The sequence below is a fragment of the Adiantum capillus-veneris genome, chromosome 16, assembly GCF_014529385.1.
Source record: "Adiantum capillus-veneris isolate H3 chromosome 16, ASM1452938v2, whole genome shotgun sequence".
NCBI lineage: Eukaryota > Viridiplantae > Streptophyta > Polypodiopsida > Polypodiales > Pteridaceae > Adiantum > Adiantum capillus-veneris.
The window spans coordinates 52,263,017-52,335,105 of NC_140946.1; the positions used below are offsets into that span (position 1 = coordinate 52,263,017).

The following is a 72,089-nucleotide window of genomic DNA, read 5'->3' on the forward strand; positions in this document are numbered from 1 at the left end:
GCGTCCCCCTCTATTGTAGTCTCGTCAACAGTGAGTCGAGGTCCATTGAATTGCATGCCAACCACCCCCGCCTGCATGCAAACCGAACCAATTCAAGCCCTCTTGATGGGCGGCATTCACAGATCGCCAGCTGCATGGATTACCGCCCACTGCATGGTGCACCTACCGCAAGACTAGCTTTTGTACCCTTTTGTACAGCTCGCTGACTTCAATCGCAAAAGGGAGAGCAGTGTGCATAATATTATGTCTCCCTCTCTCTCACTCACTCTATAGCCGCCATCCAACCGTCTCTCTTTCTCTCTCTCCCTCTTACACTCTTTCATCGGGCTACATCACTTTGCAAGCCTTGCATGCGCACTGGCCATAGTACATCCACCCGTTGCGGCTACACATGACCAAAATGCGCTGTACTCTTTGTTATGGTTTGCCGCTTCCGAATTACAAATGATTTTATTAATATCGCGATAACACCTTGGTATCTTTTTGAGGTCATTCCCACTAAGTGGTGAGCTCCTAGCTTTATAGCCCAATGAACACCAGGTTCTAGAGTTCAAGGTTCGTCTATTGGATCATTGAGATCTCTTTAGACGGCATCCGTGTCCATCCAAACTTGCTAGTCCTACCGCCAGACATATTCAATGTCGACCTCAACACAGGCAAAGGTGGTATAATTATTTAACTTCCAATTTTGCTAGAGGGATCATGGCGATTAGCAAAGTTTATCATCATCAACCTTAACCAAAACATCTCCAAAAAGGTGCTCATGCATGAGGCTATATTAAAAGAAGAGGAACAACATTTATGCGATGGTGATGGTAGACATGAGAGCATGTGCGACAATTGTCATGATAACAAAAATCACACAAGAGATGATAATGAAGATCCGGGTAGTCATGATTGAATTCAAGTAAGTTATACAAGACATCAAAACTATGACATCCACGATGAATAGGGATCATAGCCACAATCATGCTAATCAAAGAACTCTTTAGAGAAAAGCAAGTCATCTGGCTATCCTCAGTTTTGGCCATCGCCTCTGAGACATAGCCTTCAGCTGCGGCCATAGAACTATGAGCATGGATGTACCGGGTGACTAAAAGCCTTGATCTCCCAACCCTCCTTACTTGCGTCGGGCAGCCGGTCATCATGGCACCATATCCTATTGCCTTCCATTCATGAGCCAGCCAGGCAAGATTACATTACTGTCTCTAGTACATGACAGCAAGGGCTGAACAGAATCTTCCACAAACACTACATCCCGTGAAACCAGAATACGTTTTGTTTGCGGATGATATAACCTGTAACCTTTGCTTTCAGCACTATAACCAACAAAAATACATTTGACAGCCTTATCATCCAATTTTTTGTGTTGCACTTGTGGCACCAAAGCATATGCCAAACAGCCAAAAACACGCATGTGCTCAATAGAAGGCTTTCTACCATGCCATGCTTCATATGGAGTAATAGACTGCAAAGCTTTTGTAGGACACCTATTAAGTACATAAGTGGCACACATGATGGCCTCAAGCCAAAAGGAATGCGGCAAAGCTTGACTTTTGACCATACATCGTGCCATTTCCGCAGTGACCTGTTTTTCCTCTCAGCAACACCATTTTGTTAAGGTGTATAAGGCACTGTACATTGGTGTTTTATCCCACGACTAGCCAGAAATGCATTGAATTCATGAGACATATACTCCCCCCCTCGATCGGAACGGAGGGTGCCCATAGTACATTTCGAGACATTTTCAGCCATAGCCAAAAATTGTTTGAAGCACATAAAAACTTCGGACTTCGCTTTAAGCGGAAATACCCATGCATGCCTGGAGTAATCATCAATGAACGTCACGAAGTACAAGTAATTGCCCAAGGACGGAGTTTGCATGGGCCTACAAACATCACTATGCACAAGCTGCAACCTGCATGTGGCCCGAATTGAACCATCCTTTCAAAACTTAGAACGCTGCATCTTACCCAAAATACAGCCTTCACAAACATGTTTGACAGGTGCTTCAAGAGGCGGCAAAGAAGCAACCATATCAGATTTGTGCAAACGCAGCAAACTGGAAAAATTCAGATGACCAAAACGTGCATGCTAAAGTTTTGCATCTGAAATAGCCCTTGAATCTGCAACAGCATTTGCAAAATTTTGTCTACACTTGTCATACAAAGGGAGCTTATATAGCCCATGGCACAAAAGGCCTGATGCAACAATTTCATCACCAAAACTGAGATCATGAACTGTATATTTGTTATCCACAAATTTTACTACAATTCCAAGTCTAGCAAGTGCGGATACAAACAAGAGATTCTTCTTGATCCCAGGTACATAAAGTGCATCAAAAAGTGTGAAGGAACTGCCATTTGCAGCAGTAAGCACAATCTTTGCAACTCCCTGAACCGGATAAGAGGCATTGTTGGCACAAGTGATTGAATTCCCATGAGGGACAGACTCGAGAGAGGTAAACAATTCACAATGTGAGGTAATGTGCTTTGTAGCACCACTGTCGCAATACCACACATGTGAATCAACTGACAAGCATGCATCATGGACAGCAGGATTGTAAGTGCACTCTGCGCTAAAAGCCCATTCTGCATCAACATCAGCATCGCAGTCTCCTTTCACAGAAGACTCAACAATGGCTGCATTTGTAGTGGAACCAGCATTTGCAGTGGAACCACCCTCTTTCTTCTTAGCCTCTTTGGCCTTCAACTTAGGACACGACTTGATCAAGTGATCATTAGATTTACAATAATGGCAACGCATCTTCTTTTTGCCCTTATCACAAGAATTGCCAGACGAAGTGCTGCCAACAGAAGCATTAGGAATAGAATTTTTGCCACTCGCAGCAGAACCATAAGAAGTAGCTGCATTGCTGTTACCACCCTTTCTTTGAGAAGCAATCAAAGCCTGTTCAACTGCACGCTGCCTAGTCCTGTTTTTTTTGGAACGTGACTCTTGCAATAGCAATGTGAATAATGCATCAAACTTGACAACTTTAGGATTTCCTTGGGTCATAAGTCTCCAAGTACTAGCGAAATTCTGGTAAGAATCTGGTAAGGCATCAAGAACAGTATGCACTAGGGAACTGTCTGAAATGACTTCTTGCAAAAATGAGTTTCGCATTGATATCCTTGACACTAGCAAGGAAAGTGTCCATATCATCTTCCTCATGCATAATCTTCGACTCCAACTCTTTACACAGCAAAGCAATTTTAGCCTCATTGCGACTTGCATAAAGACCAGCCAAAATATCCCAAGCCTGCTTTACAGATTTTGCTGAACGGGTATGGGAAACAATGGTGCGCTTCACAGACAACGCAATCAATGCATGAGCCTGCACATCCCTAACATCCCAATGAGCTTGTTCTGTCGTAGGCAAAACAACTCTAATAGCAGCAATCCTTGCAGCAAGACCTGCAACATCCTCAACATCGCCTACATCCTCAGAACCAGGACGTACATCAATGCCCTGCACAATATTCCAGACGCCTTTTGACACAAGAACGTGTTGCATCATATAAGCCCACATGGGGTAATTGTCCCCATCTAAACAGAAAACATCTTGAACACATCTGTGTTGTTGTTGTTAGCCATGGTAAATGTTGCACATGATGTGAAAACTACCCGAAAATAGGAGAAATGGAGCGGGAACAACACGTGCTATATAGCACAAACCGTAGAAGACTATGAGACACCTGCTATGCAAAAAACGGCACTGACAAAAATTATGCACAAAATGACGAAATAGCATGTGCAGCACTGCCTGTAGTGGAAATGGAGGCCGAAATGAGCCCGAATCAAAAATCTAAGTAGACTAAGCTCTACGAGCTTACCCGAAATATTTGTCAACATGTGAACGCTCGCCAAACCTCACTGTAATCGGAGAAAGTGAGCAGACGTGTGCTGGAGCAGCTGGCGACTAAGCCCGGGAGGACGCAACCTGCTCTGATATCAATTGTTGGAATTAGGGTTGCAGAGAGACACACACACCTTGGAGAATACGAAGGAAGCTCAAGGCACACAATAGAGAGTGTGTTACTTAGTGTGCAATGGAAAGATAGGTAGCCCTAGAGTGATGGGCGTATATACAATGCTCGGGGGAGAAAACCTCCTAAAGAGGAAAAAAATGCCCCGGCGGTCCTAGTGTGTTCACACACATCACTACCACATGTATATGGTAACAAATATACTAGGGATGTGGTATAGGATTTTAGAATGAGCTTCTTGATTGTTGCCTAATTAAATATTTAAAATAGTCTGAAATTTATAGTACCTAGTTAGTTCAACATGCTAACCCTCTAGAAGATCCCATTCAAAGCAACCAAAAAACGTACACAAAATTCCAATTACATGGCTTTCTTATCAGTATGGTTACTACCTATTTCTTCATAGAAACTCTAGATATACCTAAGGGGAGCAGTTTTGCAACAAGGGGGAATACCATTGGAGGCTTTTATTAAAAGTTTGTAAGCACTTTTCTACTCAAACATACTCCAATTTAGTGCCAAACAAGTAGTAAATATTTATGTCTTTTATGTCTTTCCTAATCTGTTGGTCAAGTGCATACAGATTCACCGATTTAGATAGTTGGTATAGATTTGTTGATTTAGGCAGCACCATTGAACTGTGAGATTTGCCAACTTAGGGTAGCACAAGTGCAGATTCACCAATTTAAGCAGAACATCAACAAAGAACAGATTCACTAGTTTAAGCAATATCATTATAGATTTGCCGATTTAAGCAGTACGAGTACAGATTCGCCAATTTAGGCAGCACATTTCATTGGTGTCGATTTAATCAACACCGATTACAAAATCATGGTATAATGGTTGACCACCATTGCCCGTAATATGATTTTATTAACCCGGGTATGTAATGAAAAAGTATTGGATTTTGATTTGGAATTGGATTTGTATTTGGTTTATTAGGTCTCCCCAATCTCGAAAAAATAAAAAAACTTTCAAAACATATTGTGTAAGTGAAGGGTGAACTTAGGAAATGCAAAGAGAAATGAAGGTGGATAGAGAAAAGACACTTGAAGGTGGAAAGTCAAAAGACATAAGAAACTGAAAAGTCAAAAGACCTTTTGTGTCCATATAAAGAGGTGGTCGACATTTGTGTTTCTCTTCTCCTTTATTTTTCCTTTAGTGTTTTCTTCTCTTTGAAGTGCTCTCTCTCTCTCTCTCTCTCTCTCTCTCTCTCTCTCTCTCTCTCTCACACACACACACACACACACACACACACACACACAAATCTATGTGCTTCGTCATTGCCCGTTGCTGCGTGCTATAGACTAACGCATCGTTTTTGTTGTTATTGAGAGAATCTTTGAATTAGGAATATCTTTTTTTAAAGCTATTAGGAATACCTTTTATTTATGAAATGAACTTTAAATTCATGGAAAATGATTATTAAATCAATGACGATGACAGATGATATCCTAATGCATCAAGATATGATATATGCTATTTATTCTCATGGTATGCGACACTAAAATATGTAGTATGTGGATCACGGTAGACATAAGCAAATTCGTTTTTAAAAATTTTTGAGTTTATTTGTCACACATAATGTTAACCTTTAATTTTTATAAGTATGATTTACAAATTCTTAACTTAGCAGCTGCGAATAGTTGCTTTTCTAACAAAGAGGTATGTAATGAAAATGATAAAATATTTATTTATTACAACTGACATGGCAGAAACATAAGCAATCAATGGAAATAGATAGCATGTTTATTAATATTGTATCACTAAAGAGCTCTTTATGAGCTATGGTCACTTTATGTCCGAACAAACAGTTTGTAATCACTTTGAGTATTCAAGAAATCTATAAGTAAATACATGCAAGAGAAAAATGCTCACACTTGCGCGCAGGAAAATTGCACCCAATATCCGTGTTCTTGTCTCCTCTCTCTCCTCTCCTCTCTCTCTCGTCTCTCCTCTCTTCGTACCTATGTAGCACTCCGCTCTAAGAGGTGCACCTGCATACGTTCTCATGATTTCTATCGCTCTCTACCTCTTGGATCATGTTCATATATGCATTGTAAGGCATGCAGATCTATTGATTTGTTGTTTGTCGTATGCTATTTTGTGAAAATTGCAGCCACGTCTTGCCTTCGTCTGTAGCTCAAAGAGAGAGAGAGAGAGAGAGAGAGAGAGAGAGAGAGAGAGAGAGAGAGAGAGAGAGAAGAGGACCTTGAGGAGGGGAGGACGGTCCCCAAAAAAAAAACTCGCTCCAAAGCAAGTGTTGAGCTCGCTCAAAGACTTGAATCGTCTCATTTTATGTAGTAATGTCATTACATGTGAATTTCTTTAAGGTATGTTCATAGGCTAAAGCTCATTCTCATTAGTTATTTAGGTGGTATATACTATTTTTGCACAAAAATACCTCTCAAATGGTAATGCGGAGGAATGCAAATGCATAGGGAGTATTGTGAATTATGTCCTGCAACCCTCTCGTTATGTTTATTGTCAATTGAGAAAGCCAAATTTGCAAAGTGTTTCAATAGAATAGGGCATCGAAAATATTGCCGCATGTCAATAATTATAAAATCAACTTAATGCGCTACGACAAATGTGCCAATTTTTCTCATAGATCATCCACATATGCTCTACCTACCTTGTCCACCCTCCACCCATTAATTGCCAAATCCCTACATCAAGACCTACGAGGTACATCTTAGATTTGAATAAGCTTCTTAAATTTGAATGGTGGCATGAGCGTATAAACAAGAAATATGGTTTAGCAATTGCAATGGCATGATGCTTACTACATTCCTCGACTTTTGCTTGATTCTATTATCGGGCTACATTTGGAGCACATCATTGCATGCTTCTTTGTAGAGTGAGTCTTAACAAGATGGGATACCATTTAAGGCATTTGAAATCCATAAGTTACAAAGATTATATGAAATCATGATATTGTAGAGAAGATGCAAAAGCATGTACCTATTGTTTAAATATGTAGGAAAAACTTTTGAATAAATGAGCAATGATTGTCGAGTAAAATGCCAAGTGCAAACTATTGGACAAAAAGCACAAGAAAAACAAGGTCATAATCCTTCTTCTGAGCATCAAGCGAAGCAACATGGCAAGGGTAAGTGATGTAAGTGCACAACGAGATAAGATTCAACATGACTTTAGGTGAGATACACCACCAACTATAAAAAGAAGATTACTTTTTGAACAATCTTTGATCTGACGTTGCAAAGTAGGACATGCCACTTGCCCACAGAAAAGTTAAAACAGTATGCTTACCCTGTGATCTCCACCAAGCCATCAATTTGCAGTAATCAGAAGGATTTTCTTGGGGTTTACAAATAAGAAAATCCTTTGTGATTTGAATCAAGCACTAATGATTTTAGAAGCATCAAGGCTATCGGCAAATGGAGGCAAACCTTAGTGTCTACAAACGAAAGCCACTAATGAAAGTCTTATAATTTAACCTTCTAAATGGCTGGCACATTTATGGATGAGAAGCATACATATTGAGTGAGAGCTTTGACATCCAACAGTTGAGAGAAGCAATGGCATGCGCGATGTGAAAAAAAAAAGGTACTTTACATGTCTCAAAAGGACATTGTTATAATGTTCAAGATTCATCCAATGCTCCAGCACTTTATAATGGGGAGGGAAAGATTCATATGTTATGTGAAAATTAGCCATGATGATTGATCCTATCCCTTAAAGAAAGGTTAAAATGACCAAGATACTTAAGCATCTCTTGCTAGTAACGTGAGGTAAGGTTAGGTAGTTTACCTCTTAGATTCTTTTTTGTTAGCCATGCCAAAGAGGGGTTCAAAATTTTTCTTCAATATTTCCTTGATGGCACGGCCCATCACCGCTATCATAAGATTATTGTTGATACCACTGTCATAGTTGTCGATTAAACTCCTCACTCAGTTTAGATGTCCCTTTGCCTACACAAACACCCTGCGAGAATATTGAATATGAAAAGTGATGGGTGAATGTACATGTGACAGCATACACAAGAATGCAGCCCGCTGGAGAATCCCCTCCGGCAAACTAACCTGTGGCAGTCCCTCAACACCAAGAACAAAACCGTTGCTACAGCAGGTAGCCGAGCAGCGGAGGGGCTTCACACAGATAGAATTAAGTCAGCTTTCCTAGTTAGGGTTCCCTCTGAGAATCACTCAGTTAGGGTTCACGCTGGGTGTAGCAATAGCAAATTAGTAGCTCCTTCAAGGCATCCTTCAGAAAGACCTTAAGGTTCATGCGGATTGAGAACCGTCAGCTCTCTCTCTCTCTCTCTCTCTCTCTCTCTCTCTCTCTCTCTCCCCCCCCCCCCCCCCCCCTCCCCAAGATGTCACCGAGCTCTAGCGCTATATCTTGGCAAAGAGGTGAAAAAGGTCTCCGAAACACTGCAGTACTAAAAAGTGTGAAAACATCTGAAGATGTTGCCAAAAATCTATGGCCTTCAGACGTTCTGAAGAGATTTAAAAAAACTGCCAGAATCTACAGTTTCAGATTCACCAGATGTGTGCATATTGGGGGTGTTAGGTTGTGTGTGTTGTTTTTTTTTTTTTTTGGGGGGGGGGGGGGGGGGGGGGGGGCTTTGATTTACATACGAAAAATTGCAAGTGACCCGTGATGAGTCGCAAGATCACTTGAAATAAGGAGCCAATGTGTGGCTCTTTAACCATGATGACCAAAAGAGAATCAGATTACTAAGCTTTTGAACTTCAAAGCACTTCAAGATCTGCGGAGAGCCAGCATACAAAGCAAAATGACATCAAAAGCTGAACTCTTCTACACATGAAAAACCACCTCTTGCTTCAATTTGCAGATGAAGCAAATTTACACTTGTAAATCTAACCTTGTGCCCGGAAACTACAGAGTCTTCAACGCCAACACATTCTCCTAACAAGGAATCCTATATCTCAGAAAGCTCATTTGCTGGTAGACCTAGTTACCAGAGCAAAGAGTGCTTTTTTCTCCACGAGTAGATCGCCTTCACATGCTTTGCTGGACAGGCAGGGCAAGCCAGAGTCGGCTCAATCCATCGGATTCTTCCCCTCCATTGGCAAAGGCAGCTTACTAGCAACCTGAAAAAGCAAAACCTCTACATGCTGTACTAATAACCACGACCTCTTGATCTGCCCCGCCAGCCACCTCTGAAACCTCTGCCACCACCTCGGGAAAGAGGCTCGTTAACACGAACTTTCTTTTCTCCACTGGTTGCTCCCATTCCATTGTCGGCTGCAGTTCCTCGTTTTACCCTAAAAGATGGAGAATCAATACATAAGACCACCTACAAACGACCTCAGGAGAATCTGTATAGAACTGCCAATATTACCCTGAATGAGGTGTTCTGGCTGCCTTGGGAGCTTCTTTCCAAGACAAGGTTATCCTTTTATCTCCAAGAAACACGGGAGAGTTCTCGTGAAGCGGCTGGCATAAGCACACATCTAAGTATAACGCTTCTTTCAGAGGTATGCCTCATCAGCATTGAGTTAAACTAAAGCTTACTTGTGTCAAGGATAAGATGTTACTGCAAGTCCTCATTCCCAACGTCGTCTTGGCCTGCTTAGCTCTCTGCATTTTCAACAGCTCACTGTCATTTGTTATAGATCTACAAACCAAATCCCATTGTGCAGAGACCTTACCAATTCACTTTTTGCTGCCTCATCCTTGGCAGCTACCATTGCCTTGCCAAACTCTCCAATTCCTTGAGTCAATTTTTTCTTTGTAACTTTAGCTAGCTCTTCTACTACTGTTATCCTGCAAATGAGAAGTGTCAGGATAACTAGAACATAATTCCTCCAAACTGTCTATAAATAGCTATCTCAATCAAGGAAAAGCATGATACAGGGTTGAACTCTCATGAGAGTTATCCACAAGGCAAGATAATGCATACTACTAACTAGACTATCGCATCTCTACTGACATCAAGAGTGCTCAAAGACCAAGGAGTTAACCAGAGATTTTGCATAAGCCAAACAAATTCCACACCTGACACCACCCTAAAATCAAGGAACAACATGCTACGTAAGACAAGAGAACCCAAAAAGATCATGATCAAGACTCGAGTCCAGTAGACCATCACATACTACATTACAACATATGTCGAGTGCATGGACAGTTGATTCTAGATAGAAAAAACTGTCACCTCCAGAGAGAGCAAGTTGAAGGCTCTAGCCTCAAGAAACTCCATAAATATGAGGGCAAGCAAGCCACATGGTCTATACCTTCATGTACTAAACACATTATGAGTACTAGCCTCAAGGAAATGTATAGATATTATAGACTGTAGACTACAGAGAGTGCCAAGCTGAAGAGTATGGAGCAGTGAGTAGCTTTTTAATCTCATCAAGCTGATCAATGGACTGCTCGCCCTCATCAAGACATGCCACTGAGTTGGAACGGCGAAGATTCCTTCCAAGGTGCCCAAAACTTATGGCAAAATATTTAGAATTTTTCCAGAAACATATGGAGTATCTAAAGCCCCAAGTAACCCCCCCCCCCCCCCCCCCCCCCCCCCCCCCCGCCAACCTCCAAATCTCCCCCCCCCCCCCCCCCCCCCCCCGGCCCCACACACACACACACACACGGACACATGCATGCACACACGAGCATCTCCAGAGTTCTTGCCCCATGAAATACAGTACCAATTAAGTTTACCTCTCTGTAAAGTCTTTGAACAAATCTGAGAAGTCTTCCCCCAGCCTATCAGACGGCTGACCAGTCACGATCTTGTAGCCACACAAGCTATTTGTTGTGTTAGGTGTCTATCACATTACATGTCAGATATCTCAGTAAACCAGCAGAGAACCAATACCTATAAAGTTCCCAACATCCATAAAGATATGTAACAGAACACAATCAGGTAAATTTTTCACCTTGCTGGCAAGATGATGGAAACTATACAACAAACACTCCACAAATGTGTAATTGACTTCTTCGGTTGTTTTTCTTTTTGGCATGTACTTCTGTCAAATCCACAGAGAACAGAAATTTAGCAACAACACAATGATTGGCAAGTACATCTTAGCAACACAAACAACAATTACATAAAACAAGAACTAAACACTGGGCAGTTATACCTTCAAAAGCTGTAAAACAGAAGGAAGGAGACTCCTTGCATCTTGAGCAGAAGCGTGAGGAGAACTTTCAGCAATATTTTTTAGTAAATCGAGCTGTCGATCATTAGAAAGCTGCAATGAGAGAAGTTCACTGTCAACAAATGGTCTCTAGCACAAAACTACAAAAAGAAAATCAAGACTCAACCAGACCACCCTTTTGAACGTAGGAAGACTACCCAATTAAGTTAAGAGACGTAAAGCGTTTTCCTACTAGACCGTAAGTGTATTGCTATCCTCAGAACTTCTGACTTTGCAGCAGCACAATGGAAAGTACTTTCTAGCATACTAATTTCATGCAACAGCCAGACACAAGCAAACAAGCAAAGGGAAGGCGAAGGGGAAAGATTGTGAAGACCGACGTAGATTGTAAATTACGAGGCTGCCACCTTTTCCAAAGTTAGTGCCTAACGGCATACCTATCTCTTGCAAGGGGATCTCTCCATCCTTTAAAAACATAAAACCCTAAACCGCCTCCCTCCCTCCCTATCTCTTGTAAAAGTTGACGATGCGGAAGCGTAGAGACCAAGGGGGGGAGAGAGAGAGAGAGAGAGAGAGAGAGAGAGAGTCTCTTGAACCAATCAACCTTGGCAACGAATAATTGATACAATGTACAATGGGGGCAAGGGGATATCCACCTCAATAAAGTGCCCTACCAAGACTTTGACAAATAAGTATAAGACATCCCTAAAAGACAAAATAAATAATGGGATCACTTTGGGCAGTTCACTTGAGATGCCTAAACACCCTCTCTGCAACTCATAGTGGACATAAATAGTGAGACCAAGTCGATGAAGAAGCTACCATGGACACCCCAGCAACTGCAACCTATTGGATACACCTCGAATTTGCTACCCTCAACTTTGTTCCTTAGAAGAATGCCATCTTGAGCATCGGTTGCCTTAAAGAATCCCCATTCGTGACCTCTGAACAAATCACGTTGATAATACTTTCGAGACAATGAATTTTGGAACACATCCTGTCCATAATCGGACCAACAACAATGAATTGGTGCACTCATCCATGCTGTTCTAGATACGTCTAATTGGTTCCCTGCAAGATGCATGTGCCTTGAACTTCGACCAACGAGTTCAAACACCGATAACTTGGACTCCAAAACAAGGGTCCAAATTAATTATAAGGAGCATTGTTTGCCCCTCTCTGCCACTCACAAGCCTCTCTCTGGCTGAAGCTAGTAGAGACAACTGCCTCTTGTACTAGAAATCTGGTGTCGTGGCCACTGTGGCTGCCACCATGTGTGCCATGCCGATCTCCTCTGTCATATCTTTATCACCGTTATTTCTCTTCAACTTGCCTTTGCCTTTGTCCTCCTATGAGTTCTTGCCTTTGTCCTTGGCTTCAAACTCCCGAGCCAAACAAAGCATCCTGTTGTCGGACCTGGTGGCTACAGAGGCAACTACCTGAGTATTGGTACTGTGTAAGGTGCAGCGGAAGTGAATGTTGATATTGTTCAAGATGAGTGCTCCGAATTGTGCTCAAGGGTTCCTTTTACTTACGGAAGGGAGAGCCTTCCGTTCCTTAAGAAAGAGAATGCAATGATCACAAACAAAGTGAATGCTACTGTGAATGAAGGTGTTGAGACTGAGAGAGAGAGAGAGAGAGAGAGAGAGAGAGAGAGAGAGAGAAAGAAGAATACGACATCAGACGGTTCTCAAACCCTCCTCCAAGGGCCCCCCCTCTCTATGGCGAGTGTCACCAACGTGTGACTACTATCTATCCTTTTTGTTGATTTCTTTCTTATTATCTATTTACTTTCACTTTTTGGAAACACCCCTCGGGAAATCTAACTGCCCTGCATTGCATAGCTAGTGTGGAACTGTCCAGTGGGAGTCGAGGCCTGAGGGCAAGAGAGCACTAAGGTTAGACAAGGACTATGGTTAGCCAAGTGGGGTCATTGACTAGCCAAAGTGGAATCCTTTGCTACAAAGGCTACATTTCAGTTCTGGATGTGGCCGCAGTGTACAAAGAGGGTCGGATGACCTAGACAGATACAATGGCAGCATCTCCTAAAATTTAGGGAACTGCTATTTTGGGACCTGAAATTGTGTTGACGTCATTACCTCCGGAATGACAAGGGGAACATTTTCTTACTCTGCCGTGAAGTCAACTAGGCAACCGGTTGGGATATTTTTAAGCGGCAACCCCGAAATGGGAAAATGCTTGTAAATGTGCCAAGTGGCACATTCTAGTGCACTTGCCTCATGCAACAAGAAGTGGCGCTGAATTTAGGAGGGGGAGAGCCTCATTTTCAGTTTTGTCACAGGTTAAGAGCTATGGAGTGCTTGCTTTCCCTCTTATGCACAGTGCGGTGCCAGGAGTGATGCCCTGCACGCTACGCACTGCCCTCTCTCTCCCCTTTGGGAGTATGTTATGCCCCTCTAGTGGGCTCTTCATTTGACCAATGTACAGTTGTGTGGGTTCATGCGCGATTGCCGAGGCAAGAGCCTCTTGCATAGGTACTGGATTAGCTAGCGGCTAATCCCCCCGCAGGTACAGGTGAATTCGGAGAGGTTTCACGCCAGAAATCTCGTCCGATTCAAAGGGCAAGTAGCCCTACAAGTGCGGGAGCTCGAGGACTTGCTAGGGATGCGATCGGCACGCGAAACTGAGCCCGAAACAGTGAATTACAGCCTGCTGTGTATTTTTGCAGGTTTAGGGTTTTGGCCCTAAGCGGACCCTAATACCCCCAGGAGGTTCGGGGACGCAAGGGGACCGCTGTACAGGTGATCTGGCGCATTTTCAGGGCTGAAAACAGAGAATTCAGCGTGCTGCAGATTCTCGCTAGGTTTTGCAAAGTGCCCGTATGCGTCGGGAAAGTCATTTAATGCGTGGGAATACTGACCGTGAAGGGTTCTAGTACAGTTATGCTGCCGAAATCGGGCTGGAACAGTGGAAATTCAGCCGAGTTTGTGCGGGGCAGCTTGTAGGGAACCTCAGCGTTTATTCCCTCTTTTGAACAATAAAGAAATACCGAAAGGGGCGCCTAAGTTAGGGGCCAATCTGGTGTCCGTCTACTCATACAGGTGCAATCTAGCAGCCTGTATCCCTCTCCCCTTTGTTGTGTCTTGAAAGTACAGGTAAAAAAGACGACTAATAATGGGTGAAAGCTAAATCAAGGTTTGAAGTAAAGTCTACCGCCCTTTTTGGATTGAACAGGCCGGTTTCAGCGAGAGAGGTCTATGTTGTCACAAATTGCTAACATGTCAAAGCCCTATAGAATGGAGCCAACTTGCAAATGTCGGTTGAGGGGCCTAAACCCTAAGAAGAACAGGGCCACAAGTGACAAAGGATTAAAATAAAGCAGGACCCACACATACACACAGAGAAAGAATTACGTAACAACTGATGACGTGGCAGTTGTACAGAAATTCCAAAAATTGTGCTGACATGATGACATGGCAAGCTGTACGGATATCCATGTTTTGCGCCGGCTGCTGTACGGAATTCCGTGATTTACGCTGGCAACTTTTTGTCATTGCTTTTGGACCATAAGCTTTTGAGTTTTGAAGGCTTTTCATGTAAACTGCTTTTGGGGCCTAGGGCCCGTAAATACATGCTAAGGGCTCATTCTCTGGCATGCTTCCAGGAGAAGGTGCAAAGTCTCTATGTTGGACTCCTCTCAAGCGAGGCTCTCCGGGTGACGGTGATATGTGACCACCCGATCTTCGCAAAACACAGCTCGATGCCACGGGGCGTGCGATAGACCGGTATGGGGACGACGGACGATGGGACACAATCCCGACCTTGATTTTCTCTTCATCTCACCGTTTGGGTACTACGGACGCGTGAGGGGATTTGAGAGTGCCCAGTAACGAGAGTGTCCCCGTGCATAGCGAACTCCCCCGACTACCTCCACGTGATGAAGTGGAGGGGGGATTATCGGCTTGTATTGTGTTGATGCAATACAAAGAAATACCGAAAGGGGCACCAAGGTTTGGGGCCAATACTCTCAGGTGGAATTCCGCCACTCCGTGTTGCGTTCGTCTCTCTCTCTCTCAGTTCAGTTGTTATTGAAGTGCTAAAAGTCTCTTCAATCTGTTCTTTTCTTATTAGCACGTGGTGCCCGTCTTGTGACAATGGTATTAGAGCATCAAGCCTGTGCTTTTCTGAAAGCATACCGGTCCTACAAAAGAGGAGACAGAGCTATTGGAACTTTATTTGAGGTATCTTCGGCCTCCGATCCCGGACTTATTAGCCACTCCCACCTTACTTCATTGCGCATCGAGCGCGCTCCCGTCTTCATCGCTATGTCTTACAGGGCATAAGCCATAAAGGACCCTAGACATAGAATTCATGGATTCAGTAGAATATTTGCAGTTTTTGCTCAACGAGCTTCATGACATTCTTTCGCAGCATCCTCAACAAAATCTTCCGATGTTACAAAGCTTTCAACAATTTTTGAACTATATGCTACCCCCTCTGATGCCCCGGGTGGTACCCAAAGATTTCAAAGATGGCGGCACGATAGTCAAATTTTTCACTTTTTCTGGAGTGAAAGATCGCAAGAAAGCATTGCAGTTCCTACAACAATTCGACAACATATACAGAAGAATCCAAGATTTCTCAAGCAACGGGATTTCTGAAAGATAATGCTATGCAATGGTGGAGTTCAATCGCGACACAACCGCATGCTCCAAGGATCTGGCAAGCTTTCAAGACACTTTTTGCACGTAGTTACATGACTTCGATCTTTGAAGTCCGGATTTTGGCAGAGTGGGGCAACTTGAAAATGCTTGCCACCGAAACCATGGACGAATATAACCAAAGGTTTCTCGAAATGTACCTTCCAGTGTCCTTCTTTAGATCTGTTCCCTTGGAGGCTCAATGCGAGCGATACACCATTGGACTACCATCACCATTGCAGGAATATTATCTATCCAAGCAAGTCTCCACCATGCAAGAACTTATGGACCATGTCGCAGTCGGCTACAAACTGATGAAGGGAAAGCTAGAGTTTACCACAGAAGAATCTCCGGCCACTAACCACAACTCTCGCCAACAAAGAACAAATTCTCAAGAGTCTCGTGAAAGTCAACCACAACAACGAGACACCTACTACAAGCCGATGTTTTGGATGCTTTCAAATAGGACATAACTATTTTGGTTGTCCCCAACGCACTGACAGACCCGCGGAGCCGACTCCCGTGTCAACAGTCGACAGAAACCCAGGACCATCTCCAACCAAACGAGCTAAACCGGCCATTGGATTAGTACCTTACATTTATGGCATACGCCTTGAGAGTACAAATGAATTGTGTCGAGCATATGGCAAAGTCAATGGCTTCAAAGCTCTTATTTTCTTTGACCCCGGAGCTACAGAGAACTTCATCCATCCAGAATTCTTAAAGCAGATGCCCTTTGAGGGTGGAGAAATTGAAGCTGAGCTAGCCATGGGGCAAACTCAAAAAGTGGTACCGCTCATTGGTGCTCTTTCAGTGACTATTCAAGATTATCATGGAAAAGCTTGTTTCCACATTATGAAGTTGGGCAATTGTGACGTTCTATTAGGCATGCCTTGGCATGACAAGAATGATGCGACTCTCGAGGTTCGGAACCGAACCATCACCGTGATGCAGAAGGGCAAGCCAGTTGTCCTCAAAGTTCGGTTGTCTGAACAAAATCCTGAATCAACCTCTAGTTGTTTTATAATTAGATACTTTTGAACTTTGTTTGAGAAAGTATTGTTTCAAACTTTATTTGAAATTTGTTTGAAATGGATGGTATTTGTTTTGGACCTGTCTTGGTGCCGATTTGAAATGTTTGACTCTGGTTTTAATATTGGTTTCAATGATTGGTGATTTTACTCCCGGGTGCAGGGTGAGAAATGATGTTTGAGAATGCTTGTTCATACTCATGGCCCGGACCCTTGTGGTTATTTGCGGAGGAAGTATTGAATGATTGAAAAGTGTTGTTACTCATGGCCCGGACCTGCATGGTTATTTATGGAGGGAGTATTAAGAAGTCTGAGTAGTGGTTACTCTCAGCACCTCCAAACGACACAGGCTGCGGTCTGGGGGTGTTTGGTTGTAAAAAGCCTCTATATCTCATGGCCCGAACCTTTTTAGGTTATTTGCAAAAGGAGTGATGAGGGAGTCATTCAACAGCTCATGGCCCGAACCTGGATGGTTATTTGCGGGGAGAGTGTTCATCGGCGGCTTTATGTTTCTATGTCTTGTAACATGCATATGTGAGCATTTGTGTTGCATTGTTGTTGCCAACCACTGAATATTCCTAATTGGATGAGATTGACTGGGTATACAATTTGAGTCCATCAAGACACCCATGGAAGATCAGTGCGGTCTGGGTATAATGACTAATTTTACTACGCTGGAATATCAAGAGTTCCGATCTAGACGAAAGCAAAAGCCAACTCCTTGATCAGAAGAGCCGAATAGAGAAGCTAACTCCTTAACAAAAAGAGCAAATTGATTGTCCCTCGGAATGACCCTCGGGAATATTTAAGCTAACTTGAGTTGTTTTGCAGATATGGTGTAATCGTGGACGATTGACATGTCAAAGCCCTAAAGAATGGAGCCAACTTGCAGATGATCTCACGTCGGAATGTGCAAACGCTAGGCTAGGTTTGCAAACTGAAAAACGCAGGCTGAATCTTCTGTTGATAAAAACGCTAGGCTGAATTTGTTGATGAAAACGCCAAGGGAATCCCAAAAACGCTCTCTGCTTCTGTTGATTGAAAACGGTAGGGCCTTCTACCGGTCTTACTGAGACGGTGCACTGCAAGTTGCTAGAACTTCTTCTGTCTCTTTTATCTAAAACTGCTAGCGCTAGCTTTCTTTTTTACTGCCTTAGTAATTTGCCCTACTCAACTTTCTAACAGAAGTCACTTATTAATAAATAAGTGAAAAATGTGTAATTTGAAAAAAGTGTTCTATGTACTGTAAAATGCTCATGATGGGTACTGAATGTCATGCGGATGATCATGATGTGTGCAACCAGAGAATATGCAACTAATCTAAGTATCTGGACATGCACGGCCTGCTCACAGGCTCACAAAGGTGCAAGAACACTTCCTAAGCTGACTTCAACCCTACAGAGATAGCTTGTCCACATGCACATAGGGTTAGATGTGCACAGGATGTCCCCTCCTTTTCAGAGTGAGGAATTGGTACTGAGCTGTATGGCGTCGAGGGAGAGCGCCAACAACTCCTGGAATCCTACGAAGAACTCTTCGTTGGCCCACTCTGATGCGTGGGTCGAGCAATACTTAAACTTCATGAAGGTCTGCAATGCTTGCTTCCTTGGGCGCGGCAAAGTGATCTGTTGAAGCTTCAATGCTCCAACTGCGTGACTGGAAAAATACTATTCTTCCTAAAAGATTGTACATGCAATGCAGATGAACAAATTGACGGAGTGCCAAACCGTTCACCAAACACACGTAAAAGTGAGATCAAATCTTGACCTTTCGACCTAAACCTATCAACTGTGGCAAATCATAATGGAAATGCCGATGCTTGATGGACAATCTTACTTGTGCTCTTTCTGAGACTATGTCATGCCAACGAAGAGACATGTAAAAGCGATTGACAAAACGGACAATCGGTAAACAATGTGATTCCTTGAATGCAAACTTTGTTTCTTTTCAAGAGTAATCCGCATAAATCCATGTTCATCCGCGAGTGAGTCATGTGCATCGTACAATACGGCATGCCTGAAAAGGGAACACATAAAGACGATGACAAAAACAAGAAACCATCACGAATAAAAAACTCGAACAATGCGTGTTGACTAATCATGTGAACGCACAATACTTCCTGAGTGATTTCTTTGGACCTCGACTCGAGAGCCAAGATCGGTTCTTCGTGACAGATCGTATCTGCAATTAGGTTAGCTTCACTAGAAAAATCATCATCTAAACCATCATCCTTGCGAACAATCACATCTTTAGGATGCAAACACATTTAAAGAGAGACTCATCAATGTGTGTGTCAGAAACATGTGGAGACTCAGATTGATTCACTAAAGTGCTTGTGGTAGCTATCGGTGCTTTGGGTTCTTTAGATGGTGTTGTCTTAGGACAAGCCTTCTTAATATGACCCTTGACGTGACATTGATAACATCGACCTTCCTTAGCATAAATGACTTGTTCTTCTGGCGTTATGTATCCTCCTACAATTCCTTGTGCAGCTTTTTCATTTGGGGTTAGCTTAGATTTAGCCGTTGATTTAGCTTTACCCTTAGATTCATTTTGAGAGTTCTTTTCCGAAAGACTAGAGGAAGATTGGCTAGAAGAGTTACTGTTCTTACCAATCTGTCGGTTCTGAGGAGTCTGAGAGGTACTATGAGAAGACTTGTTCTCCTTAGGCTTTCCTTTGTTGTGCTTCATCTCCTGTGCGAGAGCAATCGCTACCGCCTTGTTGAGATCCACTTGATCAAGTACTTCAACATCAAACATGATATACTCGTCCAAACCCAAAACAAGAATGCCTCTTTGCGCTCATCATCGGATTTGCGTAATTGGGTGCCAAGCTGTAAAACACGGTTAGAGAAAGACATGACTGGCATACCATTTTGCTTGAGATTGCCTTGATCTTCTTTCAACCGGGCTAAGTACTGAGGTGGCATAAACCGCGCCTTGAGCTTGTCTTGGAAGTCGGCCCAATTGAAGGAAACGGACACTTCTTCTTCGGCTTCCTCTAGGTGCGCGGCCGACTGTGCCTCTTGCCATGCATGATACTAATTAATGGCATCACCGGCAAGATACATGGCTACCGTCAAAACTTTGCTATTTCTTGTTTTCTTAGTTGTCGCAAAGTAAGCATAAATTGATGCAACCAAGAATGAATAACATTAGCATCCATATTACCATCATACTTATTGAAGGTCAACTTCTCAGTGACTGGATTGTTGGAGTCCACATCTCTACTTTTGCTACCTGATGAACTAACCACATTTTTACCGGCTCAGATTTCAAGGTGAGTACCTGTATGACCAGCTCTTGCATGCGTTGGTCTCTCTGTGCCTCACGCTCTAATTCCAAAGCCGCTCGCCTTTCTTCGGCCGCTATGCGTTGAGCTTCGCGTGCTTGCTCAAGCTCAAGCTCAAGCTCCATAGCTACCTTTCTTTCTTTGGCTGCCAAGCGCACTTGATTATGATCGCAATCCAAGGCAACACGTTGCACCTCTTGTTATAGCATCATGTCCATCATCGACTTGATCAAAGCTTCCATAGGATTTGGTGCAACCCGTGGCGTAGATGGGAAAGAGGAGGGTCGAAAAAAAATCTACCTGGTGGGAAAATTTCTTCGTTATCACCTCCACTCTCATCACCTTCACGCAAAGTATCCATTCTGCTTCGGGTGATGACCATACACTGAATCTTGGGGACTTAAGTTCTCAAGAAACTTGGAGTCTTGAGGTTCTTGGGTTCTTGGGTTCTTGGGTTCTTGAGGTTCTCGAATTCTTGAGGTTCTTGAGGTTCTGTAGCTTGCAATTGGTTTTTGAGAAGGCTTTTCTCTTACCCGAGCTCGACTCTTCCTTGCGGACGTACCTCTTAGCGGCCTTGCGCTCACACCAAAGTTGTTTTTTCCCACCTCACGTCGATTGGCCGGCCGCTAAGTGCACGGTCCACTACAATGAGTGAAAAGATGAACAAGGGGAGGCTGGACAAGCCCTTCATTTTTGGGTTACCTGTTACTCTTCAAAAACACGATTAAGAATCGACGCACCAAGTGGACTTGGGTTACGTGCGACCACAGCAAGCAAAAAATTTCTTGTGGTTCTTTTCTTGAGTGATACAGAATTCTCTGTCAAAGCTCTGATACCAATGTAAGGTGCTGCAGAAGTGAATGTTGATATTGCTCAAGATGAGTGCTCCGAACTATGCTCAAGGGTTCCTTTTACTTACGGAAGGGAGAGCCTTCCGTTCCTTTAGAAAGAGAATGCAATGATCACAAACAAAGTGAATGCTACTGTGAATGAAGGTGGAGAGAGAGAGAGAGAGAGAGAGAGAGAGAAGAATAAGACACTAGACGGTTCTCAAACCCTCCTCCAAGGGCCCCCCTCTCTATGGCGAGAGAGGTCTATGCTATAGATTGCACAAATCTGGTACAATGGTCTAGATGCAATGGACTTGCCGACGATGTCAATGACAGTGATGATGACAACGACGAGGACGGGCTGAAAACTGAAAACGCTACGGCTGAAATGCTGAAATCTGCGAACTGCTGACTTTCTGCTAAATGCTGACACTATGTCGACAAGGATGGCGATGGCGACCACTCGACGACGATGAGCTGAAAATGCAGATGCTGAAATCTGAAAACAGTGGGCTGAAACTGTAAACGTTGGCTGACTGGACGGTATGGCGAGGATCAACTGCGGGTAAGTGAGATCTACGAGGCTAGGGGCTGGATCTGCTATCGCTAAGTGCTGACAACTGAAAACACTAATGTGCTTGGCTGATCTGACGCCGGAATCTGCAAACGCTAGGCTAGGTCTGCAAATTGAAAAACGCCAGGCTAAATCTGTTGTTGATGAAAACGCTAATTTGAATTTGCTGATGAAAACGCCAAGGGAGGGAATCCCAAAAACGCTCTCTGCTTCTGTTGGCTGAAAACGCTAGGGCCTTCTGCCGGTCCTGCTGAGAAGGTGCATTGCAAATTGCTGGAACTTCTTCTACCTCTTTTGTCTAAAACTGCTAGCGCTAGGTTTCTTTTAAACTGCCTTAGCAATTTGCCCTACTCACTGTGTAATTTGGGAAAAAGTGTTCTATGCACTGTAAAATGCTCATGATGGGTACTAAATGTCATGCGAATGATCATGATGTGTGCAAACAGAGGATATGCAACTAATCTAAGTGCCTGGACATGCACGGCCTGCTCACAAGCTCACAAAGGTACCATAACACTTCCTAAGCTGACCTGAACCCTAGACTTGAGATAGCTTGTCCACATGCACATAGGGTTAGATGTGCACGTGACATACTGCCATCCTTATCAAGCTTGCCTTTGCCTTTGTCCTCTAGCGAACTCATCCACTTGCTTTTGGCTTCACAAACTTGAGCCAAACAAAACAACGATTTCATTGAGAATTGTGTCGGTGCATAGCCCCCTAACTCAATGATGGTTGATCTGCTATCCATAGCCATTTGTTGGTTTTAGTCGATGTTGCTAGTGCTCGAGTAGGGGGGGCTTTGTTGAAGTTGCAAAATCTGGACTTAATACCTTCTCGCACTCCAAAAGCCGAATAGTCTCCTAGCCATCCACTAAAACAATGCTCTCTGAAAATCTGAGCCTTGAGGTCCTCTCCATCCAAGCCGCTCTAAAATTTTCCAAGTCCTTGCGCAAAAGTGGCTTCAGAGGTGGCCGCAAGGTTTGCACCAAGCCGCTCCAGACACTTGAACAGAGGGCTCCACAATCCCACCTTCCAAACCGCTTCTCAAGGCTCGGCATGGCCGCTTTATGGAATCTTGCAAGTCACCTTCCCAAGGTCGCTCCAAAAACATCGTCCTCAAGCCGTGCCAAAACACCTTCGAGGCCTTTTGCAAGCCACCTTCCCAAGACTGCTTCAAACACCCTCCTGTCAAACCACTAATCCAAGGGGCAGTTTTCACTCTCATCGTCTCTAACCACTCTCCTCTTTCACTCCTAGAACGTTTTCAAACGCCGTCCTTGGGTGGTAAGGGGGGTGTCCTTACTGCAGAGAATGGGCAGAGAGATGTTGCCTTCCCAGTGCCGGCGTTTCGAAACGCCGCTGGTCGCAAAGGATTTTGTCACAAATGGCTGACGTGTCAAAGCCCTGAAGAATGGAGCCAACTTACAGATGCCGGCCGAGGGGCCTAAACCCTTAAAAGAACAAGTAGCAGAAGAAGAAGAAGTCCTACCAACTTATGGGAACCCCGTCCGATAGGGCCCCCCAAGTGACATAAAGGAAATAAAGCAGGACTCACACACACACAAGAACTTGCGAAACAGTTGATTACGTAGCAGATTTTAGAAAATCACGCTGGTTTCAAATGCTTTTGAATTTGAAGGCTTTTCATTGTAATTGCTTTTTAGGCCAAGGGCCTTTAAATATTAGGGTAGGGCTCATTCTCTGGCATGCTTCCTGGAGAATGTGCAGAGTCTGGAGTACCGGCTTGTACTGTGTTGATGCAATATAAAGAAATACCGAAAGGGGCGCCAAGGTTTGGGGTCCATACTCTCTGGGGTGGAATTCCGCCACTCCATGTCGCGCGGAAGCGTAGAGAGCAAGGGGGGGGGGGAGAGAGAGAGAGAGAGAGAGAGAGAGAGAGAGAGAGAGAGAGAGAGAGAGAGACTCCTGAACCAATCAACCTTGGCAATGAATAACTGATGTGTAATACAATGGGGGCTAAGGGTTGCTTATATAGCAACCTCAGTAAATTGCCCTACCCAGACTTAAACAAATAAGTAAAATAAATACCTAAAAGCCAAACTAAATAATGGGTTCACATTGGGCAATTCACTTGAGATGCCAAAACTCTCTGCAGCTCATGGTGGACACAAATAGTGAGACCAAGTTGATGAAGAAGCTACCATAGACACCCCCGCAGAGGATCCTTTCCACTGGATACACCTCGGATTTGCTACTCTCAACTTTGTACCTTAGAAGAATGCCATCTTGAGCATTGGTTGCCTTTTAGAAAATTGAATTGTAGACCAATCTACGTCCGAGAATCCCCATTCGTAAACTGTGAACACATCACGTCCAAAATCTGACCAACAATAATGGATTGGTGCATGAAAAAACTGGCCACGACTGAAAATTGAAAGGCCAAGAAAAAAAGCCCTTTCCTACAGAGAATAAAAAGAGCCCTGGCTAGCTAAGGAAAAGAGAGGATGACAACTGCCTTGGAAAGATAGGCACTCCTCTCCAAAAGCACTCTCTACAATACACACCAAAGACCAAGACCACCATAGAGCCACTACGGGTATCACGGAGTAAGGAACGTGTTGCCAAGGCAACTGCTCAATGTCGAGCGAAGCCCGCCAACCGGTACCATATGAAACCATAGGGCTAAACAATGACTTGATAGAGGAAGCTGTCAACGATGAAGATGATAGATAAGAAGCTAGCATCACCAAGAGATCTACCATAGTAGAGGAAGGAGATTACCAACCCAAGAACACCGCAACACCCCAATGCACAAAAGACGAGAAAACAAAAAACTAAACCAAACAAACAAAAGATGAGCACCAAAACAAAACAAGCAAAAGTCAAAAACCAAAGAAAACACCCCAAGTCAAGATTCTACCGCAACACAGTCGAGATTCACTTCAAAACACTTCACAAATTTAAGAGAGAGAGTCGACACGACCCTACGTAATTCCGTGCCAAGAGATACTGGCCCCAAAGTTTGGCGCCCTTTTGAGTAAAAGTACAATTTTCCGCCGGTGCTCGCCCTCAGACTCGGCGTCCAGATGCTCTGCAGAGTGAGCCCCTTGGGTTCATTATAAAGGTTACAAGGGATGCTAAAAGCAGAGCCCCAAAAGCATTAAACTTAAAAGCTTTCATCCCCAAAAGCTAACGCATTCTGCGGAGATCCGTACAGTGCCACATCATTGTTGTCAACGAAAAGTGCAGAAAATCCCTATGCTACCACGTCAGCCAATCAGTGCTTTTTCTGGGCGCCCGTACTGTCAGGCCACGTCACCTGTGTGTTCAGGCATTGCCATCTCATCAATTTGTGACATACCCCCCTCTTGAAAGAATTGTAATCGCCCTCGATTATGCTTGCAAAACAGACAGAGACCGTCTTAGTAGACACTGACTATTAGTACTAACGCAGTAGACACTATACATCTAGCACTTGTACAAAAACAACAGTCACATCTAGGACATCACATGAGGAATCACAAAAAAAATGATTTTAAATCTCAAACCGTGACTGTCAGCAACGTATTTAGTAATCGCATTACATCCATTCCGGACCTCAGTGATGCTCGATTAACTAATCCTTATTGCGATCATCCTTATTGAGCCCGAAATGCTGCGGTCATTTCGTCGTTCAGTTCCTACACTCAAATAGGCAAGTGAGAGAGCACAAATCAAACATATTTCATTTCGGGAATTTCGTTTCATAAAGTCATACAGCAGAATATTGGTTAGCCCATTAGAATTTAGTATCCCTAAAACCCAAAGGGGACAACAGTGACCTTATTCAAAATCGAGGTAATCTGTTGACAAAGGAGCGGAGTGACTGCCCTCTTGTGCAAACCCGCTGCATTAGATTCACCCTTGCTGAGTTCGGGGTTTTATCGGAGTACCTATGCTAAACCAAATGCTTCAAGGTAAAGGTCCAAAATCTGAGGAGTATCTACTAGGTCCTCCTCCATCCACTTCGCATCCGACGCCGGATAGTTCTTAAATTTAACCAAGAACCGCCGAATCAGTTTACCTTTTATCTTTCTTTCCTTGTGTGCCAAAATCTGTTCACGAACAAGTATCTCCTCGCTTTCTTCCACTTTGGGTTGCTCATCAAGCTCCCCATCAAACTAGCACATCACCTTTAACAGATTTCAAGAGACTCACCTGGAATGCACTGTGAATTTTCCAAGTATCGGGCAGATTGAGTCGAAAGGAGCTTTCATTTATCTTTTCTTTTATCTGGAAAGGGCCATAGTACCTCATGCTAAGCTTTAGAAAAATCTGCTCCTTTCCCTTTCGTTTCCTTAGGCAGCGTGCCGTCTCAAAACGTAAGAGCACCCAATCATCTTCTTTTAATTTCAAATCTCGTCGATATCGATATGTTGCCTTCTTATGTCGTTCTTGAGATTTCTCTAAAGCCTCCCGGACCTTAGCAAAAGGAGTGTCCAAGTCCCCCGTGTACTGGTCGGCTTCAAAAATATTGTCTTTAAAGTTGAGAAAGGGTGGCACCTTCAGAGCACCTTCAATTATCTCAAATAGCGCCTTCCCCGTCGAAGAGTGAACCGTGTTATTGTAGGCAAATTCCACCAAAGGCAAATAAAATTCCCATTGAGTCTTCTCATCAGAGATGTAAGACTTCAATAACTCCAGAACAACTGAATTCGCAATCTCAAATTGTCCATCTGTCTGCGGGTGAAATGATGAAGAGAACTGCAACCGTGTGCCAATGTTCTCCCAAATAGCCCTCCAAAACAAACTCGTGAATCGGGGATCTTTGTCGAAGACTATTGTCTCAGGCATGCCATGTAATCGAAATATCTGTGCAATGAACAATCTTGCTAAATGGTCCGACTTGACTGTTTTCTTCATGGAATGAAGTGAGCTTGCCTGCTAAATCTACCAATGACAATCCAAATGCTATTATGCCCACTCTATGTCTTCGGGAGATCAAAAATGAAATCCATTGCAATACTTTCCCAAGGGTGGATGGGAATGGGTAAAGGTTGTAGTAACCCTTGTGCCTTACGCTTGTCAAACTTGACCTTCTGGCATACTAAACAACTGCGAACAAAGTCGTCCACATCCTTCTTGAGTCTTGGCCAAAAGAAATAACGCTCCACACTTTTCAAGGTGGTGTCGATGCCGCGGTGACCCGTAAAAGGTGGACAATGGCACTCAGTCAAAACCTTTTCCCTCAACGGCTGTGTAACACACAACATCGTTTTCTTCATCAAGTAGCCATCCCGTATGGAATATCCTAGCACTATCTCTCCATTATGTATCCGAATGAAAACATCGGAAAAATCCGGATCGGTGGCATACTGATCAACCATATCCTCAAAGCTTCCATGATGAATCGCAGAAATAGTCAAGACTAGGGGCTTCCGAGACAATGCATCTGCCACCAAGTTTTTCTGTCCCTAAACATGGACAATCTAAAAGTGAAACTATGACAAGATGTTAGCCCACTACATCTGCTTTTTCGAAAGCTGCTTTTGTGACAAGAAGTAGCATAGACTCTGATGATCAGTAAAGACCATGAAATCGGCTCCGAGTAGGTAACGTCGCCACTGAGTAAGAGCATGGATCACTGCGAATAGCTCTCTCTCATAAATTTGTGTTGTCAATTCTAGCCTTGAAAACAATCTACTTTCATAAGCGCTTCAAGACTACGTGTCACGTGACACATCCCAACCCTATGTGTCCGTGGACAAGCTACACCACAGCAGGGTTCAGTCAGTCCAGTCAGTTTAGATTAGCGGTGATCTGACACTTTTGTGAGTCTATTCGTAGACCATGCATGCCCAGTCACTTAGCATAGATACATATCCTCCGGTTGCACACAGCATGATAATCGGAATTCCCATCAGAATCCATTAGCATCAATTCGGAAAATTTTCCAGTGCATTTAGCCTATTTTCCTATTTTTGGTTATTTTCACTTATTATTTTTAAGTGACTTTCCAACAAAAGTAGGTAGGGCAATTTTGCTAAGTTAATATATAAGCAAACCAAAGTTCACACTTTCTGGCAGAAGAGGCAGCAGGAGCACCTTGCTCAACAGGCAACTTCTCAACAAGACCAACCCCCGCGACTACTCTGGCGTTTTCTCCACAGAAGACCTAGCGTTTTTGCATCAGATCAGCCTTGGCGATTTGTGCACAGCAGATCAGCCCCGGCGTCATCACGACACAGCAGATCAGCCTAGCGTTTTTGCATTTGCAAAACCCCCGCGACAAAAGGACCAATTTCAGCCCCTAGCGTTTTTGGATTTCAGCAGTAAATTAAGACCGGCATCATTCACCTAAAGTGTAGCAAATTCAGCCCGTAAAGACCATCAGTTTTCAGCCCTAAGAAACCTCATTTTTCAGCCAAGAAAACGCAGCCAAAACACTCATTTTCAGCCACCGAAACAGTCCCGAAATTCAGCGATTAGAAGATCTCAGATTTCAGCCATCGTCGTCGTCGTCGTCATCATCACCGTCGTCGTCGTCGTCGTCGTCATCTCAGATTTCAGCCATCATCGTCATCGTCGTCGTCGTCGTCGTCGTCATCGTCATCGTCATCGTCATCGTCATCGTCATCGTCATCATCATCGTCATCATCATCGGCATAGACCAAGTTGCATAGTCCATTGCATACGCATTGTACACCTTTGTGCAATCAAAGAATAGACCACTCTCGCCGACAAGAGTGGGGCCTTCGGAGGAGGGTTTTACAACCTCTCGGGTGTCGTATCTCTTCTCTCTACTTCTCTCAATCTCATTCACTTGCACGCACAATATCCACTCACTTTGTTCGTGATCATAGCACTCTCCATAAGACGGAAAAATCTCTCTTTCCCTAAGAACTAAAAGGAACCTTGAGCAAATAAAGATCACTAATCTTGAGAAAATACAACATTCATTCCGCTGCACCTAACATTGGTATCATAGCTTTGGAAGTGTTCTGCATTACTCAAGGAAAGAACCAGAAGAACCACAAGAATTTTTTTGCTTGTTGCGATCGCACGAACCCAAGTGTACTTGGGCGTGGCAATTCCTAATCCTGTTTTGTTGAAGAGTGACAGGAATCCCAAGAAAGAAGGGCTTGTCCAACCTCCCCTTGTGTCTCTTTTCACTCATTGAGAGCGGACCATGCACTTAGCGGCCGGCCAATCGATGTGAGGTGAGAAAAAGCAACCTTGGTGTGAGCGCAAAGGCCGCCAAGGGGTGCGCCCGCAGAAAAGGGTAGAACTCGAGTGAAGAGAAGATCCTTCTTCAACGCGATTTGCAAGCGAAAGAACACCTCAAGAACCCTAGATTCTCACGAATCAAGGACCTCAAGAACCTCAAGAACCCAAGTTCCTCGTGAACTTAAGAACCCAAGACCCACAAGAACCCACGTCTTCAGAATGGTCATCACTCGAAGCGGAATGGATACTTCGCTTGGAGGTGATGAGCATGAGAGAAGCAAAGAAGAATTTTCCCCACCAAGAGGTTTTCCGACCCTCCTCCTTCCCCATCTACGTCAAGGATTGCACTAACTCCTATGGAGGCTTTGAACGAGATGTTTATGGAAAGGAAGTTAGAACGCGAAGCAAGAAATGCAGAAAGAATGACAGAATTTGATCGTGAATGCAAAGAAAGAAAAGCAGAAATGGATCGCAGGCACGCAAAAGACAAAGCAGAAAGAGAAGCAGAAAGAAAAGCAATACAAGAACAAAGCGATCGACAAAACAAAGAGTTTTGGCGACTCTATTCTCAAGTTCAGGCACAGATGCAAGAGATTTGGGGAAAGGAGACTCTCTCAGTCTCTTCTTCTCCAAAGCATGACACACAAGATTTGCATGATTGTGCGAAGCGTGATGATGATTTAATTGACAATGACTTGCATGATGATTTGAAGCACAATGATAAGCATGATGATTTGGATGCCAATGATTTGCATAATGATTTGGATGACAATGAAAAGCATGATGATTTGCATGATCAAGATGTGATTTCTCACAAGCATGATGAATTGCATGAAGATGATGTGATTGTTCACAAGGATGATATGTTAGTGGATGCTTTTTCTAGCGAAGCTAACCTCGTTGTAGATTCGATCAATCACCAAGAATCGATCTTGGCTTTCGAGTCGAGGTCCACAGATCCCCCACAAGAAGATTCGATAGATCCCGAAGAAGCGATCTTGGCTCTCGAGCCTTGGTCCAAAGAGCCCTTACAGGAAGTATTATGTGTTCGCATGATTGATACGCACGCATTATTCGAATGTTTCATTCGTGAAGGTTTCCTGTATTTTAGTCAGCATCGTTATGTGATCCCTTTTCCTAGGCATGACATATTATGTTGAGCACGTTTCTATCATGAATGAGCACGAATGTATGCGGATTGTTCATGAAAAGTTGAAAAGTTTGTATGTCAGGAAGTCACATTCCATGTCTCTTCCTTGGCATGACACAGTTTCCGAAAGAGCACATGATAGTATGAGCACCAAGCATGGGCATTTCCATTGTGATTTGCCACAGTTGATTGATTTCGATCAAACAAAAAAGATTCGACCTCATTGTTTGCATGTGTTTGATGAACGGGTTGTAACTCCGTCTCTATGTTCATATACATTGCATACACAGTCTTTAGAGAAGACAAGATTTTTTTCCTTCACTATACATGGAATGGGTATGTTCATGGTTTTGTGTTGGAGATGGTTTCAGGAATTTTCAGCCGTGGAGATTCTTGAAGACGAAGTGTAACAGACTTGGACACTCCAAGTCAAGAATCAACCGCGACAACACCAAATAACCACTTCAAAACAATTCACAGATCACAATAGATTTGCACTGGCCCGACGGAGTTCCGTGCCTAGAGATATTGGCCCCAAAGACTGGCGCCCCTTTCGGTATTTCTTTTTGTATTAATCAATCATCAAAGTACAAGAGAGCGGTTAGGGTTTCACTCTCAGACTCTACGTCCAGATGCCCTGAGAAGTGAGGCCCTCACCACTAATTTAAAGGTTACAAGGGATGCCCAAAAGCAGAGCCCCAAAAGCTTCAAATCAAAAGCAATTGCTCTCTCTCTCTCTCTCTCTCTCTCTCACAGAGAGTCAAAACATGAAAGCAAAAGCATTCTCTCTCTTTCTCATTTAAGTAGAGAAAAAGCGAAATTTGCGTCGCTCATTATTTTCCAAAAAAAAAAAATTAATAATCCACCTCCGCGATTTCTGGAAATTAGGGTTTTTGGCAAAAATTGGGGTTTGCAAGAATTTTAGGGTTTTTGCTGTCCGCCACGTCATCACTTTGTGACATACCCCCCTCTTGAAAGCATTGTAATCGACCGCGATTACGCCTGCAAAACCGACAAAAGCCATAAACCGTCTTAGCAGACACTGACTGTTAGTACCTACGTACTAGGAACACACATCTAGCACATGTACAAAATCGACAATCACATCACACGACATCACAGGACATCACATGACATTCAACATTCATTCGGATCTTAGACCATGATTTATCGGCAATGTAGATAGCAATCACATCTAGGTCCAATGGGGACCTCATCGATGTCCGATTGACTAACCCCTATTGCAACCATGTCTATTCGAGATCAATCAGACCAAAATGCTGCAGTCATTTCGGCTATCATTTCCTGCACTCACAAGAAGTCAAGAACAAATCAGTATCATAATCAGGAAAAAGTCATTCAGCAGAATACTGTCAGCTCTCAGTATCCCTGAAGCTCAAAGAGACATCAGTGACTTTAGTATCAAAATCGACGCATCTGTTGACAAAGGAGCGAAGTAACTCCCCTCTTGTGCATCCCACTGCACCAGATCTACGGCCAAGCTAAGTTTCTAGGTTCCGTTTGGAGTAGACTATGCTAAACCAAAACATCGAGGTAAAGTTTCACAACACGAGGAGTATCTGCTAGGTTCTCCTCCTTCATCCACTTCGCATCAAATGCAGGAAAGTTCTTGAACTTAACCAAGAACCGCCTTCGGACTTTACCTTTCTTCGTATCATTATGTGCCAAAATCTGTTCAGGAACAAGGATCTCCTCGTTTTCTTCCACTTTGGGTTGCTCATCAGGCTCCCCATCATCGGCACATCACCCTTAACAAGTTTCAAGAGACTCACATGCAATGCATTGTGAATCCTCCAAGTATCTGGCAGTTTCAATCGGAAGGAGACATCATTTATCTTGTCAGTAATCTAGAAAGGTCCGTAGTATCACATACTAAGCTTTGGAAAAAGCCTCTCCTTTCCCTTTTTCTTTCTTAAGCGTGCCTTCTCAAAAGTAAGAGCACCCAATCATCCTCCTTCAGTTTCCAGTCGCGACGATGGCGATCCGCTGCCTTTTTCTGTCATTCTTGAGACTTCTGCAAAGTCTCGCGAACCTTGGCAAAAGCCGTATCCAAGTCTCGCGAATATTCATCCGCTTCAAATATCTAATCTTTCGTGCTCAGGAAGGATGGAACCTTCGCAACACTTTCAACAATCTCACATGGCGTCTTCCCCGTCGAAGAGTGTATCGTGTTACTATAGGCAAATTCCACCAAAGGTAAGTTCTTTTCCCATTGAGTCTTCTGATCCGAGATACAAGACTTCAATAAATCTAAAATCACTTAATTGGCAATCTCAAATTGCCCGTCAGTCTGCAAGTGGAACGATGACGAGAACTGCAACCGCGTGCCAATGTTCTCCCAAATTGCCTTCCAAAACAAACTCATAAATCTGGGGTCTTTGTCGGAGACAATCGTGCCATGTAATCGGAAAATCATCGTGATCATTCTGTGTTCTTGGGAGATCAAAAATGAAATCCATTGCAATACTTTCCCAGGGGTGGGTGGGTATGGGTAAAGGCTGTAACAATCCCTTTGCCTTATGCCTGTCAAACTTGACCTTTGGCATACCAAGCAACTGCGCACAAACTCTTCCACATCCTTCTTGAGTCTCCGCCAAAAGAAATATCTCTCTACCCCTTTCATGGTGGTAGCAATGCCGCGGTGACCCGTAAAAGGTGAACAGTGGCATTCAGTCATAACCTTTTCCCTCAACGGCTGTGTAACGCACAACATAGTCTTTTTCATCAAGTAGCCTTCCCGAAGGGAGTATCCCGCTACTGTCTCCCCATCTCGTATCCGTGTGAAAATATCTGCAAAATCTGTATTTGTGGCATACTGATCGACCATATCCTCGAAGCTCCTATGATGTATCGCGGAAATAGCCAGAACCAACGGTTTTCGAGACAAAGCATCTGCCACCACATTCTTTTGTCCCTGCACATAGACAATCTAGAAGTGGAACTGTGACAAGATGTTCACCCACCGCATCTGCTTTTCCGAAAGCTGCTTCTGTGACAAGAAGTAGCGCAAACTCTGATGGTCTGTAAAGAAAGTAAAATCCGCTCTGAGTAGGTAATGCCGCCACTGAGTAAGAGCGTGGATAACCGCCAAAAGCTCTTTCCCATAGATCTGTGCAGTCATCTCCAGCCTAGAGAACAAACGGCTCTCGTAAGCTATGACATGGCCTTCTTGCATCAAGACCGCACCCAAACTACGACCACAAGCATCACAAAATACTTCAAATGACTTCTACAAGTCCGGCAAAGTCAAATCTGGTCCTGTAGTGAATTTCTCTTTCAATGTCCGAAAGGCAGTCACCTCTGTGGGTCCCCACGAAAAAGGTACTCCTTTCTGTGTCAAGGTATGCAAAGGGGAAGCAACCTCTGCAAACTTTCGTATGAACCGCCTGTAGTACGAACACAGTCCCAAGAAGCTTCTAACTTCATGGACATTCCTCAAATCGGGTCAATCACGGATAGTCTCTATCTTGGCCGGGTTCATTTGCACTCCTGCTGTTGACACAATGTGTCCCAAAAAATGTATCTCTGGTAGGAAAAATTCACTTTTCTTAGCATTAATCCCTGATGTGTGATCTCGTAATGCCTGAAAGACTTGAAGCAGATGATCTATGTGTTCTGTCTCATTCTTGGAGAAAACAATGATGTCGTCAAAGAAAGTGCCAACAAATAGCCTGTACTCTCGAAAAATCCTATCCATCATCCGGTTAAATGTCACAGGAGCATTGGTTAAGCCAAAAGGCATCACCAAAAACTCAAATAACCCAAAAGTCGTCCGAAAAGCTGTCTTGTAGACATCTCTTGGCGCTATCCTAATCTGATGATATCCACTCTTCAAGTCAATCCTGCTAAAGCACGAGGATCCTTGTAACCTGTCGAGTATATCATCGATCCTAGGAATCAGAAATCTGTTCTTGATGGTGATTTCGTTGAGAGTGCTATAATCGATGCACATTCTCCAAGATCCGTCTTTCTTCAAAACCAACAACACTGGAGAGCAATACACTGGAGAGCAATACGATGAAGTACTAGGCTGAACAAGACCCTTTTCCAAGAGGTCTTTCATTGAGTTCATAATCTTTTCATTCTGTACTCGGCTCACACGATTCGGTGGCGTGCTTCTAGATATCAGATCAATGGTATGATCTTCAGACCCTCTCAAAAGCAATCGGCATGAGCGTGGAGAAAAAAATCTTGGCGTTCTTTTCTTCAGGTCAAAACATATTCAACCTTTATCCATCGTTCAGTTCTCCCAAAAGAATGAGTAAGAAAACTGAAGTTCATCAAGTACAATCTCTAAGCCCTTCATTTATCAAAGTCGCTTTCTCGGCCCGGTAGTCAACCACGACGTAGTTCTTGTGGTACCAAGGGATCTCGAGTAGAACGTCACTCGCGTGCCCTGAACACCCCTGTCATTGCAAACAAAGTTTGCCAATGCTCGGTGTAATGGCAACATCCCATCCGGGTGCCAGTCGAACTACCTCCGCCTGTGGCGTCAGTCTGTCGGACGTAGTTCCAAATCGAGCCGCCAATTCTAAGTGAAAAGAAGTTTGCCTTGGCTCCTTCAAAAGAGCTTCCTGATCCTTCACTTTGCCCCGAAAGCGACAAAGTTTATACTTTCATTCATTAGATTCGGTGCACGTCCCACGCCATGTGGTACCAGTTCTGCTTTTCTATCTGCCTTTTCTGCCACATTCCTCAACTGCTCTCGAACTCTCAGACCTGTCGTCGTCTTTATCATTTTGTTCTTTCTGTGCCTTATCAGGGCACTTCGCGGAAATATGTCCATGTTCCCCGCATCCAAAGCACTTCCCCTCTCTGATGAAGCGAGCTCTCTCCTCAGGAGTAAGCTTGGATCGTGCATCCTTTTTTTTTTCTTTGGGTTGCTCTTTTTCATTCTTCTTTCATTCCCAAAAGTCTGTTCGGTTCGTTGTGTCATGGCCTCATCTGTGGGGTAGGTCAGACTACCAGAGTGAATGGCAAAGCCCCGCTTCGCATGACTCATCAACTCCTGAATAGAAGCTGACTTCTGTTCCAAGCAGTGATCTCGGATCTCTGTAGGTAGACCCAAGGTAAACCGCTCAATCTGTTCTCTGAACGAGATCTTCTTGAATGAAGAGGCGGGTAGAAAAGAGTTCCAGAATCTTTCACAATAAGCATTGATTGTATCTTTCTTGGTCATCCGAAGATGGTTCCAAGCAGCTCGTACATCTCGTTCATATTCTTGCGTCAACCAAGAAGAAATAAAAAGCTTCTTAAATTTCAGCCATTTAACTAGCGCAATCTTGTTTAAAAGAAGCGTGGACCACCAAGTACGAGCATTCCTCTTAAAGTAAGAGGCAGCTCTCTGAATCTTGGAGTGCTCTGAATAGCGTCCTCCCGCGAAAGCGATGTCAAACTGCTGAAAAAAGACACAGCCTTCGAAGCATCCGAGTATCCTGAAAAGTATCAAACTTCATCGAGTGGCCACCTTCCTTAAACTCTCGGACTTTCTTGCTTTTATCTTCAAGAAAGTCATACTGGTTGTCTTTGTAAAAATTCTTCTTGTTCGCATAAAACTTTCCGTCATCGGAATCTGAGTTGTCTGTAGACGAGTCCTCAGTAGAACTGTCAGTCTCTGAGCGAGATGTAGCCTTCTTCTTGCCCTTTTCGAAGCTTTGTTTCTTGCTTCGCTTTTTACCTTTTCTGTCTTCTTCGCTCGAATCTGAAGAGCTATAAGAACTGTCAAAAGAAGAAGAAGAAGAAGAACAAGAACTGGGTACTCCTTCAAATCGAACACGCTTCTTCTGTTTCTTTGCGTTGTCAAATGTCGACCGACGACCCAAATATCCCGGGAAGTCAGTACCTTTCTTCTGCTTTTTGCCGTGCTTTTTGTCTTCCTTTTGCACGTCGAAAAGCTGAGCAATCCGTGCATCAACCACGTTCTACAGTTCCTGCTCCGTATATTTTCTTGGAGGCAGAAGGTTTCTTGAGAGCGGGTTTCGAGAGTGGTGTTGTGGTTCTCTGCCACTCCATCTGTACCTCTTTCAAAGAGGTTTGGTTCATATATTTTGCCATCTTCGGATCCTTGGCAAAATTGAGCATCATCTTTGTTGCATCGCCAATCAATTGACGACGCTCCATCTCTCTTTGCTCCGCCTGAGTAGGCCGAGGTGGGCCATACTCTGTCTGAATCTTCGTTGTGATCCCAGCCCGCATCTCCAGATGCAGAAGGAGTCGACTCATCATTGCCTGAAGCCAAGGGTGCCGCGGAAAAAAAAAATTCGGGGATCGGATTTCCCGTAGAAGAGAAATCGGCCGTGCTCTGATACCACTGTAACAGACTTGGACACTCCAAGTCAAGAATCAACCGCGACAGCACCAAATAACCACTTCAAAACAATTCACAGATCACAATAGATTTGCACTGGCCCGACGGAGTTCCGTGCCTAGAGATATTGGCCCCAAAGACTGGCGTCCCTTTCGGTATTTCTTTTTGTATTAATCAATCATCAAAGTACAAGAGAGCGGTTAGGGTTTCACTCTCAGACTCTGCGTCCAGATGCCCTGAGAAGTGAGGCCCTCACCACTAATTTAAAGGTTACAAGGGATTCCCAAAAGCAGAGCCCCAAAAGCTTCAAATCAAAAGCAATTGCTCTCTCTCTCTCACAGAGAGTCAAAACATGAAAGCAAAAGCATTCTCTCTCTCTTTCTCATTTAAGTAGAGAAAAAGCAAAATTTGCGTCGCTCATCATTTTCCAAAAAAATAAAAAAATTAATAATCCGCCTCCGCGATTTCCGAAAATTAGGGTTTCTGGCAAAAATTAGGGTTTGCAGGAATTTTAGGGTTTTTGGCAGAAATTAGGGTTTCTGCTGTCCGCCACGTCATCACTTTGTGACAAAAGAAGCAGGACTCTAGACGAAGTTGAAGTAAGAAAGGAGATTCAGAAGACTTTGTGTCGCTTTCGGTGCGGCCCAAAGAAGCAAGCGTTGCAGACCTTTATGAAGTTCAAGTACCGCACGACCCACACATCAGAGTCGTTCGGCGAAGAGTCCCTCCCAGGATTCCGGATGCTGTCGACGATCTCCCTCGACGCTGTGAGCGGGATGAAAACACACACAACGCCTCTATAACGACCCGACACACTCTTGGGAAGAAGATACACACACACACTATGGGGCACCACTCGGCTTAGACAACACACCTAGCCGAGACAGGGAACACACCTCTGGAGTGAGAGGAGAGAGACTATCCACTTGCCCACTCCAAACAGACACACACACACACACACACACACCCAGAAAACTCAGCTCAAAAGAGGAGAATTTCTGATGTTTAGATACAATTGAGCTTGGGCCAACACCAATGGGGCAAATAGCTCACACAATATGGGTAAAATAAGCCAGATACAATCGCAAACTAGAGCAGAAACTTCGCTCATAGGAGAAACTTACACAGAAAAACAGCAGGAAAAGAGTGAGGAATTTGGCAAAATGGACAGCGCCATCGCGTCCGGAACGGCCCAAAACCCCAGTCTACAATGTCAAAGTGCTCAAATCCGACCTCCGATGAGCAGTTTACGGCCAAAACAGGCTCCAAAATGAGCAAAAACACAGCTGCGGCTGTTCCTCCTCTCTTCTCCACGTTTTTTCTGGTCTTCTCTCTGTTTTTTCAGTTCCCACACTTAGCTTTATTATTTGGGCACCCTTGGTCTTTTAGATGACCTCAAACGGACCCCGAACAGGCCAAAAACTGACCTCGCAGTGCATAGTTGTCACCTTTTTTGCATCATCCGCACACCTGGCACTCATTTCTTTTCAATAATGCGTCTCGCAAACACGTGAAGTGGCCCCAAAAAGTGGTCCTAATGATGACCTTTCTGCATAACTCTCACAAGAAAACACCCACGTTGTGTCCGTCCTCATCCGCGTGCAAATATTGACCCCGTTCGCCGTCCTGACGCCACTAGATGCCATCTGACGCACCTACTTACCTCATGTCGTCGGCCCGAAGATAGCTTCCTCGAGAAGTTTTACGCGCTACCAACTCCTCCTTATTGTAGAAAAACACAGTAGTACTGGTAATAGCGAAAATCGATGCACTATGTACACCCTGTCCTACCTATACACATGTGGACCCCACATAACCACCTGGCTAAGGAAATTGGGCAATCCTTTATTCGATGCACCATGCATGTGTATGTACATATGCGCAATCCATCGCTCCAAAAAACTCCTGACAACGCCATACAGTTCGGTACCAGTACCTCACTTTGAAAAGGAGGGGATGTAACGTGACACATCCAAACCCTATGTGTCCGTGGACAAGCTACACCACAGCAGGGTTCAGTCAGTCCAATCAGTTTAGATTAGCGGTGATCTGGCACTTTTGTGAGTCTATTCATAGACCATGCATGCCCAGTCACTTAGCATAGATACATATCCTCCGGTTGCACACAGCATGATCATCGGAATTCCCATCAGAATCCATTAGCATCAGTTCGGGAAATTTTCCAGTGCATTTAGCCTATTTTCCTATTTTTGGTTATTTTCACTTATTATTTTTAAGTGACTTTCCAACAAAAGTAGGTAGGGCAATTTTGCTAAGTTAATATATAAGCAAACCAAAGTTCACACTTTCTGGCAGAAGAGGCAGCAGGAGCACCTTGCTCAACAGGCAACTTCTCAGCAAGACCAACCCCCGCGACTACTCTGGCGTTTTCTCCATAGAAGACCTAGCGTTTTTGCATCAGATCAGCCTTGGCGATTTGTGCACGGCAGATCAGCCCCGACGTCATCACGACACAGCAGATCAGTCTAGCGTTTTTGCATTTGCAGAACCCCGCCGACAGAAGGACCAATTTCAGCCCCTGGCGTTTTTGGATTTCAGCAGCAAATTAAGACCGGCATCATTCACCTAAAGTGAAGTAGATTCAGCCCGTAAAGACCATCAGTTTTCAGCCCTAAGAAACCTCATTTTTCAGCCAAGAAAACGCAGCCAAAATAGTCATTTTCAGCCACCGAAACAGTCCCGAAATTCAACGATTAGAAGATCTCAGATTTCAGCCGTCATCGTCGTCGTCGTCGTCGTCACCGTCGTCGTCGTCTCAGATTTCAGCATCATCGTCGTTGTCGTCGTCATCGGCATAGACCAAGTTGCATAGTCCATTGCATACGCATTGTGCACCTTTGTGCAATCAAAGAATAGACCACTCTCGCCGACGAGAGTGGGGCCTTTGGAGGAGGGTTTTACAACCTCTCGGGTGTCGTATCTCTTCTCTCTCCTTCTCTCAGTCTCATTCACTTGCACGCACAATATCCACTCACTTTGTTCGTGATCATAGCACTCTCCATAAGACGGAAAGCTCTCTCTTTCCCTAAGAACTAAAAGGAACCTTGAGCAAATAAAGATCACTAATCTTGAGAAAATACAACATTCATTCCGCTGCACCTAACACTACGACCACAAGCATCACAATATACTTCGAATGGCTTTTGCAAGTCTGGCAAAGCCAACACTGGTCCAGTATTCAGTTTTTCTTTAAGTGTCTGAAAAGCAGTCACCTCTGTCAATCCCCACGAGAAAGGGACTCCTTTTTGAGTCAATATGTGCAAAGGGGAAGCTACCTCTACAAACTTCCGAATGAACCGCCGATAGTAAGAACACAAGGCCAAGAAGTTTCTAACTTCATGAACATTCTTCAAGTCTGGCCAATCACGGATGGTCTCAATCTTGGCCGTGCCCATCTGTAATCCTGCTGCAGAGACGATGTGTCCCAGAAAGTGTATCTCCGGCAAGAAAAACTCGCTCTTTTTGCATTGATAACTAACATGTGATCACACAATGCCTGAAAGACATGTAGCAGATATTGTCGATGTTCTGCTTCATCCTTGGAGAAAACTATAATATCATCAACGAAAGTGCCCACAAAAGATCGATGCTCTCTGAAAATCCTATCCATCATTCGGTTGAAAGTCGTTGGAGCATTGGTAAGTCCAAAAAAATTTGTATAAGCCAAAGCTTGTCCAAAAGACCGTCTTGTAGACATCTCCGGGAGCGATTCTGATTTGATGATATCCGCTTTTCAAATCAATCGTGCTGAAACAAGAGGATCCTTGAAGTCGGTCAAGAATATCATCGATCCTAGGAATATTTTCTTGATAGTGATTTTATTGAAAGCTCTATAATCAATGCACATTCTTCAAGATCTGTCTTTCTTTAATACCAACAAAATCGGAGAGCAATAGGGTGAAGTACTCGGTTGGATAAGACCCTTTTCAAGAAGGTCTTTCACTTGGTTCATGATTTCTTCATTTTGGGCTCGGTTAACACAATAAGGTGACCTGCTTCCAAGAATCAAATCAATAATATGATCCTCAGGACAAGATGGGGTAGCTCGCCTGGCAAGCCTTAAGAGAAACAATCAGCATGTGTGGAGAAAATCTTGGCGTTCTTTGTCTAGTTCACACATGTTCGTTCTCTGTTCATCATTCAACCCTTTCAAATAGATCGAGTAAACAAAGACTAGATTTCATTAATTTTGAAATGGCCGAAGCCGATACGATAGGGACGGACTAGCTCTTCAATTTTACATCTAGTACAATTTTTTTGCCCTTTTCATTTGTCAAAGTCGCTTTCTTGGCCTGATAGTCGACCACGGCGTTGTTCTTATGGTACAAAGGGACTCTTAGGAGGACGTCACACCCTCCAAAGGTATTATGAAAAAGTCATCGTGCCCTAAATACCCTTGACAATGCAAACGAAGTTTGCCAATGACAGGCGTAATGGCTACATCCCGCCGTCTGGGCGCCGCTAGAACTGCCTCCGCCGGTGGCCCCATCCTGTCGGGCGTAATCTCGAGCCGCGCCGCCAATTCAAGTGAAATGAAGTTAGCCTTGGCTCCTCCATCAGAAAAGATAAGGACTTCCTGGTCTTTCACTTTGCCCCAAGCTCGACAAAGTTCTGTACTTTCATCTATCTAGCTTGGGTCGGTTTCCATGCAATCCAGTATCAAGCTGTCATCTTGTCTTTTTTCCCACATTCCTCTGTTGCTAAAGAACTCTTTGGCCTGTCTTCAGTCTGTCCTTGTAGTGCCTTTTTGAGGCACTTTGCAAAGATGTGCCCTTGTTCCTCGCAACCAAAACACGTCCCCTCTTTGAGATAGTTAGCCCTTTCTCTAAGGGTCGGTTCAGTCATGTATCCTTCTTTCCCTTGGAACTCTTTTTCTTTCTATTTTCATTGTTTGAAGTCTATCTGGTCCTTTGAGTCAAAATTTCATCAATGGGGTAGGTCAAATTTCCCAAATGTATCAAGAAACCCCATTTCACATGACCCATTAATTCTTGGATAGAATCCGACTTTTATTCAAGGCAGTAATCTCGGATCTCTGTATGGAGTCCGCAGCAAAACCGCTCAATCAGTTCCTTAAAGGTGACCGTCTTGACTGAAGAGGTCGGTAGAAAAGAGTCCCAAAATCTCTTGCAATATGCATCCAAAGAATCTTCCTTGGTCATCCGAAGATGGTTCCACGCGGTTCTTACATCCCCCGCTCGTACTCCCGGGTCAGCCAAGAAGAAATAAAGAGCCGTTTGAATTTCAACCACTTTATTGGGGCTTCTTTCCTTAGAAGAAGAGTGACCATGTTCGAGCATTTGCTTTTAGAAAAGATGCAACCCTCCTGATCTTGGAGTGCTCTAAGTAATGCCCTCCAAAGAAGGCTATGTCAAACTGTTGGATGAAGGCCAAAGCCCTCGAAGCATCTCAGAATCCAAAAAAGGATTCAAGTTTAATTGATTGTCCACCCTCATTGAATTCCTTTGTCTTTTTGCTCTTATCTTCGAGGAAGTCGTATTGGTTGGCTTTGTAAAAGTGCTTCTTCGCATAAAACATGTGGTCGTCAAGGTCCGAACTGTCAAAGGATGACTCCTCCGAAGAGCTATCAGAAACTAGTCAAAATCTAAGTTTCTTTCCCTTTTTCTTGTTCTTTCTGAAGCTTTGCTTTTTACTTCGCTTCTTGCTCTTTTTGTCCTCCTTACTCGAGTCAGAAGAGCTAGAAGAACCGTCAGAAGAAGAGGAAGAAGAACTGGGTAGTCCTAAACGCACACGCTTCTTCTGCTTTCTTGCAGATGCAAAAGAAGATTGATGGCCCAAGTAACCAAGGTAGTCAGTCCCCTTCTTGCGCTTCTTTGATAGCTTTTTCGATTGATTCTTCGTGTCCAAAAGCTGACTTATTTTGGTTTGAACCACCTTTGAAGTTCTTCTTTTGTAAACATCCTCGAAGTAGGAAGTTTCTTGATCGCCGGTTTAATTGGTGGTTAGGTGGCTTTCTGCCACTGAGTATGCACTTCAGCCATGGATTGCTGAGTCAAAAATTTTGCAAACTGGGGATCTTTAGCAAACTGAAGCATCTACTTTGTGCACTCGTCAACCTGTTGTCGACGTTGCATCTCCAAAAGTTCATACTGTGTAGGCCGAGGTGGCCCGTACTCATCTTCTATTAAGTTGTTTGAATTTTCTCAGTTGCCTCCTCTCACCTTAGCGGTTGCAGAAGAGGTCGATTGATTCTTTTCAAAATCCAAAAGTGTAGCGAGAAAAGGAATTGGATTTCCCGTTAGAAGAGAAATGGATCGTGCACTGATACCACTGTAGCAAACTTGGACACCCCAAGTCAAGACTCTACTGCAACACAAACGAGATTCACTTCAAACGTCACAAATTTAAGAGAGTCGACACAGCCCGACGTAGTTCCATGCCAAGAGATACTGGCCCCAAAGACTGGGGCGACTTTTGGTATTACTTTTATATTAATCTTTGAGTAAAGTACAATTGCCCGCGGGTGCTCACTCTCAGACTCTGCGTCCAGATGCTCTGCAGAATGAGCCACTGAGCCCCTTGGGTTCATTATAAAGCTTCCAAGGGATGCTAAAAGCAGAGCCCCAAAAGCACTAAACTTAAAAGCTTTTATCCCCAAAAGCTAGCGCTGCCAAAAGCAGTTAGCACATTCTGCAAAACCGTACAGTGCCACGTCATCGTTGTCAGCGAAAAGTGTGAAAAATCTGTACGCTGGCACGTCAGCCAGTTAGCGCTTTTTCCAGGCATCCGTATTGTCAGGCCACGTCAGCACGTCCGTGAGAGTGTGTACGGACACTACCACGTCATCAATTTGTGACACTAGACAAGACAAGCTTTTCACACCCAAAAGCGAGGCTTCAAAGTAAAGATAGAAAAAAGCATACATAAACCAAGCTTCACTTACCCACACACTAAAGCAAGAAAGACACATGTCAAAAACAAGACAAACAAAACAAGAACAAAAGCAATAAAACAAACCAAAGAAACAAAAGAACCCTCGCCCACAGTTGTGACACAACACCATACGACAAGAGCAGCAAGCAGACATCAGCATGGCGAAGAAAAAGATGCATACCGAGCGCTTCCCCACATCAGCAACACCTCTCAACGATTCCATCTCTACTAGACAGCACGCAAAACCAAACCAAATATTAAAATCTCTCTCTCTCTCTCTCTCTCTCTCTCTCTCTCTCTCTCACACCAAGGTTGTAAGGTACGTAGTATTCGGTACGTACTGTACATTGTACAGTATGGATTGGGCCATAAGGTACGTAAAATTCGTAGTATATTTTTTAAAAGCTAAAAATACAAAGAATTTCAATTTTATATACAACCTATCTAGTTTAAACACACTGCACAATACTTAAACATAGCCACAACTTTCAAAAAACACTTAAAATCACCCCACAAGTTAAGTAACCTCTAGATAACTCTGCAACACAATTAACGCACACTTCTAAGTTGAATACAAAACTTATAATCTTTCGCGAGGTCAGGACTCTAGAGTGCCTCCTTGCAAACTCCAAACACAAAAGAAGGGAGGGAGGGAGGGAGAAAGAACCTTATCGGTGGCGGCAAATCCTTCCTTGGTCTCTGTGCAGACACTGTGCAGAGACTCTATTCTACTCTCTGATTCTCTGTTGTGATAATAACCAATATAGGATAGGTGGACTTATAAGGCCTCGCCCACCTAATCCGACCACGGGGAATAGGCACTGTCGGCGAAATTTTTTTTCCAGAGATTTTTTTTCAGAGGTTTTGTTTTTCCTTTTTTTTTTCTTTTTTTGGGTACGTACGGTACGTATGGATACCGTACGGTACGGAACCATACCGTACGTATGTACGGAAACAACCTTCACACACACACACACACACACACACACAATGGTGTATCCACAACTTAAGGAAATTCTCCTCTTACCATATCAAAAACAGGAAGCAGATGCTTGTTGATATAATTCAAAAATTTGTTGTTTGAGGCACCTCTCTGCACGCAGTGCAATAAAGATTACATTAAACGTTGATTCAATAACAAAAATGTGTACTTCTATTTAAAATAACTTACCATATAGATTGGAAGGGCCAGATATAAGCAGGACATGAGTCTATCTATATGATCTGTGTCAGAAACCTGCTTAGAGCAGGAAAAGAGGGATCAGATTGCGCGCAAGCTTGGGGGGGCAGGGGGGGGGGGGGGGGGGGGGGGGACGTATCATCGGGAGTCAACTCACATTAAACTGTGCATCTAAGTCTGCTTGCCCCTCTACTATCTCCAAGAGCTCTTGGATTCGCTCAGAAGATGCCTTATCCCCAAAAATGGAGAGCCCTTTTAAAAAATCCATAAACATCTTGAACTCTGCTCCTGTAACATCTTGTAAGCTCTGGACAAAAAGTATCTTAATGGCAACTATCTCATAGGTTAGCAACAATTCAAAGTTCAAAAGGTAAAAGTTCCCTCACTTTCTTTATTAGATCTGTCACATGCCTCTCCATCTCCTCTTGTGGCTTCAGGAACTCTGCTTTCATAGGAAACACCTACATACACACACATACACGTAAGAAGGCTGACACTATATAAAAACATACAGTCTTTGACAAATCATAGGCACCTTGTCTTTCACAAACAAAAGCACTTTCTCCCTGACATTCTCATCGGGGCTCTCTACATGCTCAAATAGAGCAGTTAGAGATGCTGTTTATAAAAAGAAAACAAGTAAGACAAAAGCCAAAGCAAGCCAACAACTGTATCTAATGACGTAAAACAAATTGAACGAATGCAGTCATATTTAGAAGGTGGAAAAGGCTAATCCAAATGAACCTTTCGGATCTTGCCGTAGGAGAGACATGAGTGCCTTTTGTACAGCATCCTTCTCCAAACTTTCCTCTGATAGAAACCAGGCCAGAACAAAAATAAACAATTGTGACTTTATAATACTTCCCCTTGTAGTAGCGATCATATCAAAACAGCAGTATTGCAATTTGTATGTTGTTGGAAAAATGTCGATCAGACAAACATCTAAACACTAATAATTTTCACAATAGAAGTAGAAGAGAGAACTTTTTGAGCTTAAATAGGCTCCAGGTAAATGAGGGAAAAATCTTCTTTGCCACGACCCCTCCAGTGTGAGGACAAGTACACGAACCATAGTCACACATAATGGAGATTGGAGAACACATGACAATCAACAGAAGACAAGGGATCGGAAGGAAAAGAAAATTAAAGACAGGCACACACACACACACGCACACACACACACAGAGAGAGAGAGAGAGAGAGAGAGAGAGAGAGAGGAGTTGCAACACAAAGGTCAAAAATAAATAGTGGCAATTTTTTCTTCAGTACTGAATTTAACACACAAGCCATCAAACGGTTGTAAAATGCCATTCCCAGGAGGGAACATCAACTAAGAATGTTATGGCAAAAGGAAACGCCGAGGACCAGTTTCCCGATTCCAGAATGCATGGGAACTGATCGGTGCATGCATCCCCGAATAGAAGATACCTTCACAACTAGTTCCCCATAAGAATCCACAATCAAAACCGCTTTTGTATACTCCGCAGTGCTAATTACTTTAGAGACCCTCACATGCAACTTACATTGTCGGTGGTGCACAATAGTAGTTTGAAGTAACAGGACAGAAGATCCCCTAAGAGAAATACAGACAATCCTGGCGATGGTGTCACAAAATAAATAAAGTTAATCTATAAAAATCACATTGAAAAACCAAACTATCAATTTCCTTCCAATTAACTACTACTGGAAGCACACTACCTTCATCAGAATGTTTTTTTCTAAACTGTCAATTCCTTTCAATGAACTACCAATGGAAGCACTCTACCTTCATCAAGGCAATTCGCAATGAGTTTCACCTAAAGCACAGCAGAGAACCAACCTGCAAGAAGTAGCTGACCAAGTACATCAGCAATTTTTGGAAGATGTCGAGGAGTGTCTTTGCAAAGCAAAGGAAGACCTCTAATTGCCTGCACCCTTATCTGCAGTAAGCACAACTGATATTAAGCATACCCACCAGTAGCAATTAAAAAGTCAAATTTTGTGGAATATATCTGGAGCAAGGAAACTTCATAAACATGATTTCACAGCATCTCCTGCCAGATAGGGAAGGCCAAACAAAGACCATCTCATATGTTGGGGGAAACAAGAAGTGAGTTTCTGAAAGGGTAAAAAAAAACGTTACAAGGTAAAACTTTCAGAGCTTCTGTCCTAGCCAGCAGACCGACCAAGAACAGGTCCTTTGGTGAGGGAACTACTTGATTCTCCATGGACCCACACTCTGGTGCTTGGATAAAATGGATTCATGTGATCTCAAAGAATGAAACAAGACTGAACCCAATGATTTGCAGTTGATCAACAATGAAAATTGCCTTATCAGCAGCTTCTGTCCAAAGCACACAAGTTACCAAATTCACTGGCCAACAATGGTGAAGTCTGACCCCCACTTCCAACACACGAAGGTTCAAAGAAATGCGAACTTTCATCTCTCTGAGCCGTAATAAACTTCTCAGATACAACGCAAATTAACCCCCCTGCCCGTTGGTTCCAAACATGTCTTGCATGGAACTGGTGAAGCATTTAGCAATCCCTTATATGGTTTAGGTGCACTGCTGACCTATTCCAGCACCACTTGATAATGAATTTGCATTCTTTCTGCACACTTGACTCGGCATTCTTTTAGGAGAATATCCTTCTGAGTTCTAAGCAGGAGCTAGAATGAAATGTGAAGGCAGTCAGGGTATTGTTCCCTGAGATTCTCATAAAAAATATGAATGCAGTCAGGGCATTGAGTCTTGACATTCTGTAGAAAACCTGACTGAACATTCTTGAGATTGCTCAAAAACTGGCCATGAACACCCACATCGCGACTAGTGGGCTCAGCATGGGCAACTCCAGTGAAGCACCGGACAGAATGACAACTTTACATGAAGGGCTGAAATTCAGTAAACTGCCAAAACCCTTTTTCCCAGGCTGTCAGATCCACAACAACATAACCTTCGTTACTGAAAGTCTTGGCAACTTGTAAAATTTGAAACAACATGCACCCTCCTTTTGGCCAAACAAACCGGTTTTTCAGACACCCAGTTCACCATCAATACAAATTTGCAACTGAAATCTTGATGAAGCTGCATTTTTCCAGCCACCAACTTTGCACTCTTCCCCAGCAAACAGAAAGAAGGGCTCACTAAAGACATCCCCACACATTTGTCCACATCAAACCGTGCTGCAGTTCGGCATGAAGGAAGTCAAGCCCCAAATTTGACACCACAGGGAATGGCAAGTGCCTCTCAAAGTCCATGCAGTTGAGAGAACCTAAATGGGTGCCTCTCCTCAAGTTTTACATCCTCGTAGCCACCTGTTGGCTGGTGAGAGCAAGCAATCCTGACTGCGATATCGTCGAAACTGACTTCGGCTAACCATCCCCAAGCTTGCTAGTGGCAACTTTATAAGGTAACTCTTTTGGAGTGCAGAAAGATTTCACCCTATGAAGTCCCCAGACTGCCAAACTTATCTGCTGCCTTGTGAGAAAAGAAACACATCCCAGTAAAGGGTAAAAGAAACTCACCCCCAGCTCATCCTCTTCGCATAAATCCAGCTGTGCATTGATGGCTTCAGATGAGAGATTTGGGAAATGCTTAAAAAAACGTGGTATAAGCTGCGCAGCAAGCTGCTTAGACTTGCTACTTCCTTTGGCTGCTGTAATAATGCCGACATAATCGCTCTCATTCTGAACAAAAGCAAAAAGAGAACCTTATTAAATATATATACATATCATTGCCTGACCGATTCATATGCAAACAAATTAAAACGCAAAACTACCTAAAAGGATGCTGAGAACAGTGAGAAGGGACAAAGCAGGATCAACCATCCTTGAATGCATGCAAGCAGCAACAAGGAGAAAACCTGTGACTTGACATGGTGCACGCTGAAAGCCCAAGGGTTTCATTCTTGTTGATAGATTTTGTGTGTGTGTGTGTGTGTGTGTGTGTGTGTGTGTGTGTGTGGGTGGCACGTGCGCACAGAGTCACACCTAGTAAAATCCACATACCTTAGTTCCCGAAGAATCGGCCAGGCGCTGTCCAAACTCATAAAGCTTTTCCACGAGAGCCGCTTCATCAGTGGGTGTCATGGCAAAAGGGAAGCGATAAGTATCTGAGTATAGAAAATTAGGGTTAATTTACTTTGCAACTGAGTGATTGACGTTTCTCCTCTGCTTTGTTCAGCTAAGCGTTGAGAACACAGCGCAGGGGGTTTGATGTCGAGCTTATTGCGGAAGGCGAAATGAAAATGGAGCAAAACAGTGAAGAAGCTATGGCGAAAATAACCACCACCTCAGATCAGTCGCTTTAATTAGGGAACCCTATGTCCTCATGCTCGCTTTCATTTTAATTTATATCAACTATAGTCATGCTTGGTCGGCCTTGTACGATTTCTTTTTTTGATGCTAAAATAGAACATCCATCCATAGAACATAACAGGACATACCTAGATTGATATCAGCATCTACTACAAAAGAAGTGTGTATCTATTTGATATATAAATATGATGGTCAAAATGGAACATGTACTAATGAGGAAAACATGTAGCTAAACTAAACTTAAGGAAGCATTGACAAACTCAAAAAACATCAAATAACATAAAAATTAAATTGCACTATCGACCTGATAAACGTGTACAAGTGTCGTCCAATTGTCCAACCCGGAGGACAATGTTTGTGTCAAGTTACATAAAACCAATGTGAATAGTTAAACATTTTGTCTTGCAATGAAACACCACGGATTGGAAATGCTAAGTATATAGTACATGTCATGCATAAGTACCATAGAAAAGTATGGTGGAGAGTTGGCATTGTGGTCTCTCCAGAAATAATAAGAAACGAAAGTCGTGCCCTGTCCCGTAGCATTTATGTATTGCGCCAAGCAAACATATAGGCATAGGAAATTGGATGAAGATAACAGACCTTGCAATGTTTTCGAGCTGGAGTCGTGCTTGTGTAGTCGAAACGTCCATTGTTGTGAACATATGTTCTTTTTGTGACACACAAAACAGGAGGTAATACAAATACAAAATATCTAGGAGATAGATTAAACTTAAAGAGAAGCACAGATAACTTTATGTTTTACGTTATAGACAATATAGGGTTTATTGTAGTGATGAGTTCTTAGTTCATAACTTTCGGCATCGCAATCATTGCAATAGAATGACTCAATTAGCAAGTTGCAAATACTGAGGTGGGTGAACGTCTCATTTAGCGGTAGGCTAATATTAAACGTAGTGAGAGTTTTTTATGTGAGGCACCTAGCCATCAATTTGGATCTAGGATAATGGTCTAGATCATGCCAAGCGGCCAACTCGAGGAGAGGTCAAATGAGGCCAACAGCGGCCTCTTGGCCAACGCCAACACGATAGGCGGCACCATCAGTGCCACTGACACCCTCTCCCTCTGCACCACCTCCAACACCGCCCCTATCTCAAACCTTTCCATAATGGCTATTGCGGTCCCCACAAGTAAGCCCGCCAGCATGATTGACAACGAATATATGCGAAACGTGGGAAGCACACATAGCATTGCATCCTCCTCCCCAAACCACATATTGGGATTATCGCCATCCACCTACTACACAATGCTCATCACCAATTGTCGCTGCATCAACATCACCCCCTTCCACAACCCTTTTGTCCACGACGAGTATGGCAGAGCCATGACATCTTCAGGGTTTATCTCCACCTCTAAGCGCACACACACACAACCCCCCCCCCCCCCCCCCCCCCCCCCGCGGCGGAATGCGTTGGATGTGTTCAGACTGCTATTTCAGGTTAGTACTTAAAACTAAAGATGTTAGACTCAGATAGCACGTCAGACTAAGACTTAAAATTACTGGAACTGAATAGACAAAACACTGGATGTCATAAAAATCAATGTCTAATTCTCCCAAATGATGTTAAAATGATCATTTAATATGGGGAAGTACCAGGGGAGTAAAAGCTAGGATATTGGTAAGGCTGCCAGACCGGTTTTTGCAGGGATCCAAAGGGGGACACTCTACAAAATAGCAACGTGCTTCAATAAGGCTTAAAAGACCTAAGGTTCAACTCCATTAAAACTTCCATAAGCTAAGGTTCCTAATTTTTTATTCAATTGTCCAAAGACCAATGTAAGGAGATGGGAAGACTAAAAAGTCTTCGCACATCCCTATCAAGGAGGGGGCGAGCCGTGAGAGTAGGAGATGAGAGAGTAACACACACACACACTCCAAGCTCCACAAAGGGAATACTGGACACATGTGAGGCTCCAAGGCCAATTGCCCCCAAGCTTCCCTCAAATCCTATTGGATGGCCATAGAGGTGGACCAATGAGAATTAGGCTAGAGTAAACTTAGTCTAATCAATTTAAAAATGCTTGATAAAAGAACCAATAGAAATTAAGCTCCCTAGAAGACTTTTGGACAGTCTACCAAGGGGTCCAATGAGCATTCACCAGCCTAATGGCTTGCCTGATTCCTATTGGCCAGAAGACTAAGAGGTCCAATGAGAGTTTAATTGAATTATTTAATTACCTAAAGTTCTCACAAAAGGGGAAAGGAGGACACATGTCACAAGGCTAGCAATTATGCTTCTAATTTGTGATTGGCTAAGCTTTACAGGGGCCAATGGGATGCCAGCATGAGCAAATAGCAAGAGGGGTCAACCAAGATGAGAGAGAAGGCTGCATTTTACTCTAACTCATTGCTACACACACACACACAACTCATGTGTGCAAGAAATACCCCTTATTTTATGATTTTTTCCAAAATTGAATATAAAAACCCTTTATTTTAAGGTATCTATATTAAATTGCCTAAATTTTATGCATTTCAAAACCCCTCCTTTCGAACTCATGTCATACATTAACATGTTTACATAGTGCACCCCCCAAGAACTAGATTTTCTTAGGTGTTTACACAAGAGGTTACATGTGTGGAGGCTCTCTCAATCTATTCATGTCGTGCCATAAATCAGTTGTTTGATAGCTAGGCCATGCCTACTTGCTACCCATAAAAACCGTCATTTGGATTGGATGCACCTTGTGCATAGAGCCAATGATGTAAAGTGCCCACCACTGTATACATATAACTCCATCTCCTTTGAGAAGTAGAGGCCTACACCAACAACTCTTGGCTATGGAATGCAAATCCAACCAAGAGCCAAGCTTCAATGGCATGCTCATATCCTCTACCATTCTAATTACTAAGCTAAGCTATGCTATTAGAGTGATTATGTGAGGAGAATACTTCTTTCTCGTAAGTTCTTTCTCTCAGTCTATCCTCATTCCTTGCTAGCTCTCACCATTTGAAGGTGTGTGAGGTCTTGGGACTGAGGCTAAAGACACTAGGTGTGTTTTTCAAGCATAAGTTGGTGTATGAAGCTTCCATCTTCATTACACCAACTAGTTTTATCAAGGAACACAACGATTGTATTTTACAAAAGTCTCCTTTGATGGGAGAAGCTATAATTCAAAGCCTTTATGGAGAGGGGACCGGCTCCATGTAAATCCGGTCCTCAACTGTTGTCAATTGTTCTATTCCTCTCTCTTTTCAAGTATTGTCAATGCCAAATTAGCTAGGTGTAAGTTGCTATGTTGCTTTCTCAAATTAAGTACTCTATCTATGCTCGTTAGGAACTTGTTCTTAATGAAATGCTCACTATGTTATCAATTTATTCTACACACAATTTACTAGTGCATTAAATGTTACATTGGTATCAGAGCTATTGGTTTCTCTTTTCTTGCTCAAGAAGAGACGTCCTCAAGCTTGCTACAAATGGTTGGTGTTATTATGTAACATTTAATGGCCTAAAAACTTGTGTGTAGCGGAATTTAGCATGAACATAGTGGGCATTTCATTAGAATAGATTCCTAATGAGAATTACAAGAGTGCTTGGGTGGAGAGAGCAACAAAAAGCATAACACCTAGTTAGATAGCATCAACAATACTTTCAAACGAGAGAGAAATTAAGCTATTGACAACAGTTGAGGACCGGATTTGCATGGAGCCGGTCCCCCCTCCAAAAGGCTTTGTATTATGGTTTCTCCCATCAAGAGAGACATTGTACAATACAATTCTTTGTGTTCCTTCAAGACTAGCTAGTGCAATGAAGATGAAAGCTTCATGCACTAAGCAAAACACTTAGCAAACACAACTTAAAATTATCCCCGGTCTCATACCCAAGACCTCACACACCTTCGAAGATGGTGAGAGCTAGCAGGGTATGAGAGTAGATTGAGAGGAAGAAGGAGTATCTTACGAGAAAGATGTACATCTCCTCACATAATCACTCATATTAGCATAGCTTAGCTTAGTAATTAGCTCGGTAGAGGAGATGAGCATGCATTGAAGCTTGGCTCTTGGTTGGATTTGCATCCACATGCCAAGAGTATGTCGATGTAGGCTTCTATCTCACAAGCTTGGAGTAGGTGATGAGCTCTCCATTAAAGCTTGGGAAGAGATAGTCTTCTTTCATTCACACATAGACTGTGTGTGAGTGTGTGTGTGTGTGTGATAATGCCTTGCAAAAATCAGCCCCCTCTCTCTCTTGGGCGAGCCCTCTTGCTATTTGCTCTTGCTTTTCCCCCATTGGACCTCCCCAAGTCAAGCCAATGGCTATTAAGCAGCATAAGTGATAGCCTTCTGACATGTGTCCCCCTTTCCCCTTTTGTGAGAGCTTTAGGTTAATTAATAATTCAATTAAACTCTCATTGGACCCCTTTGCCTCCTGGCCAATAGGAATCAGGCAAGCCATTGGGCTGTTGAATGCTCATTGGACCCCTTGGGAGACTGTCCAATAGTCTTCTAGAGGACTTAATTCTCATTGGTTCTTTTATTAAGTGTTTTTAAATTAATTAAACTAGATTTACTCTAGCCTAATTCTCATTGGTCCACCTCCAAGGCCATCCAATAAGAATTGGGCACACCTTGTGGGCATCTGGGCTAGGGAGCTGACATGTGTCCCTAATTCCCTTTGTGTAAAGGGAGCCTATGTGTGTGTGTGTGTGTGTGACTTTCTCTCTCATCCCCTACTCCCAAGGCTCGCCCCCTCCTATGTAGGGATTCGAAAATACTTTTTGGTCACACACAAAGCATCCAATTTCCCCTAGGGTTGACCTTTGGACACAACCTTTGAACTTTGGAACCTTAGCATTTTGGAAGTCTTAATGGGCTGAACCTTAGGGTCTTTTTAGCCCATTGTTGCACATGGCTCTTTTGCAGATGGCCCCCCTTTTGGATCCCTATTTTCCCTCCTTTGGATCCCTACTGTGGCCGGTCTGCTAGCTTAACCAATATTCTAGCTTTTTCTCCCATGGCACTTCCCCACATTAAATGATCAGTTTAATATAAGAAAATCATTTAGGAGAATTAGATATTGATTATTATGACATTACCTCTCTCTTGAAATCATAGTCGTCCTCGACTATGGTGTAGAGAAGATAAAGCATATTCATGAGTCCTTTTCTTAGCAGGTAGAGGATCCCTATGTTACCCTACGACATCATTCCACAATGGATGACTAGTCCATTTGGCGCTGGAGAGCCTGAGGTTGCCGCAAGCATGTCTGCACATTAGTCCTATCAATCTTCCATAGTAGAGTGACAAGCTCTACTTGGTGTTTGGGAAACGTCGTCTCCGCAAACTTGATCTAAGCATGCATACTACTTCATTTTTGTGCACAATAAAGAAAAAGAGAGTCTTATAAGACAAAAAAAACTTTGTTCATTCTTAACATTTTGTACATTTGCTTTCTCTTGGGAAGCATTGTAAGCATTGACAAGGTTTAGGTTATCCTTTAATTGTATGCCTTGCATCCATCTAGCATCTTCAAAAGGATAATTCTTAAACTTAATAAGATATCGTCCGATAGTCTTACCGCCTCTTAATACCTTGTCTTCATGTCGGAGAATGGACTCGGGCTGCAGCACCTCCTCTTGGTCCTCGATCTCCGGTGGGTCTTCAATAGTTGGTTCTTGAGGTGGCTCTCCTTTGTAAGGCTTTAATAGGCTCACATGGAAAGCATTGTATAGGAGCCAATGATTGGGCAACTTGAGTTGATAGGCCATCTCATTGATTGGCCTAAGAATATGGAAGGGACCATAGTACCTTTTTGCTAGTTTAGCATAGTACTTTTGGTGTCTCATAGGATTCTTGCCCATCGTGTGCCTTAATCGAGCCTTGGGAAACTTTAATAAGACCCAATCATTTTCTTTAAAGGCTTGAGCTCTTCTGTGCTTGTCAGCAACAGCCTTTTGCCTTTGTTGTGAGATAGAGATAGCATCCTTAATCTTTTGAAAAGATTCTTGTAGGTCTCGGCTATACTCATCTGCAACGAAGATCTTCCCATGTACCTTAAGTAGCAAGGGACTTTTTGATCTTCCCTCAATTACCTCAAAAGGTGCTTTTCCCGTGGAAGTATGTACAGTGTTATTGTAAGCATACTCCACTAAGGGTAAGTACTTCTCCCATTGGGATCTTTGATCTACTTCCGTTACATAGGCTTTTAGTAGATCGAGAATGGTTAGGTTAGCTATTTCACTTTGGCCATCCGTTTGTGGATGATAGGCCGAAGAGAAGTTTAGCCTTGTCCCTAAATTCTCAAAGAGACCCTTCCAAAAATTACTGGCCATTCTAGGATCTCTATCCGACACTATGGACATTGGCAAGCCATGGTACTTGAAAATTTGTGAAACAAAGAGGGTTGCCATTTGATGGGCTTTGATAGTCTTTTTGACAGGTATAAAATGAGCTTGTTTACTGAACCTGTCTACTATCGTCCATATTCCCGTATTCCCATGGATAGACTTAGGCAATCCAAAGATAAAATCCATGGATATGCTCTCCCATGGTGAATTAGGGATTGGCAAAGGTTGAATCAATCCAAGTTGCTTCCCTCTATCAAATTTTGTATTTTAGCATACCACACATTTAGAAACATACTCTTGTATGTTCACTTTCATGGTAGGCCAATAGAAATATGTTTCAATTCCCTTTAAGGTAGACTGAATCCCTCTATGCCCTCAATTCTCACGTAGTGAGTTAGTAACGCATAGTCTATTGCCATAGAGAAGATAACCATCTTGTAAAGTAAATGGTTCTTATTTCTTCCCTAATGCAAGGGCTGAAATCACATCTCTAAAATCGGGATCAATAGCATACTCATCTATCATTGAAGATAGATCATTGTGAGTTGCTATGGAAACCGCATTCACTCTCGGCCGTCTTGAGAGTGCATCAGCTACTTGATTATGCTTTCCAGCAATGTGAGCAATATGAAAATGAAATTGCGAAAGGAAATTTGCCCACCTCATTTGTTTGTTGGAGAGCTTGGTCTGCGTCATGAAGTACTTAAGACTTTGGTGATCCATTCGCAGAATGAAAGGAGTCCCCAATAAATAGTGCTTCCATGAGTCTAAGGCACGTAGAACTGCAAGGAGTTCTTTTTCATATATGCCTAGAGCTTGCTCAACAGGGTTGAGCCTTCGACTCTCATAGCCTATGGCATGCCCTTCTTGAAGCAAAACAGCTCCAAGGCAATCACCACAAGCATCACATTGGACCTCAAATGGTTTTGAGAGATCCAGTAGTGTAAGCACATGTTGAGAGATAAGCTTTTCTTTAAGCTTTTCGAAAGCATTGTTCTCCTTAGCAGACCATGTATACCTAACGCTCTTCTTTGTTAGGTCATATCATGGTCCCGCAATTTGTGAGAACTTTTCTATGAAGCGTCTATAGTATGCACACATACCTATAAAGCTTCTTAGTTCATGAAGATTCCTTGGTTTAGGCCATCCTTTTATTACCTCTAACTTTGATGGATCCATTTGGATCCCATCTTGAGAGATAATGTGACCTAAATACTGAATCTCTTGCAAGAAAAATTCACTTTTCTTTCGATTAACATAAAGTTTATTCTCTCTTAAAACTTGAAATATTACCTGGAGCTGTTGCTCTTGTTCGTCTAATGAATTAGAGTAGATGATAATATCATCAAAGAACACTCCAGTGAAGGTTCGATGAGGCTTGAACAGCTTCTCCATCAAGCGGTTGAATGTGACCAGTGCATTGGTCAAGCCAAAAGGCAGGACAATATATTCGTACAGACCAAATGTGGTGCGAAATGCGGTCTTTACAATATCTTGATCAACTATCCTTATTTGATGATAGCCACTTTTTAGGTCAATCCTACTGAAGTAGGTCGATCCTTGTAGCTTATCAAATAGGTCTTCTACCCGTGGAACAGGAAACCTATTTTTGACAGTGATCCTATTTAGTGCTCTATAGTCGACACACATACGATATGTGACGTCTTTCTTTTGCACTAATAGCACCGGTGAGCAAAATGGAGATGAGCTAGGCCTAACCATGCCCTTCTCAACTAACTCATGCACTTGCCGCATAATCTCCTCTTGTTGAGCTTGAGAAACTCTATAAGGAGGTTTGTTAGGTGGTGAACTTCCTGGAAGAAGTTCAATTGCATGGTCATCATTACCTCGTTTAGGAGGTAGCTCACAAGGGATGTCGTCAGTAAAAACATCTTGAAACCCCTTGAGAAAATTGGATAACTCTAATTCCTTTTGGTTGCTTTTATTTTCCTTTGCTAAAGCATCAGGTTCATTTTGAGAATCTTTAACAAAAATCATGTACACGGAAATAGAGCTCTTTATTGACTTGTTGAAAGCTGGTGTATGTACAATGGGAATAGTGTCACCCATTTCCTTAGCATCTATATACATGTCTTTTTCCCTGAACTTAAAGGAGATTCTCCTTTCAGGAAATTTAACATTGGCAGCAACGCGGTCAAACCATGGTGCCCCTAGGATTACATCCTCATGCTTGAGAGGAGAGATAAAGAAGTCCTCTTTGTCCACATAGCCTTGGACATGAAGCCTCAATTTCCCGATTAAGGGAGTGACTGAAGCTTCTTGCCCCTTGAAGGCACTGTCTGCGGGTAGGACATCTCCCATCTCGTAGGATTGTATGCCTAGCTTGGTGGCCAACTCTATAGATATAGAATTGTGAGTAGAACCAGGGTCAAAGAGAATAAAAGCATCATGTTCTCTTACCTTTCCCCAAGCATGGCATAGAGGAGATCCTTTGGGGTGAGTTTGGTGAGTCTCCTCCTCTTGGATTTCAACCAAGGAAGCTCTAGGAGGATCTTGGCGGTTGTTCTTTTGGGGACAAGCGCGATACGCATGCCCTTGTTCGCCGCACTTGAAACACCGGTTATCCTTGCGATAACGCTCAAGCTCTTCAGGAGAGAGTTTGTTTTTACCTTTGTAAACTCCCTTCTCTTTAGCTTTGTTGGAGTTTCCCTTATGAGACTTTTGGACATTGTCCTTCCCCTTAGGCTCGTTGGAACCCTTGTTTTCCGTGGGCTTATCATTTCTTTTAGCCCCCGTTTGGAAATTGATTCGAGAGGCCACCATAGTATGGTGTATTACCGCCGATATGGTACGTGGCCTTTGGGAGTTGACATACTCCGCCATTTCTTCGGTTAAGCCCGCACAAAATTGTTGCTTTTGCTCTCCAAAATCCAACTTTTTGAAGAATATAGTGTCTTTGAGTTGTAGGTCCCAAAACTTGTCTACATATTTGTGGATGGATTCATTGGGAGAGAGCTTTAAGCTTCGCCATTGGGTGAGTACTTTGTCTTTGGCATCGGTGGCCAAAAACTGCTTCATAATGGAAGCTCTTAAAGCTTTCCATGTTCGTGGAGCTTCACCGTTGGCTCGTAGGCTAGACCACCATTGTCTGGCGAACTTTTGAAAGTGCATAGCTACATGGTGTAGCTTGGAGGACTCCGTGAAGCCCTCATCTCCAAACACCGCATCAAACTGTCGGATAAAGGCCAAGACTTTGTCCGTAGCACCAAAGGTACCATCATAGGTAAGGAAAGAGATGCTCTTCCCTCCCTCTTTGAATTTCTTCAGCTTGGATGACCTCTTCCATGCGGCATAGGATTTCCTATGGCCTCTTCTTTTGATGGTTCAAAGGTTGCACCATCACTTTCTTCAGAAGGTGAAGAATTTGAAGAAGGTGGAGAAGAGGGTGACCTCTTTCTCGCCTTTTTCTTGTCTTGATCTTCGTTGTCTTCACCATCACTTTCATAAGAGGAAGAGGATGAAGAAGATGGAGAAGAGGGTGTCCTCTTTCTCGCCTTTTTCTTCTCTTGCTTTTTATCATCCCTCTTTGAATTATGGCGTGGAGAAGAGTGTGATGGTCTTCTCCGCTTTGGTGGTGATGGAGAGCGTTTAACCCGCCGTCTTCGTGGAGCCATCTCCGCCGAGGTGGCGGGAGACTCACTTCTTTCTCGTTCCTTCGGTGGAGGCTCTTGAGTTCTCCTTTGGGAAGGAGATGCATCATCAAGAAGTAAATTCTTGAGCCCTTCGTATGGATTCTCTTCTTCTTCCCAAATCGGAGAGAGACCTCTTTTGGGAGTCTCACAAGGAGGCTTCCTAGGTGTTCTCTCGTCATGGTGATGAGCTTGGAGAATCTCGTGAGCACGGAGTTGCCATTGCACTTCACTTTGGAGAGATGGATTGCCCATGGCTTGTTGAAGCCTAGAAACAAGATAGTTAACAAGCATCGAAGCATCATTAGTAGCTTGCTCATTAGCAAAATCAAAGTTATCAACATTGATTTCACTCTCTTTACTATTGTCATCCATTCTAACAACTTGTAGGTGTAAACTTTTTAGGTGTACTTTGGCACTTCAAGCCCTAGTTGCTACTCCTCTTTACCTCTTTAGAAAAAGCACTCAAGATACTGTACCCGCGGCTCGAATACCATTAATTGCAAGGAATAGAAGAGAGGGTCGTTCAAAACCAAAACAGCACCGGCTCCTGTCAAGCTTCTAATAGCTCAATAGTGGTTAAGCCGTAGGCAAGCCTCGTAGGACTCCACTTTTAAGACCATAGCTCTCGACGGTGATGCCCCGTTAACTGCACGAAGGTAGGCGCACTGCAAGGCTGAAAAATCTATATTCTACTCACTCACAGGCAATTAATAATACCAACCATTTATAGCTAGCTTGAGGACCTCCCTTCTTGAGCAAGAAAAGAGAAACCTTGTGCTCTGATACCAATGTAACATTTAATGGCCTAAAAACTTGTGTGTAGCGGAATTTAGCATGAACATAGTGGGCATTTCATTAGAATAGATTCCTAATGAGAATTACAAGAGTGCTTGGGTGGAGAGAGCAACAAAAAGCATAACACCTAGTTAGATAGCATCAACAATACTTTCAAACGAGAGAGAAATTAAGCTATTGACGACAGTTGAGGACCGGATTTGCATGGAGCCGGTCCCCCCTCCAAAAGGCTTTGTATTATGGTTTCTCCCATCAAGAGAGACATTGTACAATACAATTCTTTGTGTTCCTTCAAGACTAGCTAGTGCAATGAATATGAAAGCTTCATGCACTAAGCAAAACACTTAGCAAACACAACTTAAAATTATCCCCGGTCTCATACCCAAGACCTCACACACCTTCGAAGATGGTGAGAGCTAGCAGGGTATGAGAGTAGATTGAGAGGAAGAAGGAGTATCTTACGAGAAAGATGTACATCTCCTCACATAATCACTCATATTAGCATAGCTTAGCTTAGTAATTAGCTCGGTAGAGGAGATGAGCATGCATTGAAGCTTGGCTCTTGGTTGGATTTGCATCCACATGCCAAGAGTATGTCGATGTAGGATTCTATCTCACAAGCTTGGAGTAGGTGATGAGCTCTCCATTAAAGCTTGGGAAGAGATAGTCTTCTTTCATTCACACATAGACTGTGTGTGAGTGTGTGTGTGTGTGATAATGCCTTGCAAAAATCATCCCCCTCTCTCTCTTGGGCGAGCCCTCTTGCTATTTGCTCTTGCTTTTCCCCCATTGGACCTCCCCAAGTCAAGCCAATGGCTATTAAGCAGCATAAGTGATAGCCTTCTGACATGTGTCCCCCTTTCCCCTTTTGTGAGAGCTTTAGGTTAATTAATAATTCAATTAAACTCTCATTGGACCCCTTTGCCTCCTGGCCAATAGGAATCAGGCAAGCCATTGGGCTGTTGAATGCTCATTGGACCCCTTGGGAGACTGTCCAATAGTCTTCTAGAGGACTTAATTCTCATTGGTTCTTTTATTAAGTGTTTTTAAATTAATTAAACTAGATTTACTCTAGCCTAATTCTCATTGGTCCACCTCCAAGGCCATCCAATAAGAATTGGGCACACCTTGTGGGCATCTGGGCTAGGGAGCTGACATGTGTCCCTAATTCCCTTTGTGTAAAGGGAGCCTGTGTGTGTGTGTGTGTGTGAGACTTTCTCTCTCATCCCCTACTCCCAAGGCTCGCCCCCTCCTATGTAGGGATTCGAAAAGACTTTTTGGTCACACACAAAGCATCCAATTTCCCCTAGGGTTGACCTTTGGACACAACCTTTGAATTTTGGAACCTTAGCATTTTGGAAGTCTTAATGGGATGAACCTTAGGGTCTTTTTAGCCCATTGTTGCACATGGCTCTTTTGCAGATGGCCCCCCTTTTGGATCCCTATTTTCCCTCCTTTGGATCCCTATTGTGGCCGGTCTGCTAGCTTAACCAATATTCTAGCTTTTTCTCCCCTGGCACTTCCCCACATTATAAGAAAATCATTTAGGAGAATTAGATATTGATTATTATGACATATTAATTGCAGAAGAGTAAGTAGAATAGGGAGTTTTCATCCTTGAAGCACTCCTACTTTATGCAGTTAACGGGGACACCGTCGAGAGCTATGGTCTTAATAATGCAGTCCTACGGGGCTTGCCTATGGCTTGACCATTATTGAGCTATTAGAAGCTTGACAGGAACCGGTGCTATCTTGGCTCTGTTGAACCCTCTCTTCTATTCCTTGCAATTAATGATATTCGAGCCACAATTATAGATGCTTGAGTGCTTATCTTTGAAGGGAAAGAGGAGTAGCACTTAGGGCTTGAAGTGCCAAAGCACAAGTAAAAGTTTACACCTAAAATTTGCTAGTATGGCTGACAAAGGAAAAGAGATTGAAATGAATGTTGATAGCTTTGATTTTGCTAATGAAAGAGCAACTAATGATGCCCTTATACTTGTAAACTATCTTGTTTCTAAGCTTCAACGATCCTTGGGCAACCAATCCCTCCAAGGTGAAGTGCTACAGCAATTGCGCACCCATGGTATTCTCCAAACTCCCCACCAAGAAGAGAGGGTACCTAGGAAGCCTCCTAGTGAGACTTCCAAAAGAGGACTCTCTCCGATAAGGGAAGAAGAAGAGGATCCGTACGAAGGGCTCAAAAATCTACTACTCGATGATGCATCTCCTTCTCAAAGGAGAACCCAAGTTTCAACGATAGAGCCCCCACCGAAAGAACGAGAAAGAAGTCAGTCTGCAGCCACCTTGACGGAGATGGCCCCATGAAGACGGCGGGTAAAACGCTCTCCAACACCCACTAAGTGGAGAAGACCATTGTATACTTCTCTATACCATAATTCAAGAGAGGGACGAGAGAAAACAAGAGAAGAAAAAGGCGAGAAAGAGGTCACCCTCTTCTCCATCTTCTTCATTCTCTTCCTCTTCCGAAGAAAGTGATGGTGTAGACAAGGAGGAACGAGGGAAGAAAAAGGCGAGAAAGAGGGTGACCTCTTTCTCCGTCCTCCTCATATTCTTCCTCTTCTGAAGAAAGTGATGGTGTAGCTCTTGAACCACCTAAAAGAAGAGGCCATAGGAAATCCTATGCCGCTGGAAAAGGTCATCCAAGCTCAAAAATTTCAAAGAGGGAGGAAAGAATATCTCTGTCCTTACCTACGATGGCACTTTTGGTGTTGCGGACAAAGTCTTGGCCTTTATCAAACAATTAGATGCCGCGTTTGGAGATGAGGGCTTCACGGAGTCCTCTAAGCTATGCCATGTAGCTATGCATTTTCAAAAGTCTGTCAGGCAATGGTGGTCTAGCCTACGAGCAAACGGTGAAGCTCCACGAACATGGAAAGCTTTAAGAGCTTCCATTATGAAGCAGTTTTTGGCCACCGATGCCAAAGACAAAGAACTCACCGAATGGCGAAGCTTGAAGCTCTCTCCCTATGAATCTATTCACAAATATGTAGACAAGTTTTGGGATTTACATCTCAAGCCACTCTCTTCAAAAAGATGGATTTTGGAGAGCAAAAACAACATTCTTGTGCAGGTTTAACTGAGGATATGCCACAATATGTTAACTCCCAAAGGCCACGCACCATATCTACGGTCATACACCATACCATGGTGGCTTCACGAATCAACTTCCAACAAGAGGCTAAGAGAAATCTTAAGCCCACTGAAAACAAGGACCGGAACGAGCCTAAGGGGAAGGACCGGCCAAAAGTCTCCCAAAGGCAACGCCAACAATAACAAAGCTAAGGAGAAGGAAGTTTATAAAGGCAAAAATAAACTCTCTCCTGAAGAGCTAGAGCGTTATCGAAAAGATAACCGTTGTTTCAAGTGCGGGGAGCAAGGGCATGCCTATCGTGCTTGCCCCCACAAGAATACATGTAATGAGCCTCCTAGAGCTACCTTGGTCAAAATTCAAGAAGAGGATGCTCATCACAAAGGATCTCCTCTATGCCATGCTTGGGGAAAGGTAAGAGAACATGATGCTTTTATTCTCTTTGACCCTGGTTCTACTCACAATGTCATATCCACAGAGTTGGCCACCCAGCTAGGCATCTAAACCTATGAGATGGGAGATGTCCTACCTACGAATGGTGCTTTCAAGGGGCAAGAAGCATTAGTCACTCCCTTGATGGAAAAATTGAGGCTCCATGTCCAAAGCTATGTGGACAAGGAGGATTTCTTTATCTCTCCTCTCAAGCACGAGGTTGTAATCCTAGGGGCACCATGGTTTGATCGTATGGATGCCAATGTTAAATTCCCTGAAAGGCAAATCTACTTTAGGTTCAGGGAAAAAGATATGTACATAGATGCTAAGGAATTGGGTAGTACCATACCTCTTGTACATAAGCAAGCTTTCAATAAGTCAATAAAGAGCTCTATTTCGTGTACATGATTTTTGTTAAAGATTCTCAAAAGGAACATAATGCTTTAGCAAAAGAAAATATAAACAATCAAAAGGAATTAGAGTCATCCAATTTCCTCAAGGGGTTCCAATATGTTTTTATTGACGATATCCCTTGTGAACTACCCCCCAAACGAGGTAATGATGACCATGCAATTGAACTTCTTCCAAGAAGTTCACCACCTAATAAACCTCCTTATAGAGTTTCCCAAGCTCAACAAGAGAAGATTATGCAGCAAGTACATGAGCTAGTTGAGAAAGGCATGGTTAGACCTAGCTCATCTCCTTTTTGTTCACCAATGTTATTAATGCAAAAGAAAGATGGCACATATCATATGTGTGCGACTATAGAGCACTAAATAGGATCACTATCAAGAATAGGTTTCCCGTTTCACAGGTAGAAGACCTATTTGATAAGCTACAAGGGTTGACCTACTTCAATAGAATTGACCTAAAAAGTGGCTACCATCAAATAAGGCTAGTTGATCAAGACATTGTAAAGACCGCATTTCGCACTACGTTTGGTCTTTACGAGTACATTGTCATGCCTTTTGGCTTGACCAATGCACCAGCCACATTTAACCACTTGTTGGAGAAGCTATTCAGGCCTCACCGAACCTTTATTGGAGTGTTCTTTGATGATATAATCATCTATTCTAATTCATTGACGAATACAAGCAACACCTCCGGGTAATATTTCAAGTCTTACGAGAGAATAAACTTTATATTAATCGAAAAAAGTGATTTTTTCTTACAAGAGATTCAATATTTAGATTACATTATCTCTCAAGATGGCATCCAAATGGATCCATCAAAGCTAGAGGTAATAAAAAGGATGGCCTAATCCAGGAATCTGCATGAACTAAGAAGCTTTATAGGTATGTATGCATACTATAGACGCTTCATAGAAAAGTTGTCACGAATCGCGGGACCATTACATGACCGAACAAAGAAAAACGTTAGGTATATATGGTCCGCCAAGGAGAAAAATCCTTTCGAAAAGCTTAAAGAGAAGCTTATCTCTGAACCTGTTCTTACACTACCAGATCCCTCAGAGCCATTTGAGGTCCAATGTGACGCTTGTGGTGATTGCCTTGGAGTTGTTTTGCTCCAAGAAGGGCACGCCATAGCCTATGAAAGTCGAAGGCTTGACCTTGTTGAGCAAGCTCTAGGCATATATGAGAAGGAACTCTTAGCAGTTCTACATGCTCTAGATTCGTGGAAGCAATATCTACTGAGGACTCCTTCATTCTGCGAACGGATCACCAAAGCCTTAAGTACTTCATGATGCAGACCAAGCTCTCTGACAAACAGATGAGGCGGACAAATTTCCTTTTGCAATTTCATTTTCAAATTGCTCATTATGCTGGCAAGCATAATCAAGTAGCCGATGCACTCTCAAGACAGCCAAGAGTGAATGCGGTATCCATAGCAGCTCACAATGATCTATCTTCTATGATAGATGTGTATGCCATCGATCCCGATTTTAGAGATGTGATTTCAGCCCTTGCACTAGGGAAGAAGGAAGAACCATTTATCCTACAAGATGGTTATCTTCTCTATGGCAATAGACTATGCGATACTAACTCACTACGTGAGAAAGCAATGTATGAATCTCATGCTCCTCCTTATGCGGGACATAGAGGTATTCGGTCTACCCTAAAAGGGATAGAAACAAATTTCTATTGGCTTGCCATGAAAACAAACGTACAAGAGTATGTTTCAAAATGTGTGGTATGCCAAAAGACGAAGTTTGATGGAGGGAAGGAGCCTGAATTGCTTCAACCTTTGCCAATCCCTAATTCACCATGGGAGAGCATATCCATGATTTTATCTTTGGATGTCCCAAGTCTATCCATGGGAATACAGGAATATGGATGATAGTAGATAGGTTTAGCAAACAAGCACATTTCATACCTGTCAAAAAGACTATTAAAGCTCATAAAATGGCAACCTTCTTTATATCACAAATCTTCAAATACCATGGCTTGCCAATGTCTATAGTGTGGGATAGAGATCCTAGAATGACCAGTAATTTTTGGAAGGGTCTCTTTGAGAATTTAGGTACAAGGCTAAACTTCTCTTTGGTCGAGACATAAGTCCTACAAAACCAGTAATGGGTCCTATTTATAGGCCATCGGACTGGTGTCTAATTGACTGTTCACTATTGGTTACTGTGGTAACTCGCTAGTTACTGCTTATGAAAGCTTCATACCTCCGCCACTCCTGCTAGAGATAGTTCCCGCCTTCTACATTCCTCCTCTCCTTTCTTGAATTTTGGTATATACCAAAATTTCAGATGACGATTCCCAAACTGTTTCCTAATTGCCCAATAATGGTTCCAATAATGAAGGAGTAGTGTGGAGTGTCGGGGATGGTGACTGTTTGGCTTCACGGCAAAGGAGCAGGTATCTGTGGTCTTGAAGTGTTCTTTGTAGATTGAGAGGCAAGTGGCCTAAGGGTTGCAAGTAAACTGTAGATGGGCAAATCTGTCGCATAGTTATATGTATCTTTGCCATGAATGCTCCACTAGATATCCACCCTTGATCCATGTGCTCTGGTTGTGATGCGTCAAACAAGAATTAATCATAACTGGGGAGATTCATTCTGGGGTTTTGTTCATTTTTCACTTGCGACTGGCCGACGCTATAAATGGTTCAGTCGTTTCTAACTAGACTAATTGGATGACTGAACTTTGCACCGGTATTGGAACTGCTGAATCTGGTTGTAAGGCTGAAATTGGCACTGGTGTTGGCTCACCTACTAGTTGCATAACTGAACTGACATAGAACAACTCTAGAAAGTTTCCCTTCTTGTAATGGGTCTGGCTCTGGTTCTGGCTATGGTTCAACTGGAACCCCTTCAGTTCTGGAATAATATAGCTTAATTTTGGCCCCATTGTATACTCCAGGCAACAGTAGACCCGACTTCTATTTGAGAATACCCAATCAACCTCATAGGCCCCTAACCACACTATTTTCAGATTCGATTTCTTTGGTGCCAGTTTGGACTGATAGAGCAAAACCAAGTCACCTCTCTGGAACTCTCTGACCTTGATCCTACTGTCATGCCAATTCTTCCTTCTCAGTTGCACCACTTCTTGTTCCAGTATAGCCCTCTATTGTATCTGATCCAGCTATAGTAGATCATCCAATCATTGCTTTAGGTTTTTATTAAAATTCATCCCATATCCAACTGCCAATCATAAACTTGGAATTACAAATTTCACGGGCACTATTGCTTCTATTCCATAAACCAGTTTAAATGGAGACATCCCCATAGTGACTTCGTAAGTAGTTCGGTAGGCCCATAGTGCTATCTGAAGTCTGGTGTCCCACTAGTGTGGTTCTTCTGAACAATCTTTGTGAGGATGGTTTTGATGGTTTTATTAATGCTTTCAACCTAGCCATTACATCTGGGATAATATGTCATTGACTTCCTGCATTTGACTCAAAACATCTCCATGAGAGTCTCCATCGTATCATTAATGAAATGAGTGCCCTGGTTTGACACTATTTCAATAGAATAGCCATATCTACACATGATATTCTCATAATAAATGATGTAGTAGACCTTGCAGTGTTATCTGAAAGATATTTAGCCACCACCCATTTGCTAACATAGCATGTAGCCATAATAATGTACTTGTTCTTTCTGGGAGTTACCTTCTTGAATGGTCCGATGAAGCAAGTCCCCACTTCATAAAACTCTCAGTGGCTGAATTGGAGTCAGCGGTGTCATGTCAGTTGTTGTAGGTATACCCATCCTTTGATATACATCACATGTTTTACAAAAAGTCCTAACATCTGCCATCATCGATTGCCACCATAATCCAACTTGAAGGATTTTCTTATATGTGATGTCATTTGAAAAGTGACTTCTTGCATCACCATTATATGCCTCAGTGATAACCTGCATTTGTCCTTTTAATGGCACACATCATAGAAGTACACCATCAATACCCAATCTATAAAGCTCTCTAGCAATAATAGAGAATTTCAAACTTCGAATAATTAGTGCATTTTTCTTATTTTGAGGCCAATCCGTTGGGAATTTGCCTAGCTAAAGAAAATCATAGACTTCTTGCCATTCGGGATTAAGCTCTTCCTCAACCGTGCTCTGGAATAGTTCAGCATCTACTGGTGATAACCTTAGTGATAACCTGCATTTGTCCTTTTAATGGCACACATCATCGAAGTACACCATCAATACCCAATCTATAAAGCTCTCTAGCAATAATAGAGAATTTCAAACTTCGAATAATTAGTGCATTTTTCTTGTTTTGAGGCCAATCCGTTGGGAATTTGCCTAGCTAAAGAAAATCATAGACTTCTTGCCATTCGGGATTAAGCTCTTCCTCAACTGTGCTCTGGAATAGTTCAGCATCTACTGGTTCATCTCTCAGAGATGTTTCTAAATAGCCTTCACTGCTTCTGGAAAGGAAATCAACACCGCAATGTGACTTGCCTGGCTTGTGAAATATTTTGAATTCAAATTCCATAAGGAACATCACCCACTTGATTAACCTCCCTTGTATTATGACTTTATTGATTACAAACAATAAGGACCGATGATCAACTTAGAAATGGAATATCTTCCCAGTAGATAATGTCTGAATTTAGTTGGTCGAACACCATTCGCAGTGCCCCTCTCTTTGTTGTTGAATATCCTTGTTTTGCTGAATTGAATTTGCGACTGGCGAAGTAGAGTGGATAGTATGTCTTCCCATCAGGCTGGGCCAATATAACCCCCATCACCATTCCTGAAGCATCAACATGGACATGAAAAATAATGTCTTAGTTGGATTGGCAAAGGACTGGCTTCCTGTTGATCGCATCTTTCAAGCATTGGAAATTGCAATCACATTCTCCAGTCCAAATATACTTGTTTCCTTTCTTTGTGAGATCATATAAAGGTATTGCTTTAGCTGTAAATATATGAACAAATCTTTCATAAAAATTAATGTACCCCAAGAATGAACTCAATTCTAAGAACCATGGTTGGTGCTCTGGATTGTTGAATACTCTTAATCTTATCTTCAGCCATCTCGATGCCATTTCTCAAAACAATATGTCCAAGTAGTAGCTGACCTTTTCAGACCATAAAAATAAATTTGAATGGATTTATACAAATCCTCTTCTCCTTGCACCTCTGAAGACCATTTTCGAAAACAATATATGCATTTCTTCAGTGGAAAAGACAATAAAGTTGTCCACAAAGATGGCCAAAAATTTGTGCAGAAACTCACTGAAGATTTCCATCATACACCTCTGAAAGGTTGCTGGAGCATTACAAAGTCCAAATGGAATTACCAAATACATAAATGCTCCCCATTCAATGATGAAAGTTGTTTTAGATTTGTCTTCTAGTGCAATCTTCAATTGATTGTAGCCACTATAGCCATCCATGAAGTTATACATCTTGTGGCCTGCAATCTCATCTAGCATCATATCTGTAAATGGTAATGGAAAGGGATCTTTAATGGTCTGGGAATTCAGTTTCCTATAATCCATGCACACTCTGAGCTTGTCGTTCTTCTTTGGGACAACCACTATAGGAAATAGCCAGTTGATGCTTGCTACCTCTGTGATGAACCCAAATTAAGCAAATTATCGATTTCCTCCTTGACCTTGTTTGCATAGTTGGGATTCATTTTATACCTCTGCAGTCATACTAGTATGGCATCAGGTTTCAGCGGTATGCGATGTTGGCACACTTCTGTGTTGACTCCCTTCAGATCCGTATGTTCCCAAACAAATACGTCTTTGTATTTTTGGAACAGTGCCTTGGCCTTTTCTTTGATCTCCGGCTTGAGATGTTTATTAATTTTAATCATTGTAGGATTCTCCTATGAGCGGAGATTCCATTTTTCTAGTTCTTGATCATCTGGAAGCAACCAATTTGGCCCACCTCCCTTTCTCTTGGCCAATGACTGCTTCCTTGTCTGTTCAAATATCACCAGCATAATCATTAAATGGATTATTGATTTCGAGTAGATCATTGAACATCTGATTGCAGTACTACTAGAATTTCTTCATCAGTAGTAGTTGAATCATTTACTGAACTAGGTTCTGATATGAAGTTAAGCTTTTCTGGTGTGGACAGATCTGGTACCCAACCATCAATCTTGACTGATCTTTCCCCAACGTTCAATTCAATAAATTGTCCTAGGTATTGCTGCTTTTGTCATTCTACTTGTTCCTTGTCCATCAATACTGCACTGAGGTCAATCTTTGTTAAGGGGCATTTATAAAGGCTAGCGATCTCTCAAGCTTCTTTGTTCCATATCTATTATACAGCTCTTATGGTCTTAGTGCTTTCCTCCATGTCCTGGTATTGTCTATTTTTATCTAAATTCTTCTATCGGAGCCTTGGATCATTAATGTTTGGTTTGCATTGTCATGTATAGCTCTACCAATTCTAAGCCATGGTCTTCCTAGCAACATACCATAGGCTCCTTGGACATCCAATACCAAAAAATTGGTTTTGGAATTTTCCTTCCCCGCCCTTATCTGCATGTTTTTTATAAGACCAGTGGCTTGGACCATTCTCTGATCCACCATCCTTACCGTGAAGGGAGCTGGCTTCATCTCCGTTATTCCTAGCTTTTGTTGAATATGCACACCAAGAATGTTCACACCCACTCCTCCATCCAGAATGACACCAGATAATGGTTCCCATTGTTTTCTGAGCTTATAGTCTATCTGGATCACTGGAACTTCATCATCTCTGATGGCTGCCAAATCCACTATCATGGCCTCTCCTTCAACTTTTCTCCTCTGTCTGATAAATTTGGCCGCCTCAAGGAATGGCATCGGATGTCGTTTAGTTCCAATGTTAATTATGAATTTGTTCACAAACCTTGACATATATTTCATCTTGCTCATTGCCCAAGCTCCCACAATCTGAACCAAAAGACTTTTCCTCATGAGAATCTTCACAGTTCCATTTTGTTGGTTCGCCTGTAGTTGCTGGCTGGCTCCGTGATAAATCCACGTGATTCTTCCCCAAGCTAGTGTTTCCCGCCTCAGCCAAGTCTGCTCTGACTTGCCTTGTTCTTCTACCAGGCTCTGTATTGCATCAATCATAGACTCATCAAGTCTATTTGCTGCCTTCTTTTGTCTTGGTTGTGAAGGCTTGGGTGGTATCTTGTGAATGGTCCGAGCTTCTGAATTTTTTCGTCATTTTGACAACTTTCTTGACAAATTTTCAGTAATTTTTGCTGCAAGCTCCCTTTATTCATGCCATTCATCTACAATCTTTTCTTTACCCTTACCCTTCCACATCTTCCTCTATTGTTCCCACTTCTTGGCCTCACTAATTTGATTGTCTTCTTCAGTAGGGATCTCTTCAATCACTACTCCCTTGCTTTTGGTTACCACTCTTACTGGTACTGGCTCTGGCGGTTTCTAGTCAGCTACCCCTAGCTTCGGTGTATCTGGACATTGAGATGCAAAGTGGCCATACTTGCCACAACCATAGCATTTCATGTTCCTCTTAGAGAAGTCTCCTCTACCTCTACCCATGCCATCTCCATTCTGGTAGCGTCCCCTATCCCCTTCAATGCTTGTACTGACTTCATTTTGTCTAGAATTCATTGGCTCCATCAGCCTTGGGTGCTTCTGGATTGGTAAGTGCGATCATTGACATATCCTTTCCCTTTTTAAAATGATGAATCCTAATCTCGCAATTGTTCCATATGTGACCAAAGGCCTTGCAATATGTGCATTGGGAACACTTATTCAACATATGGTCCTTTGATATGCATTTAGATCACCGAATTTTTGCTTTTTGCACTAAGAGTCTCGTCTTGGCTATCTCAACAATTTGCTTGGACATTTCTTCAATTTTTCTAGTCCAAGACCCTTTCTTAGCTTTACCTTTGTCATGTGGCTCACTGTCAGAAGAACTGGAACTTGAAGTAGATTCAGAACTCCCTTCAGTAGAAGATTCATCATCACTGGATTATCTCCTCTTGTGAGCATACTCCTTTTTTGCCTGTTGCTCTAGTTTTAGTGCTTTTTGTACCAGGTTGTTTAATTTCTTTGTCAGTGCTGGTACCTCTTGCTCCCTCAACTTCTTAGTCTTAAAGACATTTTAAAACCAAGCTCTCATTATTTTCTTTGAGGGAGGTTCTTGCAGTTGTTTGGTTAGTTATTTTATCTTTTCTACATAACTTCTGACGAACAACTTACCTTGCGTGATCTTATCAAGCTCACAAAGAATATTTTCATCCCCCTCTATTGTCTAGGTATTCCATCTTGAAGCCTTTAATGAGTTTGTGATATGATCTTAGTTGGCAGGCTGGGTAATGGTAGTAAATTTTCTAGCTACGTCCTTCATTGCTTAGAAAAATACTCTCCCCATTCGTCTTCATCAATACCTTTCAGCTCAAAGGATTGTATGTGTACATCATGGTCATCCTTTTTCCCTCCTTTGAACGTTGGGAAAGAAATTTTCAAGTTAGTGGAATGTTCCTTGCTTTTGTTGATTTTGGTCCTATGTATTGACTTCTTGTTGCGTGACTTTTTCTTGTCATAGTTATCAACATCAGCCTCACAGTTCTCTGTCTCTGTCTTTGTCTCTTCTACTGTCTTCTTGGTTTCCTTGTGTGATGAGCGATGAGTTTTTTTACTCCAGTCACTCTCATCAATTTACTTTTGACTTTGAGATCCATGAGACATATTCCTCCTTACAGCTCTTTCAGCTCTCCAACACTTGGAATGATGGGAATCCCTTGATTTTTTAGTAGTACCCCCTCTTGGAACAACCTTAGTTTCATTCCCAGGGTGCGGATCAGTTTGAGATCCTACTTCATTCTCCTCTAGAATGGGAATGTCCCTCTCTTGGTTTTCCA

At 42.9% G+C, this 72,089-nt stretch overlaps 1 protein-coding gene across 2 annotated transcripts; it reads right to left on the minus strand.

Annotated features, from left to right (window-relative positions):
* Positions 1–8,670: 8,670 nt before the first annotated feature.
* Positions 8,671–48,527, minus strand: LOC147439038 (apoptosis inhibitor 5-like protein API5). 2 transcript variants are annotated; one of them, XM_086484984.1, is made up of 16 exons: positions 48,206–48,527; positions 47,723–47,884; positions 46,037–46,136; positions 44,962–45,027; positions 44,753–44,835; positions 44,604–44,678; positions 44,375–44,524; positions 44,209–44,274; positions 44,065–44,130; positions 11,069–11,161; positions 10,865–10,954; positions 10,647–10,753; positions 9,632–9,746; positions 9,495–9,560; positions 9,322–9,416; positions 8,671–9,244 (listed from the first exon to the last, which is right to left on the minus strand). In XM_086484984.1, exons 1-16 carry the CDS (start codon positions 48,284–48,286, stop codon positions 9,100–9,102), a joined length of 1,560 nt encoding a protein of 519 aa, XP_086341110.1. In that variant the 5' UTR covers positions 48,287–48,527; the 3' UTR covers positions 8,671–9,099. The 2 variants fall into 2 exon arrangements, with proteins under 2 accessions (XP_086341110.1, XP_086341109.1); XM_086484983.1 differs by having other exon boundaries at positions 11,069–11,179; positions 48,206–48,526.
* Between the last annotated feature and the right edge of the window lie 23,562 nt (positions 48,528–72,089).

Bases quoted from the DNA above. Each gene is read 5' to 3' on its own strand.
- LOC147439038 (XM_086484983.1), bottom strand. From the start codon at position 48,286: ATGACACCCACTGATGAAGCGGCTCTCGTGGAAAAGCTTTATGAGTTT. The intron at 44,836-44,961 runs GTTCATTTGGAT...TTTTATAAACAG, and splicing joins CCTACGGCAAGATCCGAAAG to CATCTCTAACTGCTCTATTT. The intron at 44,679-44,752 runs GTGCCTATGATT...GTGTGTATGTAG, and splicing joins TTTTGTTTGTGAAAGACAAG to GTGTTTCCTATGAAAGCAGA.